This window comes from Cajanus cajan, chromosome 1, assembly GCF_000230855.2.
Source record: "Cajanus cajan strain Asha chromosome 1, NIPB_CcT2T_4, whole genome shotgun sequence".
Classification (NCBI taxonomy): Eukaryota; Viridiplantae; Streptophyta; class Magnoliopsida; order Fabales; family Fabaceae; genus Cajanus; species Cajanus cajan.
The window spans coordinates 68275081-68347169 of NC_138517.1; the positions used below are offsets into that span (position 1 = coordinate 68275081).

Sequence of the window (72089 nt, forward strand, 5' to 3'; positions counted from 1 at the left end):
ACTACCATGAAAAATCCTGCCAAATTTTAGTGACACATAAGAAAAGAAAAATACCAACCAGTATCCGCCAGAAAAAATAGTATATTATTAGCAGAATACTTAGTGGTCAAATTTGGACTCAAACTCCAAAATATATTACGGACAATAGGAAACAAAAAAAAAAGTGACATTTTTGGAATTATCTGTAAAAAAAGAAAATGAATTCATAAACTAAACTAATCAATATGAGCAGCCAATTAAGCAAAAAAGCACCTTATAGCGCAAACTACAGAGTATAAGATGGGGGAACTTACATGGAACCTGTCTTCCCCAAAGAGGCATAATTCCCTTGTACAACCTGAAATCATATGACATTTCATTAAATGCTTATCCTAATAACAGTTTCTATCATAAGTAAAATGTACAACATAAATTCACAAAACAGGAAACAGTGAAATCAGCTTTTCCACACATTCATGAAGTTAGTGCATTGTAACCATTGAACATAGATCGGATAACTCATGTCTCAAATGCCTGTCTGATTTACTAAGATAAAATACGAGCTGACATTTATTGGTCCAACCATAAGTGAGACTTAAAGAAAAATTTAAAAGATGTTTTTCTTTTTTTACTTTAAATAAGAAAGTTATATGTTAAGTCTTTTTGTCAACTTACTTTTTTCTTATTTTACAAAAAAAATAATAGTAAATAATTTTGTTTACTGGTGTATCTAAAACATAGTTGTAGTAACTTTGCCTTTGGACTGACACATGAATGCCTGGAAAAGCAATTGCAAGGAAGAAAAATGCTAGCAACACTGTTTTTAATATTCTTTGGTTAATACTCTTTTTACTTTTGATTAAAAATCACAAGTTTTAGTAGGTCTTAATACTACATTAAGAGAGACTCACTAAATGAGAAATAAGACCCACCAAATTTGTGATTTTGAATGAATTTATTGATGGCTTCACACCACTTTCAATGGGAAGGGATAATTAATTAAGAACATTCATAAAATGACAAGCATACCCTGAGACTCCTTCAGTTCTGACCAATTTTGGTAGTCCATCAGACAGGCCTCTAGCAAAACCAGGCTGAGTTTGAACTCTAACCTTAACAGCCTCAAATGGGCAAAGAGCAACATCTGCAATTAACTCAGAAGAAGCCGAACCAGCTAGGTAAATCAATGTCTTGTACTTTGTTGCATACTCTGGACCAGCTATGTCAGAATAGTACTTCTTGAAGTACTCATAGAGTCCATATTTGAAGGCACCCTGTGCGCTGTAACCAACAAGGGTCGGTGCCCACCCACGGAACAAGCCCCTCACTCCCTGCTCCTTTAGTATGAGGCCAAATCCAGTGCTGGTGTTCTTGTACTTCACAGGGTCAATCTGAAATTCATAACTTACTACATGTTAACCATGCACCAAATCACGTAAGAGTTGGCAATTGATTTTTTGTAACAGTAATACATAGGCAATATCTAAACTCTAAAGATTAATTGGTAATGACTGTGGCTATAGTCGTGGTTGCAATTACTTAAATTAAAATGTAGCTAGGATTGCTGTGGCAATACCATCGTGGATATATCAAAACTAGCTACATTTGTTTGGAGAAATTCTTTTCTGTTTTTTACTTTTAATTATTACTAAACTATATAAGAAAATGGGTGATGTACTATACTGTCATGTATTCACAAACTACTATTTATGATAGATTGTTCATTTTGATTATAAATAAATAAATAAATAAATCATGCCAACAATGATATATGATAGTTTATAGTATAAAAAAAATTACTATTTATGTACACGATGATTAAATTCTAAAATTATTACCTATATTTTACCCTATTTTTTAATTATTTCTTATACAAGCTTTTATAAATATATAACATGATCGGAATAAGGTGACTTTTTTTTTTTTTTTTTTTTTAATTATGAGTGAAAATAAAAAACATTTTCCCAAATTTTATTGTTTTTTTTCCTCTATTTTTAATTCAAAAATATCACATAATTTTTTTTCCTATTTTATGAAAAAAGAACGGAAACTGGAAAATACAATAAAATAAAATAAAAACAGGAAACACAGAAAATAAGGCGCCATTTTCACAATTAAAAGTCAAAACAGAGCATGAAAATAATAACAGAAAAAAACTGTTCCTGCGTAGAAACACTCCTCTTGTTGTTCTTCCTTCTTGGTCTTCTAAGTCTTAGGTGCCGACCGAATACTATCTCCGAGGGGTGGGGGAGGGTACATGCAAAGGCACTCCGACGATCAAGTAAGTATTCGGTTCAGAGCAATAAAGGCTTTATATTGGATAATAACGTACCTCATTTATGTCCCATCACCTGTGTATTTATAGTGACATGAGTGGGCCTGGTGGGCCTTTTATTTTGGGAGATGGGTAACATTTTAATTAACCTTAATCTTCTCTTAATCAGGAATGGTAGTTATTGCATAATGGGCATGTAATTTGCCACGTGTTTTATGTGGGTTCTCCTTGCCTTAAGTCTTTGGTCAAGCCTAAGGCCGACGAGGTATTCAGCCTGGTCTAGGCCCGAAAGGGTATTCGGCCTGATCTGGGGCTGAGGGGATGTTCGGCCTGGCCTGGAACCGAGGGAGTATCCGGCTAGGTCTAGGACCGAGAAGGTATCCGACTAGGTCTAGGACCGAGAGGGTACTCGGCTAGGTCTAGGGTCGAAGTGGGTATTCAGCTTGGTCAGGAACCGAGAGGGTATTCGGCTAGGTCTAGGACCGAAGTGGGTATTCGGCTAGGTCTAGGACCGAAGTGGGTATTCGGTTTGGTCTAGGGCCGAAGGGGTCTCTTTTGGTTTTGGTGTGTTCGACCTTTGACCGGGTCAAAGGTGGGTGCCAACTGGTACAAAAACTATATACAGGATAAGGAGGGATTCGTTCGAGTAAATTTACTTACACTTATTCCTTTCAATAATTCATTTTCTGTATCTTAAATATAAAATTTTTAATTTTTAATGTATAGATCAAATATATAAATTAAAAAAGAAAATATTTATGAATGGAGTGAGACCTGTATGTTACATTTGACAACGTCAAGAGGCGTGATGGCGGTGTGGGTGAGGCCACAGCTGAGGGTTCCACCAACGGTGCAAGCAGTGTAGAAAGCAGGCGAAAACATCTCTATGCTGCGCTTCTCACTCGGAGAATGAATCACCAAACTCGACTCCTCCATCATCTTCTGCTTCTGCGCCAAGGGAGACGAATAGAGGCAACTCGGAATCAGAGAATACCGCCCCATGCTTTCTGACTCCGATGAACCCATCAAACAAATCAAACCTTCTTTTCTCTCTTACTTCTTCTCTTCTTAGTTCTCACAACCAAACAATTTTTCGCTCTTCTTCCTTTTATATTCACCGGGTGCAATCTTGTCGCGCGAATCTTCCCTCGTGTCACTTTGACAACGTTCAAGTTCTACCTACTTTAACTTTCTCATAATAAACACATGCATTTACTTTTTTATAGACTCTGATGACATCATCACCAACAACGGTTAATCTGGTCAAATGATTTTTTTTTAAAAAAGTATATATCACACGTGTGTATATATATATATATATACACGGAGATCTTAAAATCTATTTTTTAATTATTGTATGTTTTAATAATTTTAACTATATATTATTATACATTTTATAAATGATTTTTATTTTAAGATAATCTGTAAATATGAATAAATTATTTTATTTAACTGGAATCAATCAAGTTGGACGACAAAACTATAAATGAATAAATGATTTTTTTTATGATCCCTCACCGAAAGTAAAACAATAGCTAATCATTTATAGAACTGATTGCGTAATAGATGAGAACATGGAGAGAAAAAACCTTGCAGGTTTACCTAATGCTTCTTAGAACATATCATTTTCACACGTTCTTTCAATACTGGAATAAAGTAATAATTTCCAAGGACTTGGTCAATTCTATTTCTATTTCACATCACTTTAATTATTTCACGGAATACGAATATGGCTGTAATTTCAAATTTGTTGTAGCCTTGTAGGCCAAGAAAAAAGGAAGTGGGTCAAACTGATATCGGGTCAAAACGCTCAACTTTGATACATGAATCTGTAATTGATATGAATACGTCGTACTATATATATATAAAAAAAAAAAAGAAAAAAAAAAAAAGGTGTCAATTGCTACGAGCTCTTCGAAGTAATTCACTTTATTTTTTTTCAAGGGAGTTTTTATTTTTATTTATTAGAATTATAATAATGTTACTAGAGTTTAAATTTAAGGCTAAGTAAGTTTATATATGTTATGTTATTTTAATTTTTATAAATAAATTGTTTGGGTCATATATATATATATATATATATATATATATATATATATATATATATATATAAATTACGATTTTAAGTTGTATATTATACAAACTAAATATTTATTAAATGTAAATAAAATTTATAATAAATTATACATATAAATATGTATAGTATATTTTAATATATAATTGTATTAATTTCAAGTTTATGTAAAATAAATATTTTTAAACATATAAATTATATTTATATTGATAAAAATAATTTATATTATGATAAACTATTTTTAATTATTAATATTTTTAAAATTATTATATCTAATTTAGAATATATGTGATAAACAAAAATTAAATCAGATAAAAAAAATTATGCATATTTGTTTTAATTTATGATGCTCTCGTAGGTATATTTCCATTTCAGGTCCATTCTATTTGGAAGGAAAGCAAGGACGGAGCCAAGGGGGGACCTACGGGTGCCACGGCCCCCCAACAATTTTAATTTTTTTTTATATACATATATATTACTATATGGCACCCCCTATTTTTAATATAAACTCATATGTATAATTAAATGAATAACCCAAATTTATTTTTTTATTCAACTTTTGGACTTCTGGTACGGCCTGCTATGTGGTATCACTTTGAAATTTTTTTTTTTTAAAAAAATGTAGCGCCTCATTTGATCATTCCAATTCTCGGCCCCCCAGTATTGAAATCCTGGCTCCGTCCCTGAAGGAAAGTGTACCAACTTGATGCAGGTCATTTCTTGGAAGGATCCATTAACGCCACCTTCCCTTTTCTTTCTTTCACTTCAAACTTTTCGTCGGTTTGACTTTGACTTTGACTTTGAGGTACAATTTTGGGAACGCACTAGCATAAATTATTTGTTATTTGGATTTAGCTCCAAGTAAACGTGAATGATTCAGTTTTTTTATTGTTTCGTGTCACGTGTGAATAAATAAAGAGAAAAAATAAAATCAAAAGAAGTAAAAAAATAATTGATCAGTAAAAGTTACTATTTACTAGTTAATTAGATAATAAAATATGTAAGAAAAAGTTAGATAACAAACCAAGAAGAGAGAAAATAATATTATAATAAATCAAAGATATTTTTGTCTTTGTATTGAAAAAATAATTTTTAATTCATTATTTTTAAAATAAAATGTGTATCTTATACATAAAATTAGTAATTTATTCTTCTAACTTTATTTGATTTTACGTTTGATTTTCTAACTTTATTTTATTTTATTTAGGTCTTATATCTTTCTATTTAGTTTCAATTTTTCAACAGTGAAGATAAAAAGTCGCCAAAATTGACCAAAATACACAAAACTTTTTTTTTTTTGTAGTAAAGAAATTGTCGCTTTCGACAAATTGGACCAAATTGAGACTAAAGAAAAAGATAGAACCAAAGCCACCCCAACAATAAATATTTGAGAAAAGAATACTTAACCCTTTAAATTTCACTTGTTTTTAAATAAATATTTTAAACTTTAATTTTTAATTTATTTAATCTTTAATTTTATTGTAACGACTCGTCGTAACCCCTACACTTAATAGAATCGCACTAAAAATAGTGAACTAAGATAAATAATAAAATTAGATAACTCATAAATACAAAAAACATGAAAAATATATCAAAATAATTGAGTTTTTAAATATTAGGTATTTATACAGTTATCCAAAACTAATATCCCCTAGTGTCAATCAAGCACAAAATTGTTACCCAAGTTGGTAACTCTGATACTAGGAACTAAAAAAAATTCCACTTCTAGCAGCGAACGCAACCAGCAGCTCTAACCTAGCCCTGATCTACTCCCACACACAGTATGATCATAGTAGTCCATCCACATGGAAACAGAAAGGTAAGATAGAGTTCAATAAATAATCATACAAGTATAGGGAAATACTATACTACTCATTCATTCAATCATCATCACAAACAACCACACAGCTCAACATAAAACCCAACTCATTCATATAACTTAGAAGCAACTTAAATACAACAACAACAATATACAACTTAAAATTTAATGCGTCATCACGCATATACAACTAGGAGATCTTCAACAACTGAGGTTGAGTAGTCTAGGTGGCATAAACCCTACCAAATCCAGCGTTTGACCTATCTCAACCAGGTCAGGTATAGGACATCGTTAGGAACTCCGAAGAGAACCAGGTATAGACAACAATATGTGATTGCTCAGGTGTGTCACTTAAACTCGGAGGTTTAGTACTACTGTCAGGAAAAAAAGGTTTGGGTATGAGCCTACCACAACCTTGGCTAGCATCACCAATCCACATATGGAGTTAGCCCAGTCACTGTCCTCCAAGTACCACGCACCCTCCAGTACCTAATCAAAGACTACATCTCTAGCTAGATACCTTACTCAAATCGGTCATTCATCCATGACATGGATCGACTATTTCCATGCCTCCCACACAGTACTAAGGGATCCAACTTTAAAACAACTTTCAACTTATCACCTTATAGTACTATGTATCTCAACATAGGACATATATCTTCACCATATGTCCCCAACTTTTCAACTTTACAACAATAGTGATGGAGGTGAGTAGTAGGAGTGAAGCTCAAACTCTTCCTAAACTCCTCCTAGGCTCGGATCTTCTTCAAAGGAGATTAGAAACCGTGATGAAGAACACTTGAAGACAAGAGAAACTCGGATCTAGGTTTCCTAAGCTATGGAGGGAAGTATCCAAGCTCAAGAAGCAATGGATTACTCACTTCAAAGAGAAGAAGAAGATAAACTCCTAAGGTTTTGAGGTGAGTAATCTTGGTGACTTTGAAGGGGAGAAACTCGGCCAAAGGCTCTCAAATTTCCATTCAATATTCAAAGTGAGTACAATAAGGTGAAGGAGGGAACATATAGCTTCCGAAAATTAGGTGGACACTTGGCGCCACATGAGTGGCCACCATGTTGGCGCCAAGTTTTGAATTGAAATTTGAATTTGAATTCAAAACTTGTCACACATGTGTATGACCGGTCCCATGGGTGCTTGGTGCATTTGGCTTTGATTTAGTGTGCATTTAGGGTTGAATTTAAGTCACACATGTTCAGCCAAGGTGGCATGATCCATGTGACTTAAAATGCAACTTAAATGCATGCTAAATTAAACCTAATTTTGCCTAATCCTCTTAAACTAAAAATCCTCCTTAAATCCTACTCTAATGACCCAATTACAATGGTCCAACAAATACAATGGAAAGGAAAAATTACAAGAATGAAAATGAGCCCAATATTGGGTACCAAAAGCCCAAAGACCCATGAAGCCCAAAACTAGGCCCAACTAGCCTATAACCTAAAATGTTACTCTATATGGTCCAAAATACAAGACCAAAATATATTCAAACTAGGTTAACAAAAATATAATAAGGATGTTAATAACAAGATAGGCCCATGTTGAAACTTGGTTTGGGCCTTCCAAGCCCATAGGGCCCATTGGGCCTGGACTGGCCCAATCTTCCATGTCTAGCCCACTCCTCTTGGATCTTTGAGTATGTCACCTCTTGCACTCCAAAGCATGATTCCATCAAATAGGCAGCTTTATAACTTTACAATAATAGACAACTTTACGACTTTACAACTATAGACATCATACAACTTTACAACTATAGTATCATAATAACTTTACAACAATAGGCATCTTACAACGATAGGCAACTTATGAAAATAGGCATCTTACAACGATAGGCAACTTACGACAATACAACAATAGACATCTTACAATGATAGGCAACTTACAACAATACAATAATAGGCATCTTACAACGATAGGCAACTTACAACAATATAACAATAGGCATCTTACAACGATAGACAACTTACAACAATACAACAATAGGCATCATATACCATCTTGACAACTTTCTATTCAACTATATGATAGACCATGGGCCAAGGGCCCAGTTACCAGAGCTATGGCTAGAAGAATACAGGAAGAGTTGGACCTTGTGAAGACTAGTGGGCTTGTCAAGCCCAAGGTAATCTTCACTTGGAATGCTCTATCATGAAGAGAAGACCTAGTTCTACTTGTTTATATTGTACAGTTTATACATAGCCTTTTGTATAGGTTATTTTTGCCTTTGTATTTGTGAGGCACTTTACTTGCTTTTTCTAGTGTTTGTATATTGATTTTGAGGTAGGTTACTTGAAGAGTTTAACTCCATTTAACCTCCCTAGTTGATACATTCATTTTGTATTTTTTCAGTAGGGAAAAAGGGGTGACATTTAGCAAAGCTAGGGAGTGTGCTTAGAAATTGGGCCTGAGTTGGGCCTAGGCAAAATTTTGCATATTGGACTCATTTTGCTCCTAATTTTTCATAGATTTGATTTAGCTAGGTCTCATCATCATATGATGAACCTAACTAAACCAAATCAAGGTTTTTCAAATTAATTCATGGAGCAAAATTAGTCCAAGGCTGCCTAGCTCCTTTGTCTTCCTTTTGGCCGAAATTTCAAGCTACACTTCTTGAGTTTTGAAGCTTTTCTTGCAAGCTTCTAAACTCAAGTAGGGTAAGCTTACCTTACCATGGTTCTTAAGTGAACCATGGTCAAGGTTAGCTTCTCCTACAAGCTTGCTAAACCGTAGGGAGTTAAGTATACCTTACCATGGTTCCTAGTGAACCATGGTTAAGGTTAGCTTCTCCTAGAAGCTACCTCTACCCTATATATTTGTAATTACCACTCTTGTACTCACTTTTGAACAATTTGAGAAATAAACTTCAGATTTCTCTCTCAAGAGTCACTCTCAAAACCGTGGAGACATTTTCTTCTCTAAGGTTTCACCAAAGGTTTCAAACCTTGCCTAGGTTCCTTAAGCTTCTACATCAAACTAGAAGTGACCGAACCTCCTTCTAAGGCTTCTCCTCCATTGAAGACTTCTTCATGGAGATTTCGAGCTTCTCCTAAAGTCAACCTCAAGGCATTTCGGTCCTAAGCATGGAATCATTGAAGGAACATCAATCTCCTTCAACTAGTTTCATCACTATACAACTTTAATAATTTTAACAACATGTAAACAACTTAATTCCATCAATTACGCAACATATAAACTTCATACAGTTCAAAAATGAACCCAGATTCAACAAGCAACGAATCAACACATCAAAATCATCAAAAACCCCATTTTTCCCAAAAATCCCAAAAATGAGGAATTTCTTTAATTCAACCACTTCTCAAAGTCATACATCAATGGAGTTTCTAACTCTCCTGAAATTAAACAACCTACATTCTAGCTTCCCTCACCTAAAGGTTGGCTCTAAAAAGCCAAGAATCTGAGAAGAAGAAGAAGAAAAAGAAATATCCTCCAAAGCTTGACTCTTGAACTTCAATCCTTGAAAAACAAGCTTTCTAGTATGAAATTCAAGAGAAGACAGAAGACATTAGTGATCTAGAGGAGAAAAAGAATCATACAGAGAAATTAGAGAGAGAAAGGAGCTCACAGACCTAGAGTCCTCTCCAGAACTTCTCTCTAAAACCTCTCATTCTCCTCAACTTCCCACAAGCCCTATTTATAGAAGTTCAGGAGTGGCTAGAACGGCCCGTTTCGAAACCGGAACGGCCCGTTCTGCACGGTCCATTCTGAAACTAGAACAGCCCGTTCTGGGATTCATCTAGAACGGCCCGTTCTGGGGTTTGGAACGACCCGTTCTCAACTACGATTTATAGGTCAATTTAGTAGTTTGGAACGGCCCGTTCCAGTTTGGGAACAGCCGTTCTAGGTTACTAAATCACCCATATTGGACTTTTGGGCCTTCTGAAATCACTTACTACATTACATTTATTATGTTAATTTGTAAATAGACATCATAAAATTTAATTTCATTTTAATTGATTTAAAAAAAATTCCACTTAATTTCAATTTCTCTTCAATTATGTTATTCCTTAAAGTGTACCTTTTATAAATACTCTCTTACATAACAATCGTATTAAAACTCTTAAAAAAAATATTAAACTAATATGACAAAAGATAATATCAATCATTTATTTATTTATTTTAAATTCTAGTAGTTCATTATTTACATTTTTTATAAATACCTTTTGTAAACATTAAAATTTAATAAAATTTAGAATTAATAATCAAAGAAAGACTTCTCAGATTGCTACTTTTTCTTTCTAAATTCATATTTATTGTATTTTGATATATGAAATATTGAGTTGTAATAAAAATTTTACCATAAAAAGAATTGTAATAAAATTAATTTTTTTAATGAACGATTGATATTTAAGATAAATAATTTAACTCAACTTGATATAAATAATTATTTATAAATTAGAATACAATTAAAATTTAAGGCATTTATTTGATGGAATCACACTTAAAGGGCAAGTTCAAAAAAGAACCAAAAGAATTGGGATAAGCATAAAAGAGAAAGGTCTAAATTCATGCTGAGCTTTGAGTTACTTTTTGTAGTCCGTGTTTTCTTGCTCGTATATTTGATGGAAATCTATCAAAGTTTGCACTTGAAAGAATTTGAAGAATAAAGAAGATGGATTCATTTGCAAAACAATGTCAATAAAGATATATCATTTAGCATTATATATTTTCTACATGTTGATGAAGATTTGAGCTTATTTTGAAGTGAACATGACAAGTCCAAATTTATATGATCAATAAGAATCATTAATGGGTTTGGACTTTAATTAATTTTTAGGTTAAATAGTTTCTTAAGTCTATTTTTTAATTATTAATATAATTCCCTTATTTTTATTTATTTAAATAACTTAGATGCCTTTTCATATTGTTATATAAAAAAAAAAGAAAAAAAAAGATGCCTTTTCATATTATATAGGTCAATTTTTAGAGTTTTTAGGTTTCTTAAACCATAATAATAGTTTATAAGATAGTGGAAAGTCAATTCTAGAAAAAAATAAGTAATGATAATGAAAATTTATTACTTTTTATCTATCAAAGTCTATAAATAAAAATCTTATGTAAAATTTCAAGATAGGATTGAATTAGTCAAAATTTAAATATTTATTTTTTCAATTAAGAGAATTATTTTTCTCTACATTCTTAAAAACTACATTTGATTCTTATCTTAAATTTTTTTAATTCAAATTAACTTATTAATCTTTAATCTTTAGAGATTATGCCTTTTGTTATTCTATATTCATTTGGTGAAGTGGCGTCTGAGTCAGATCAGAATTGTTAATTGAAATTATTTTACTTACTTCTTAGTTGGTGTTGTTTCAATCAATAGGTGGTGAAGTCCAATTTTACAAACCTGAATTGGGATCGTGAGTGGCACATTTTGATCCAGAATTGCAAGAGGTGCTTAATTCTGCACACAAATCAATGGTGCGAGTATTTAGGCCAAAATGGAAGCATGAGTTGTAGTGCCACTGATTCATGACGTGTTTGGTTTCACGTCCGCTACACTTAATTCACATCAAAAACGTGAAAATAAGAAGTAAAAATTTCTTATTTCTGTGTTAACGTGATTTTTGAACGCGGATCCAGACACACACTCAGTTTCAAGATAATCTGAATTACATCTATTTTTGTGTCAAATTTGACGGGTCCGTGTTGTGTGGAACAATGGTTGGATAAAAGTGACCAAGTGCATATTTTGGAAAAAACTGGTGAATTTTTTACTGTGCTAGAATTATTTTTAAAAAAATTACAAAAATAGACCCCCTAATTTTATTACACAGATAAACTCATTTACTTTGCCTCTCCCCCACTCTGTCAGAATTCGGTCTCCCCGATCCGAATTCCGTACTGCATTTTTTTGTTTTCTGTTATATATATATTATTAAATAATATAAATAGTTTAACTTAAATAAAAAATAATTATGTATTTTCCATATATTATTTATATAAGTTTAATATTAGAAAATGAAAAATAATATTTTAACAAGATAAATATAAATGATAAATAATATTATTATGTTTATAAAACTTATATTTTTATGTAAATTTTTATAATTTGGAAGATGAAAATTTATATTTTTATGTAAATTTTAATAAGTTAGAAGATGATAAATGTACTATCAGTACCGCTATGCCGAGCTCGAGCTCGGCATCACAGCGCGTAGTGACCTCGGACACGCGCTAGGCGACATCGGCTCGCTATCCAATTAGGTCATAAACTGATCTTGGGCCCAAGGCCCAACAAAACCCCAATACACACAAAGGTACGTGCATTACTTATACGAGACTCATACACCCACAAACACTAACTTTAGCATCGGAGTCTCTTTTGCAGGTACCACCCCCATCTTGGAGCATCAACGTACCAGTGAAGGAGGCTCACCGACCTTACCTAGCGGATCATCCCTACCTCGGATCCCCGGTAAGAACATTTGGCACCCACCGTGGGGCCGATCAAGACAACTCTTATCGGCCACGCTTATGGTATTCACCCGAAGCCATAGTAGACGCGCAACAGACGATGCAGATCGCACAAGCATGGACAATGAAGCAGCATTGAGAAGGCTGATCGAACAAGTCGAGCAGATGAGGCAACAACACACCGCCGATCTGCAAAACATCCGTGCCAAGCACGAAACTGACCTAGCGGCGCTGCGTACCGCGAATGAGGCTGACCTAACGGCGCTGCGCGCCGAGAACGAGCGTATCCGCGCCCAGCTTCCTCGACGCCTTTCTGATCAACCCCCTCAACCGAGTAGTCAACACGAAGAGGAGGGGCACTCGGTCTCTCAACCCCAACCGCGCCTAGGGCACCGAATCCCCGACCTGCCACACATCGGTCTCACGCGCCAACAAACAGGTCGACCCATGAAGTCAGTAACGCTCTGGCTCAAGCTCCTAGAAATCGGACGAGCATTCGCCGCCATCCCTTTGTGGACGACATCATGGAGACACCTCTGCCTTTCGGCTGGAAGCCCCTCCACATCGACCGCTATGACGGCACGACGGATCTAGATGAACACATTGACTTATACGTCACACAGGTAAACCTATACACTAATGAAGATGCTATTCTGTGTAGGGTTTTTCCAACCTCGCTCAAGGGATCGGCACTCGCCTGGTATACCCAATTGCCAATGGGATCAGTCGATAGCTTCGACACTCTAGTGAGGCGATTCACGGCGCAATACGCAATGAGCCGACCTCATCACATCACATCTGCCGCCTTGACCAGCCTCAGACAGGGCGATGACGAACCATTAAGGACATTCATGGAGCGCTTCACTGGTGTCTCCGTCAAAATCTGCAAATTAAACCCCGAGGTCGCACTGCACTCCATGCTCATGGCGTTGAAGCCAGGACCTTTTGTCGACAGCCTTTGCCGATGACCTCCTCCCGACATGGACGAGCTCCGAGCTCGCGCTGCTGGGTACATCTAGATGGAGGAGCATGCCGAGTTCAGCAAGGCAATTCGCGACAAACCACAAGGAAAGCAAGACCATGGTCAGGCCACGAACATTTAAAGTTGGCGACCTTGTTTGGCGATTATGGAGAGAAGCAAGAACAGACCCCTCCAAAGGAAAATTTGGAACTTGGAATTCCACCCACCTCAAATTTTATTTCTCTTAACTTGTGAATTCAGGTGATGTACTCTTTTTCCTCCTAAGCCTTTTTTCCCACTAAAGAAAAGGGTTTTTGGCCAAGGAAGGTTTTAACGAGGCACACCTCAGAAATAAATCAACAAAACAACTCCATTCCCATACATTTTCGGTATTGGCACATTAACCATGACGACTTGCCAAGGTCGAGTTCGAACCTTATGTTAAAGTCGGGTTCGAACCTTCAAATACAAATTACGTTGCCAAGGTCGAATCCGAACCTTGATGCCAAGGTCGAGTTCGAACCTTGAGATCACATTTTCTTAACCAAGGTCGAGTTCGAACCTTAATATGCCAAGGTCGAGTCCGAACCTTGAGATCACATTTTCTTAACCAAGGTCGAGTTCGAACCTTGATATGCCAAGGTCGAGTCCGAACCTTGAGATCACATTTTCTTAACCAAGGTCGAGTTCGAACCTTGATATGCCAAGGTCGAGTCTGAACCTTGAGATCACATTTTCTTAACCAAAGTCGAGTTCGAACCTTGATATGCCAAGGTCGAGTCCGAACCTTGAGATCACATCTACTTAACAAGGTCAAATTTGAACCTTCAAACAACAAATTTGGGAACTCCTCAGAAGCCCCTTTGCTCTTACATCACTTGGTGCTTGGGGGGCAAGTGTATTGGCCAGCCGAGTTGCCGACTTGTCCCTCACCAATCTGCTGATTCGGTCAAAGTTTACCAGCCTAACCAAGCAGTAAGCTCATTATTGCCGAGCTCCTCAACTCGACCATGAAACATGGACATCGGAACACCACATCGGCCCAAAGAGGCCACGTCATTAAACAAATAAAAATACAATCTTGTCACTGCGCCGCCCACGCGTTATGGGAACGAGGTGACGGTTATGACACATGGCATCATGACAAATAGGCGTACGCGAAAAGTCACGACCCCTTGTTGAGCTCGGTCTTAACTCCTCGACCTACGGTCTTCGAAGCTCGGGGGGCTAGTGTACTATCCGTACCGCTATGCCGAGCTCGAGCTCGGCATCACAGCGCGGAGTGACCTCGGACACGCGCTAGGTGACATCGGCTCGCTATCCAGTTAGGTCATAAACTGATCTTGGGCCCAAGGCCCAACAAAACCCTAATACACACAAAGGTACGTGCATTACTTATACGAGACTCATACACCCACAAAAACTAACTTTAGCATCGGAGTCTCTTTTGCAGGTACCACCCCCATCTTGGAGCACAACATACTAGTGAAGGAGGCTCACCGACCTTACCTAGCGGATCATCCCTACCTCGGATCCCCGGTAAGAACAATAAATATTATTTATATAAGTTAAATAAAAATGAAAATAATTTTATGTTTATATAATTGATTCTTTTTAATAGAATTGATAAAATTTAATAAGTTATTTAATATTAAATATATTTATTTATTAAAATTTAAAATTATTTTTAATTTAAAATGTATATTGAATGTAAATAATTAAAGAATATTAAAAAATTTAGAAGTAAACCTGATGGAATCATGCTAAGGAAGGCAAGAGGTGACAACTTAAAAGATCCAAGAGGAGTGGGTTAGACATGGAGGTTTGGGCCAGTCAAAGCCCAATGGGCCCGATGGGCCTCGGAAGGCCCAAGTTGAACTTTTCATGGGCCATATTTTGTTATAGATATTTTCATATGTTTTGTATACATCATGTTAGTATAGGTATCATATATTTTGGTCTTGTATTTTGGACCACATAGAGTAGCATTTTAGGTTTTAGGCTTGTTGGGCCTAGTTTTGGGCTTCATGGGCCTTTGGGCTTTTGGTACCCAATATTGGGCTCATTTTCATTCTTGTAATTTTTCCTTTCCATTGTAATTGTTGGACCAATGTATTTAGGTCATTAGAATAGGAAAATACAAGGAATACTAAAGTAGGCTAATTAGGTTAAACTAGGTTTAATTTGGAAGCCATTTAAGTTACATTTGAGTCACATGTTTTGCACCATTGGTGGCTGAACATGTAACACTCAAATTAACCCTAAATGACTCTCAAATCAGACCTAGATGCACATTAGGTACCTAAAATTTCGGAGTAACACATGGGAGCCAAAATTTGAATTCAAATTTTGGGCGCCACATGTCACCTTTGAGTTAGGCGCCCAAAAATGTGCAAAACCGGTTGCTACTTAAGCTATTCCTTCACCTATTGTATTCACTTTTGACATACATGAAATTTGAGAGCTTACTTCAGCCAAATTTCGTCCAAAAGTCACCAAGAGAGAGCCATCACTTTTTAGAAACCCTAGCTAGGTTTTCTACCTTTTGAAGTGAGCTTTCCTTTGTTCCTTAAGCTTGGATGCTTCCATCCATAGCCTAGGAAACCTTAGATCCGAAAATCCTCCTCCAATCAAGTGTTCTTACCTTTGGTTCAAGTCTCCTTGAAGAGGATCCGAGCATAGGAGAAGCTAAGGAGAAGAACTCCAATCACTCCTCCTTCCTTCTCCATCATTTTTGGTATCAAGAGCAAAGTTTTCAAGGAGATAAGTTGCTTCAACTTTTGTGTCCGTGTCTTATGCTGTTCTTGTGTCTTAATTGAGTTTCATTTTCGGATCTATATTGTTTTGGTGTTCTTGTGTTTCATAGATCCATTATTGATTTTTTTTTATTTTCTTCCACAATCAATGTTTAGGACTTATTTGCTTGTGCTTATTTTTGCTTTTATTTGAGTCTCTCCATTCCTTGTATGTGTCCGTGATTGGACCTCATTCATTGCATTAGAATTTTTGTTTTGAATCTTTGTTTTGTCTTAGAAGTTTGTGTTTAGTCCTTATATGTTGCAAATTCCTTGTATAGCATGTTTAACCTAGTTTTATTTTGAATTGTGTGTCTACATTTTGCTCTCGGTTTGTTCTCATTGTTGCCTACCTATATGTGCTTTTCTTTTACCTTATTGTGTTCATAATTTGCTATTATTTCTAGCAAATTTCCTTAGAGTTAGGTTTCCATTGTGTACTCAAGTTTTCAATTCACTTTCCATTGAAAATTCTTAAAAAAAATTTATGTTACTCAAAATCTCAAGTGTAATCCTACTTCTAGTGCACTAACTTTGTGGATTCAAATTTTAATAAAAAAAAAGGAATTAGGAGGCTGAAAATAGATACAAAAACAGAGCCTAAGTTTCAAAAGTTCAAAAGAAAAGAGTACAAAAGGAATCCAAACAGAAAACCTAAAAACTAGTGCACTAGTTTCATCATTTTCACTTGAATTTTTGGTTAACTTGTAGTCTCGGTTTCTATAGCTTGGAATCATAAAAAAAAATTCGAAACAAAAGGCAAATACCTTCTCTGGAATCTTAACTTGAATCTGGAAAAAGAAAGAATAAAAAAAAATAGATAAAGCAATTTAAATTGAAAAAGCCGAGAGGTGTTCATTGACAAAATTCACTTGATTCCTTGTTATTGTTTTGACTACTATTTGGTTTATACTTATCCAATTGCTTTCAAATTTTTTTGTGTTGTTCATCTACTCTAGTATGGAGAAGGAAGGAGGAGTGATTAGAGTTCTTCTCCTTCCTTCTCCATCATTTTTGGTATCAGAGCAAGGTCTTCAAGGAGATAAGTGTCTTCATCTTTTTGTGTGTCCGTGTGTCATGTGTTCTATTTGTTCTAATTGTCTTGCTTGAGTCTCTTTTCGGATCTATTTGCTTTGAATCAATTTTTGTTCCATAGATCCATTGCTTGATTGTTTTGATTTTCTTCCACAATCAACATGTTTTAGGACTTATTTGCTTGTGCTTATTTTGATTTTATTTGAGTCTCTCCATTCTTGTATGTGTCCGTGATTGGACCTCATGCATTTGCATTAGATTTTGGTTTTTAATCCTTATTTTGTCTTAGAGTTTGTGTTTAGTCATTATATGTTACAAAATTCCTTGAATAGCATGTTAACCTAATTTTCTTTGAGTGCATTGTCTATATTGTTTGGTCTCGATTTGACTACTCTTTTGCCTACCTATATGTGCTTTTTATTTTGCCTTATTGAGTTCATAATTTGCTATTAATTCTAGCAAATTTATTTAGAGTTAGGTTTCCATTGTGTACTTAAGTTTTCAATTCACCTTCTATTGAAAATTCTTAAAAAAATTGTGTTGCTTAAATTTTCAAGTGCTTAATCCTACTTCTAGTGCACTATCTTTTGGATTCAAATTTTAAAAGCATAGAGGTTGAAAAAAAGAGGAAAATACAGAGCCTATTTTTTCAAATAGTTAAAAAAAAGAGAGAAAAGTGAACAAAGAATCCATTACAAAAACCTAAAAACTAGTGCACTAGTTTCATCATTTTTCACTTGAATTTTGACTAACTTGTAGTCTCGGTTTCTATAGCATGGAATCTTGAAAAATTTGAAAACAAAAGGAAAATACCTTCTCTGGAATCTTAACTTGAATTCAGAAAAAGAAAGAATAAAAAAAATATATATATATATATATAAAGCAATTTAAAAGGAAAAAGCCGAGAAGTGTGCAAACTAGAAATTTCACTTGATTCCTTAACCTTGTTTGGACTACTATTTGGTTTGTTCTTATCCAATTGCTTTCAATTTTTTTTTTGTGTTGTTAATCTACTCTAGTACCTATCTAGGAACCTTCCTAACTGAGTTCTAGCCTTCTTTGGAGTCTTATTTTTCAGTTTTATTTGATTGAACCTCCTTGAGTCTTGTCATATACATATTACTCTTCAATTTTGGTATAAGCTTCTTAAATTGTGCTTTTGTTGCTTGTCTTGTTTTCTTTGATTCAAAATTCTGTGCTGGAAGTGGCCTCAAATCCTTGCTTAAGGATCAAACATTGACTCAACAAAAAGTAGGAAAGAATTGGTTACAAAAGACTTTGAAATTTGACCTAATTTAGTGACCAAAACTTTCCTAAACTACCTTCACAAGAGTGATCATTCCCTTAACCTTGTGAGTAGCCTACATTAATCACATTGTTGTGTTATTTGTGCAGGGTCCAGGAGCAAGCAAAAACAAAGATTAGTGACGGATTGGAACACTTAAACAAGTGTTGGAAAATTTGGACAACAAATCCGTGAGTAATTGGTCACTAAAGCCGCCACAAATTGTTTCCTAGTGTAGTTTAATTTTTTGCAATTTCTCTTGTATTTTTAATAAATTTGTAAAGCTTGGAGGGAGTATTAAGAAGCTGGTCAGGTATATCTAATCCCTTGGTAGCTCACTCACGTGTAGTACTAGTGGAAGTGGCTTGGAAATTTCATATGTTTCAAGCTTCCACTTAGGGCAAAACGACTAGTTGCTTAATCTTGCTTCCTTTAAGTGTTTGATCTTTAATTTTGTTTATTTTTCTGCCTTGATTCGACTAGCCTTGTGTAGAATTACTTGTTCACGTTTAGATAGCTTAAAAACAATTGTGAAAAGCATACTACATAAAAATCTTTGTGAAAAGTTTTGTGGAATTGAAAATACCACAAAGGAGTTTAGTGATTTCCACTTGAAAAGGCTTGGTTATTAAGTGGCTCTTAGTAGCTCACCTCCCTTGATAGTGCAATTTGTACACTTAGACTTCCAAGTGTTATTTTTGTTCCTAGAAAAGACCAAAAATATTTTCTTTTTGCATTGCATTTTAAAAATTCTTGAAACTTAACTAGTTTGCTTAACATTTTCTCTTGTTTTTAAACTTTTAAATTCAATATGTTTAATTGTCAAGTTTGCTATATGCTTGCTTGTGGATGTTTAAGGGAAACAATCTCTAAGTTCCAAAGGCTTAGTGTTGTTTAGAACCACGTTTAGCTAGTAATCTTTAGCCAACTTTTCTTTAGGAATTTTTGAAAACTTATTTTGGAAAACTATTTTTGTTTAATTATGAGAAAACATTCCTCAAGTGGTAGGGACTTAAGCTCCCCAAAAAGTTTTTCACATCCTACTCAAGAGCTTAAATCACTAACACTTTGGACAAAGCAAGAAGTGTTAACAAGAGAAAAAGAAAAACTTGAAAGAAAAGCACGACTTGCAATTTTAGAGGAAGAAATTCAAATTCTTAAACAAAAGCAAGAAAAACTTTTAGCAAAAGAAAAATTGAGAAAAACAAGAGCAAAAGAAAGAAAAAAGGCATTTCTCTTAGGGAAGAGTAAGGAGGAAAATATCTCCTCTAAAGGACTTGTGAGTGAAGAGAGTTGTTCTATAAACCATTTGCAAAATACTCTCTTCATACATCAAGACCTTAACTCTTACCCTTATGCTACCACTAGTCATGAAGTGGAGATTCTAAAACAAAATATTTTAAATAAAAATGAATCTCAACTTCAAGATGTAGTGAAGAAGGAGTGGACTACACTTAGATCTACTTCTTGTGCTACTTCCTTGGAGGTGCCCAAGAAAGATAGCCTTCCTCTCTTTAGGACTCCTTCTACCATAGTTGTTCTAATAAAGCACCCAAATTTTGGAATATATTGTTTGATAGATACATCTTGTCATATTTCATATTCTATTTTTGATCTTATGGGAAGTTCATCTTTATTTGAACTTAATTTGCACCCTTCCCTACAAGACAAAAATAGTTTATATGAGTTTTCAAGATTTTCCAAGACATTTTATCTACCAAACAATATAATTCAAAATTGTTTAGGACGTTTTCTAGTAGTGTTTTCTTTATATTTTAGGAAAAGCCTAGGTTACCATCTAGGGTACTTTAGGCAAGATGTTGTAGTTTTCAAGAATCACTCTTTTCTTTGTTTTAACCATAGTTTCATTACATTTTTAGGATTTCATTCTAGGTTATACTTAGAAGAGGATCCTAATTCTACTTTTAGGGAGTCTAATTTTGATAGTTATTTTTTCTTTCTTAGAATAGATAGAAGGACTCCTCTTAGGATCCTTATCCCATTTTCTTATCATGAAGATTTTACCTCTTATACTTCGCATGTTGTGTATGTAGGTGATAATTTTTATTCCATACATCCTCAAGATTTGAGGACAAATCCTTTTCAAGAGGGAGGGGATGATGGAATCATGCTAAGGAAGGCAAGAGGTGGCAACTTAAAAGATCCAAGAGGAGTGGGTTAGACATGGAGGTTTGGGCCAGTCAAAGCCCAATGGGCCCGATGGGCCTGGGAAGGCCCAAGTTGAACTTTTCATGGGCCATATTTTGTTATAGCTATTTTCATATGTTTTGTATACATCATGTTAGTATAGGTATCATATATTTTGGTCTTGTATTTTGGACCACATAGAGTAGCATTTTAGGTTTTAGGTTTGTTGGGCCTAGTTTTGGGCTTCATGGGCCTTTGGGCTTTTGGTACCCAATATTGGGCTCATTTTCATTCTTGTAATTTTTCCTTTCCATTGTAATTGTTGGACCAATGTATTTAGGTCATTAGAATAGGAAAATACAAGGAATACTAAAGTAGGCTAATTAGGTTAAACTAGGTTTAATTTGGAAGCCATTTAAGTTACATTTGAGTCACATGTTTTGCACCATTGGTGGCTGAACATGTGACACTCAAATTAACCCTAAATGACTCTCAAATCAGACCTAGATGCACATTAGGTACCTAAAATTTCGGAGTAACACATGGGAGCCAAAATTTGAATTCAAATTTCAAATTTGAATTCAAATTTTGGGCACCACATGTTACCTTTGAGTTAGGCGCCCAAAAATGTGCAAAACCGGTTGCTACTTAAGCTATTCCTTCACCTATTGTATTCACTTTTGACATACATGAAATTTGAGAGCTTACTTCAGCCAAAATTCGTCCAAAAGTCACCAAGAGAGAGCCATCACTTTTTAGAAACCCTAGCTAGGATTTCTACCTTTTTGAAGTGAGCTTTCCTTTGTTCCTTAAGCTTGGATGCTTCCATCCATAGCCTAGGAAACCTTAGATCCGAAAATATTCCTCCAATCAAGTGTTCTTACCTTTGGTTCAAGTCTCCTTGAAGAGGATCCGAGCATAGGAGAAGCTAAGGAGAAGAACTCCAATCACTCCTCCTTCCTTCTCCATCAAAACCCTAACGAACGTATCACTTTGGAGACGATATTTTATGTAATTTGTTTTTGAAACTAACTTATTTTAATAATTTTTATATCAATGAATTCAATGGTACAAGTTTCACAAGTTAAAAAGTTAGCCCTAAATTGAAAAAAATCCACCGTAAAACCTAACCAATGTACCACTTTGGGGACAATATTTTATGTAAATTATTTTTGAATTTTTTTCCAAAAGCAACTTATTTCAATAGTTTTCATATTAATGAATTCAACTGTACAAGTTTTACAAGTTTAAAATATATGTAAGTCATAGAAAAAGTTAGCCCTAAACTGAAAAAAAAAATCAACCATAAACACTAACCAATCTACCACTTTCGGGACAATATTTTATGTAAATTGTTTTTAAATTTCTTTTCCAAAACCAACTTATTTCAATAGTTTTCATATCAATGAATTCAACGGTAAGGGTTTCACAAGTAAAAATTATATGTAAGTCATGGAAAAAGTTAGTCCTAAACTGAAAAAAATCAATCATAAACCCTAACCAACGTATCACTTTCAGGATAATAGTTGAGTATTGATTCCATGTGGGTCCCACCTTTGTTAACAATAATGACATGTTGGTCACACCTTTAGAGGGAATTGATTCCCTGTGGGGCCCACACCTCAGATGCACGTTATGGGAGCAAAACATTGATTCTATGTGGGTCCCACCTCTGTCAATGATAAGGACATGTCGGTCAAGCCTTTAGAGCATTGATTCCCTGTAGGGCCCATGCCTCAAGTGCACATTACTGGAGCAGAGCATTGATTTAATGTGGGTCCCACCTCTTTCAACGATAATGACATGTCAGTCACACCTTTATAGCATTCATTCCCTGTGGGGCCCACGCCTTAGGAATCCACTACTACTTGGTCCGCCTCATTCGAACCAAACCTTCTCTATAATTTGTTCATCCACTACTACCACAACTCATATCAACCAAGCATCCTTTAGAATTCTTCATTTCTCTGAAACTTCCAAAGTTCATTAAACTTCCTTACTTTCACGAAAAATGTTGTCAAAAAAATAAAACGATCATAGGTCCACCTTCATTGGTAGAACGGTATGTTTTACACATAATTTTGTTTACTTAAAATGTGAATCAATATCTACATATATTGTTACTAAGTAATTTGTTCATAATTTCAAGAAATTGAGAACATCATTTCATCATTCTGTCATTTAATGCCAAAACCCAACCCTATAATTGTTCCTATTCTTGAACAACTTGGTTTTGCTGGGATGGCAAAACTAAGGCATCTTAAGGTGGATCATGCACTGGTAACCACTTTTGTCGAGAGGTGGAGACTTCAAACTCGCACCTTTCATTTTCCAACAAGGGAGTGCATCATAAGCCTAGAAGATGTTACACTTCAAACCGACCTAAGAATTGATAGACTCCCTGTCATTGCTCCAACAAAGTTTGATTGGGAGGACATCTGTGATACTTATCTCGGCATTGTTCCAGTGAAGGGAGAGTCACTTGTTGGCTCTATGGTGAAACTAAAGTGGCTTAGTGATCAAAGCCGTATCTGGTCAAATAAAAACAAGTAAATGCAATACTAGGAAGCTTTCCTAGGTCGTCTCCAAGGACCATTCTTCTCTGTCAAAGGTTCAAACACGTAGTGGAGGGGGGTTTGGACAGATTTGAGCAAAGTTAATAATGCAAATTAAAATGGTGATTAAAATAGATTGAATCCTTGTTAAGATTGCAACTCTCTTATCCTTGGTTCACTAGAGATTTCTCTATCAACAACTTAATTCTTGTTCCATCCAGGTTAACCAACTAAGCGAAGATTAAGTCAAGACTTCCCTACACGAATTAAGCAAACGTATACAACATTGAACCTTTCCACAAGATTAAGCAAACTGTGGCATTAAACGCAAGCAACCCAAATTCATTAAGCATGAACAAATGTTGAAAACACATTACTACAGAAATTCAATGAAGAAGAAGAAAGCAGGACAGAGATGCATAATCACTACAAGAAAAATGCTGATTTTCGACAGAAATTTCCGACGGAAATAGGTAAATTTCTGACGGATTTTTCTTTTTCCGACGGATTTCAATCCGTCGGAAAAAGTGGCATCGGAAAAAAAAAAATCCGTCAGAAATAATTTTTCTGACAGAATTTTCTGACGGAAAATTCCGTCGAAAAATTCTGTCAGAAATTTCTGACGGAAATATCCGTCAGAAATATCTGTCAAAAATTTCCGACGGAAAAATCCGTCAAAAATTATAACTTTTTTTTTAATTTTAATAAATTTATTAATGTAACAACTCTAATATTTGGCCTCTTAAGAATTTTATTTCACAATATTTCACTGTTTAGCGTATTTTATCCTTACTTGTACAATTTCTGGGAGACTCCCCAGAAGGTCACCCATCCCAGTACTACTCCAGGTCAAGCACGCTTAACTGTGAAGTTCTGATGAGTAAGCTACCAAAATGTCTTTGTATGTTGTCAGTATAACTTGTACAAATTAATTCATTTAAGTCATCCTCAAATATACAATCTCATATTTGTACTATAATAATAATATATAATAATTTTATATTACGAATAATAATAATAATAATAATAATAATAATATATTTAATTATTCTTTATTTATATGTACTTATTTTTATAATTAACATCTACTTATTTTTATTTAAAATTATAATTTAAATTATTTAATTTTATAACTTATAATGATAATATAATTTATAAAATTATAAATATTTATTTATTACATACTTATAAATTAAATTTTAATATTTTAAATAAATTATTAATTAATTTAATATATTTATTTACCTTAAATCAAACATATAAAATTCAAAAAATGTATTTATCCTTTTTTTTTTTTCTAATTATCAACTATTAATAAAATAATAACTTAAAATCTTATCTAATTATATATAATATTTTCATATCAAATTTAAAACCAGATATTAGTTATACAAAAATATTAAGATCATATAGTAAATTTTCAATAAGATTTTAGTTAAATAATTTAAAATAATTAATATTTCAATTATATTGTTAATTAACAAATAATTTATTCCAAAACTAATTAATTTTTTTATATTAATTATTAGTAAAATTTAATAACTTTTAATTTAACAATTAATTGGATCGATGAAATTCAACACACACCATGAGTTATTGAGCGGAATAACTTTACCAAGAGTTATTTTGTAAGTTATCTTAAATTAAACATATAAAATTCAAAAAATGTATTTATCCATGTTTTATTTTTTAATTATCAACCATTAATAAAATACTAACTTAAAATCTTATCTAATTATATCATAATATTTTCATATCAAATTTAAAACCAGTTCTTACATTTTCGACAAATATAAATTTGTCTGAAATATTCTATCAATAATATAGTTTTTCCTACAAAAAATTTTTCATCGAAAATATAAATTTTTTGACAGATTTAGTTTTGTTTTATAAGAAATCATCTTCGATTAATATAACATTTTGTATATATGATTTAAGAGTAAAAGATTTTCAATTTAACGGTTGAATTTACAAAATTCACATTTAATATAAAGTTATTGAGCGGTGTAACACTTAGTAAAATTTATACCATTGTAATTATAACCCCCTCATATATATATATATATATGTGTGTGTGTGTGTGTGTGTGTGTGTGTCTATATATATATATGTGTGTGTGTGTGTGTGTGTCTATATATATATATATATACATATATATATATATGATTTAAGAGTAAAAGATTTTCAATTTAACGGTTGAATTTACAAAATTTACATTTAATATAAAGTTATTGAGCGGTGTAACACTTAGTAAAATTTATACCATTGTAATTATAATCCCCCTCATATATATATATATGTGTGTGTGTGTGTGTGTCTCTCTCTCTCTCTCTCTCTATATATATATATATATATTAAATGTGACTTTTACAAAGTATTACACTGCTCAATAACTTTATATTAAATGTGAATTTGGTAAATCCAACTGTTAGATTGAAAGTTCATATCTCTTATATATATAAAACTTTATATTAATCCAAGATGATTTGATACTTCATTTTTATAAAACAAAATTGATGTAATATATTCATTTCAAAATACACTAAAATATGAACACTTGGATTATCTTCCAGTTGTTGTTCAATTTTAACAAAATTTGATATACATGTATAAAGTGATAAGAACTTTCAATTTAACGGTTGGATTTACAAAATTCACATTTAATATAAAGTTATAGAGCGGCATAATACTTAGTAAAAGTTACATCGGTATAATTATAACCCCCTATATATATATATATATATATATATATATATATATATAGGGACAGCTGCACGTTTGGAATAGTGAGGCACTTGCCCTCACTACTATTTGACATATACATAATTTTTTATCTAAAAAATAATATATTTTAAAAAATAAAAATTATATTATAATAAAATAAATATATAGATTCAGAAAAAATGTTTATTTATTTGATATCTGTCAAATTTTTGAAGGAAATTAATTCTCATGTGATAAAAAGAATTTCTTAATAATGAATTAATTTTTTAAAAAAGTTTAATTATAATATATATATGTATATATATATATATATATATATATGTCTTAATATTCACATATATAATGTAATATATTAAAACAAATAATTTTTTGATAAAATAAAATTTGTAGCATGCATGTTTATCTTTTGTGTTTTTTATTTATTGTATACGTTGATTGAAAAAATCAAAATAGTAAAATTGTATACATTGATTAAAAAAATCAAAATAAGAAAAATCATAAGATTTATATTCCATTTAGAATTGTTATTATAAGATATATTTTAAAATAAATTATCATCTAAAAATATATATTAGATATTAAAAACATATTTATATCATAAATAAATTAAACTTTATTTTTATAAATTTAACATATAGATTTTTATATTTTTAATAGTGTTAAATAATTATAAAATAAGTCTTTATGATTGTAGTTCTACCCAAATATTTAAAAATTGTCTATCATAGATAAATAAGTCACACTTAAAATATATATTTTTAAAGAAAGTTAGGTTCAAACCAAGTAAATTATAATAAAATATAGTATGACTTAATTTATTTTCATCTTTAATATTAATCGTAGATACAAAAAACTTGTAATAAATAATTATAATATATATTTATACCTTTAAAAGATATATAAAATTTTTAATACTACAAATATATATAAGAAATTAAAAATAAAATTAAAAATAAGGAATTAAAAAAAGAAATTAAAAATAAAAATTAAAAATAATAATTAAAAACAAGATTTTCGACGGAAAATTCCATCAGAAATTTCTGACGGAATATTCCGTCGAAAATTTTCTGGTAGAAATTTCTGACGGATTTATTTTTCCATCGGAAATTTCTGACAGAATTTTTCGTCAGAAAGTTTCCGTCAAAAATTTCTGACGGATTTATATTTCTGTCAAAAATTTTCGACGGAAAATTTCTGACGAAAAATTCTGTCAGAAATTTCTGACAAAAATATAAACGTCGAAAATTTCCGACAGATCCATATCCGTCGAAAATTTTCCGTCGAAAATTTACATTTTTCTTGTAGTGAATACGAATAAAACCTCAAACAGAGATTACAATCTGCCCAAGGAGCCAACCCCAAGGGTTTAGCCTTCCATTAAAACGAAAATGTAGTAACAGTAAGGTGGAAGAGAAGGGAACGAGTAATTTGTATTAACTTCAGTATCAAAATGCAAGTTCAGCCAACAAAGAACATAAAACATGGAAGAAGAAAACAAAAACAGAGAAAATGTGAAAGAAGAAGAAGGAAAACGGGAACAGAGAAAGAAAATGTAGAGTTTGAAGTATCTTGTGGCTGGGTGGCTACATGGGCACCCTAACCTAGATACCCTAGGACCTAAAAAAATGCAAATGGGCCCATATCCATGTCTGACCCGAAATTACAAAAATGAGGTTAACAAAAATGTAAATAAGTTGTTGATGTGGTGTTGATGTGGTGATTTGGTGTTGACATGGCACTAATGTGGCACTTTATCTCTTGAAGTCCAAAAATAATATCCAAGCCCAAAAATGCTTTACAATTAACTTGAAAATAATTAATAGACAAAAATTAGACCAAGTGAGTTGGAATTAATTAAAATTCAAATTACTGGCCCAATGAAGTATAAACAGTAAAACTGTGCAATTAATAAGCAATTAAGCCCAAATCAACAATTAAAATAAGTACAAAAAGATAAATAAATAAGGGAAAATAATGACTCATCACTTAGAGACAACATGTTTCCATTACCAAAACAACCATCATAGGAACAAGTTCACGCCCATGTTAGGACATATATGTATTAGGTTTGATTGGAGGTATTTTGATGCCTGACAAAATAGGCCATAAAGTTCACCTTATGTATTTATCTTTACTAACTAACCTTAGAACAACTAGAAGATATAGTTGGGGGAGTACTTGTTTAGCTATGTTATACAGGAAAATGTGTAGGGCTACAGAAGTTGGGAGCAAAACAATGAGTGGGTACGCATCACTTTTAATGTCTTAGGCATGGTATCGCATGCCATATATTGTGCCAATTTCTAGTAATCCACCAACATACCCTTTAGTGTGCAGATGGAGCGGGGTAGAGTCCTAAACTTCTAAAATAAATCTCACAATGATGTTGTGGGATACAGAACCATATTTGACCACATTCAAGCTAACACAATTTTAAATTATTTATTATTTTCTTTTGTTTTACACATTATCTTAATTAACAAAGTTATATTTTTTTGTAGTTTTTATGGGCCCCATATCAAAACTTGCAAACCTCAATACCCATAGAAGCTTATAGTGATGTACAACTATGGACTTCATGTACCGTTATCCTTTGTTTTGCAATTGTTGAATGACATCAAACTGATAGAGTCAAATTATAGTTTAGGCTCTTCTAAGAAGTCCCTTCTCCACCCAACAATTTGGACAATCTCCACGCAATTGACATGAGAGGAAGATAGGATGAGAATTGGATCACAAGACATGCACAATGGATAGATGTGTGGAACAACAAACGTGAGCTGACATTAATAGGTCATCCAATGCAAGGCCCATTGTGTCACACATGAGAATACATGGAATGGTACATTGCCAATTCCATCCATTTCCTATCTATGCCATCATTACTACAAGATCCAAGAAGGAGCCATCAACAACTACGGGCTACCACATCATTTAATATTGGTACATCTTCCACACGATCATATCACGAGACTGCATCATTTCCTCCACCAAACATCATGCCTAAAGCAAACATAATTGATAGAAGATATTCGTTTACAACTACTTCGGATGAATTTTTTACAAACTTATTTGGAGTTGATTTTACAACTCCATCTTCAGCACAAAGTTACATGAATCCTTACCAACTAGATTTTGCAAATGAACCTGGTAGTTCCTCATATGCTTTCCAACAAATGGCCCTTCAAAATGACCCAAATCCTCCACAACCTGATCCTAGATTCCAAGAGCAAGAACCACAACGAAGAAATCCACCATGTAATAGACGTCACCCTCGTTGTGGAACTAGCTACCATTATGGAGATAGTTAATAATTGTATGTAAAACATTGTGATGCTTCCTTGCAAGATATAATTTATTCAATTCAAAATTTTCGAATAGCAAGTATCCACCTCATTCAGAAACGTTCAATTTCGGAACATGTCTATATATACCTTAGCGTAGTTCAGTAAAACATCAACTTAGACTTAATTAAATAAATATCTAAACATAATATTACATATTATAATAATTATAATATAATTAAAATTCATATCAAATATACTGTTTTCATTTTTAAAATTTTCAAAAACCTTTAAAAATAAATTACATTTTCTAAAATTATAACTTATTCAAATTATAACTTATTAAAATTATAAATAATTCTAATTTATTAAATTTATAACTTATTAAAATTATAACTTATTATAAATTATAACTTATTTTAAATTATAACTTATTATAAATATAAATTTTTCAAATTTTAACTTATTAAAAATTTAAATTATTCAAATTCAAACTTATTAAATTTTTAAATCATTCAAATTATAACTTATTCAAATTATCACTTATTAAAATTCCAACTTCTTCAAATTATAACTTATTATAAATATAAACTTTCTAAAATTACAACTTATTAAAATTTACATAAAAGTATAAATTTTTATCTTCTAATTTATAAAAATTTACATAAAAATATAAATTTTATAAACATAATAATATTATTTATCATTTATATTTATCTTATTGAAAATTATTTTTCATCTTCTAATATTTAACATAAAAATAATATAAAGAAAATACATAATTATTTTATATTTAAGTTAAACTATTTATATTATTTAATTAAAATATATATATATATATATATATATATATATATATATATATATATATATATATATATATATATATATATATATATATATATATATATATAACAAAAAACAAAAAACGCGGGATAAAAAAACACCCCTGCACGAAATTCGGATTTGGGGGACCGAATTTTTGCAGGGTGGGGGAGGGGCACAGTAAATGGGTTCATCTGTGTAATGAAATTGGGGGGTGTTTTATTTTTGTAATTTTTTTTAAAAAAATTCTAGCACAGTAAAAAATTCAAAACTGGTGCATGTCCTGGTGCATAAATTTCGATTTGTGTTTTATCAAATTTCGTTTCTCTTTTCAAGTCAGATATGTGAGTTTGTTCCATTAATTTTTTGTGTTGTTCTAATTTTGGTTGTGTTTTAAAATTCTCATGTCAAATTTAAGTTATTTTCATATATTTGATCTATGTCACTTGTGATTAGTTGGTATGGTTGATTTTTTTGTTAAAACTGGGGAAGAACATTTATAATGTCCTTGAGATCTTCTTGATATTTTTGATGTAGAGTCATTGTTTGATCTAAATAAAATTTGTTTGGAGTGAGTAGGGTTATTTTTGCCAAAAAAAATTGAAGTTCAAGAAAAAAAAAAAGTCAACAAAAAAGTTATTAAAAAATTGAAAAAAAAAATTCTTCTAAACCATTGACTTTTTTTTTCTTCCTCCTTTTGGTTACACTTTGTGATGAAACTACTAAGAAGATACTTGATGTTTCTTCTCAACAAGCTCTATTGATGCTCTAATCTTCATACATGAACTCCAATGCTTCAAAGACAAACCAAAAATGAGGGAAGGAGAAAAAATATGGTGTGTCACTTCCTAGGAAGATAAGCAAAAGATGAAGAACTTGCTACAATGAGGAATTCCTTGATAAAAGGTTCATAAGGAGAAAAGTTCTCCAAAGTGAAAGCTAAGCTTTTGAATAGAGACATTTGAAAAATTTGATTCTCATTTCATTCAAAAGTGTTTGACCAAAGGGATGGAATATCAATATATAGAGTTTGGTAGTTTGGTGGTGCAAGTTAAGCTAACCATGGTTACATGTAACCAAACTTAGGTTAACTAGTACTCAAGATTACTAACTTAAGTTACATTTTCAAATTTGAATTACTCTCCTAAAAATGTCACTATCCTATATTTAAAAGATTAAATTCTAGCATGTCACATGACAAGGTGCAAATGGTGTTATTAGATGTCACCATCCTAGATTTAGAAGAGCCAATAGGAGCATGTCACATGACAAAGTGCTAAAAGTGTGACTAAATGTGACACATTACTTGCTGGAGTCTGAATAATCTATAAGAGGCGTCTTAGTCCCCAAAGTGGAGGCCCACCATGAGGCTTCCAATGACTCCTTCACTCTCTCATGGTCATTCAAGTCTAATAAACACATCTCATTTACTAGTTACATTCCCTAAAATATTAATTAAACCCTTAAAAAGAAAACTACAAAGAAATAAATTTTTACACTAGTTGATCCAAAAATATGAGGTCCACAATAAGAAAATATTTACAAGGAAAATTATATACAAAAGTAAGCTACTAAAAGTGACCCAAAGTTCAATAAAAGCTTGGACCTTCTTCCTTCAAACCTAGCCCACTTCTCTTTGTACCTGATATAAATCCTCTTGAAAGTTAGGATTCTAAGTATAGATCTTTAGGAAATCATTGTTGCTGTCTTGAAGAAAATTAAACGAAAAAGACACAATTTATCAAATGGAAAGTGAGAAAAATTTAGAAGATACTTAGAGAGAATGATAGGTAACAATTTTGGTGCAAATTCTGCATGGAAGAAAAGATTAAATAGGTGCAAAATTTAATCTCTAATCAACACTGATACTTGGAGAATTGGACAAAAATATGCATGCAGGAAAAGAAAAAGATAGATAATGGAAAGGATAAGGTAGAGGCGTCACACTTCCAAGGATGAAAGATAAGCCTTGAGTTATACACACAAAGGGATGAAAAACCTTTGATAAAACTCAATTCTTGGTAGGATAAACACCTAGGAGAAATGAACTCACAAGTGCTATATTTTTCACCAAAATTGATCTTCTGATATCTTGAAAACCTATGTGCACAATATATAGGCTGATACATTCAGCCACATGTGCTATTCTCGATCTTGTCCCTTGGCATTCAAAATTATTACAAGGTAAAAATCCTAATAAACCAAATTAAAACCAATAATTGTAAAAGTGTAATTACCCCCAAAATAATAATGTTCAGCCAACAAACTTTAAGAAATCTGGCCCCATATTTTAGCATAATGTTATAACCTAATTTATGTTTAAAACTCAGCCAAAAGTAATTAAAACACTCTGGTCGTCCCATTTAACAAGTATGCTCCCATCCTTGAGTTGAATTTATGACACCTTCTCTTCAATTAAAGTCATGCATCATCTCCTTTAATTATGATGTAATTGTACAATTTATGGTTTGCATCTTCAAGAAATGGTCCTAATTTAATAGTGGCTGCCAAAACTTGTTGTAGAGCTTCCTTGACTTTCCTCATCCTCGCCCTTGTCATAGGTCCTCCAAGTCCTTCAAGTGCTTCATGCTCCTTGCCCTTGAAGAGGATTTTTCCTCAAATCAGAAATTTCATCATCTACATCAAAGAAAGTTAAATCAGACACGTTAAAAGTAGCACTTATGTTATACTCACTAGGTAGATCAATTTTGTAAGCACTGTCATTAATCTTCTCTATCACTTGGAAAGGATTGTCCCCCCTTGGTTGGAGTTTAGACTTCTTTTGTTTAGGAAACCTTTCCTTCCTCATGTGTACCCAAACCCAATCACCAGGCTGGAACACCACCTTCTTTCTTCCTTTGTTAGCATGCCTTGCATAACTTTCATTTTTCTTTTCAATTTGTGCCTTCACTTGCTCATGCAGCTTCTTCACATATTCAACTTTAGCATGGACTTCTTGATGCTTAAACAAATAAATGTTAGGCATAGGCAACAAATCAAGAGGAGTCAAAGGATTAAATCCATATACAATCTCGAAAGGTGAACAATTAGTTGTGTTATGGATAGCCTTATTATAAGAAAACTCAACATAAGGCAAACATGCTTCCCAAGACTTAATATTTTTCTTTAAAATAGTCCTAAGCAATGTACCTAAAGTCCTATTGACTACCTCAGTTTGACCATCAGTTTGTGGGTGATAAGTAGTAGAAAACAACAATTTATACCAATCTTACCCCACAAGGTCCTGCAAAAGTGACTAAGGAATTTTGTATCCCTATCACTCACAATGCTCCTTGGCAGCCCATGTAGCCTTACTATTTCTTTGAAAAACAAATCAGCCACATGACAAGCATTATCTACCTTCTTACAAGGTATGAAGTGTGCCATCTTAGCAAACTTGTCAACAACAACAAACACAAAATCCTTTCCATTCTTTGTTTTAGGTAGCCCCAAAACAAAGTCAATAGAAATGTCAATACAAGGATTTTCAGGAAGAGGAAAAGGAGTATACAAACCATGAGGCTTAACCTTAGATTTAGCCTTTTTACACACAATGCAGTGATCAAAAAATTTATGCACATATGTTTCATATGAGGCCAAAAGAAATGCTCTTGCAGAATCTCCAAAGTCTTTTGAACCACAAAATGACCCATCAAACCCCCCTCATGTGATTCACTCACAAGCAACTCTCTAATGGAACACTTAGGCACACACAATTTATTTACTTTAAACAAGAATCCATTATGCCTATAATATCCATTTTCAGAAAACTTTTCACATGCAAAAAATATTGCAGCAAAGTCCACATCATGCTTATACATGTCTTTTAAAGACTCCAGACCAAACAATTTAGTTTCAAGCATAGAAAGCAATGTATGTCTCCTAGAGAGCGCATCAGCCACTATATTCTCTTTCCCTTTTTTATGCTTGATGACATATAGAAATTGCTCTAGAAACTCTACCTACTTAGCATGCCTCATATTAAGCTTACCTTGTCCTTTTAAGTACTTTAAGGACTCATGATCACTATGGATGATAAATTCTTTGGGCAAAAGGTAATGCTGCCAAGTCTTTAAATATCTCACCAAGGCATACAATTCCTTATCATAAGTGGGATAGTTTAGGGCACCCCCTTTTAACTTCTCACTAAAATAAGCAATTTGATGGCCTTCTTGCATCAGAACAACCCTTATACCCACATTAGATGCATCACAATCAATTTCAAAGGATTTAACAAAATTAGGCAATGCAAGAATGGTGGCATTAGTCAATTCATGCTTAAGGTCAGCAAATGTTTTTTCTTGTCTTTCTTCCCATTTAAATCCAACATGCTTTTTACTAATTTCATTCAAAGGTGTAGCCAAGGTACTAAATTTTTTTAACAAATCTCCTATAAAAAATAGCCAAGCCATGAAAGCTCCTCACTTCACTCACATTTTTGGGGGTAGGCCATTCTTGTATGGCCTTCACTTTTTCTTTTTCCACTTGAACCCCTTTAGAATTCACAAAAAAACCCAGGAACACAATTTGATCAGTGTAAAAGGTGCACTTCTTAAGATTAGCATACAATTGTTCTTGCCTAAGCACTTTCAAAATAGCTTGCAAATGACCAACATGCAAGTCAAGAGTGGTGCTATAAATCATAATATCATCAAAATATACCACAACCAATCTGCCTGAAAATTCTCTCAAAACATGGTTCATTAATCTCATGAAAGTGCTTGGGGCATTGGTCAGCCCAAATGGCATTACAAGCCACTCATACAACCCATATTTTGTTTTGAAGGAATCTTTCCATTCATCCCCCTCCTTAATTCTAATTTGATGGTACCCACTCTTTAAATCGATTTTAGAAAATACACAGGCACCTTATAGTTCATCCAACAAATCATCTAACCTTAGAATGGGGTGCCTATACTTGATGGTGATATTATTGACTGCCCTGCAGTCTATGCACATCCTCCAAGACCCATCCTTTTAGGTACCAATATGACTGGGATAGTGAATGGGCTCATGCTTTCTTGCACCCATTCTTTATTCTCCAATTCCTCTACTTGAGCTTGAATTTCCTTGGTTTCTTGAGGGTTGCTTTTATAGGCTGGCTTGTTAGGTAGAAATGCTCCTGGAATAAGATCAATGTGGTGCTCAATTCCTCTTAGAGGTGGTAATCCTCTTGGTACTTCCTTTGGGAATATATCCTGAAATTCCTGCAAGACAGATTCAATGCTAGAAGGAAGTACAATTGGATTAGAATTTTCAGCAATCAAGGTGTTACTCTTGCAGTAAATCAAGAATAGGGGTTTGTGTGATAAAAGAATCTTTTTCACCTCACTCACTTTGGCTAACCCAATCAACTTGACCTCACTTGTTTAACTCTTGCTATCAAGTGTTTCACTCTTGCCCTCAAGTGTTTCACTCTTTCTCTCAAGTGTTTCACTCTTTCTCTCAATTGCTATCTTTTCTCTGATTTTGATTTGATCCTCACACACCTCTCTAGGAGTCAAAGGCTTAAGAACCACTTTCTTGTCTTGATATACAAAAGAGATTTTGTTAGTAAAATCATCATGGATAGCTTTGGTGTCATCTGCCACGCCCTTCCCAAAAGAATGTGGCTAGCCTCCATTGGAATTGCATCACATAACACTTTGTCTTGGTATTTCCCAATGGTAAGAGACACTTCCACTTGCTGCCTCACTTGTACTTCTTCTCCTTCACTAAGCCATTGAAACTGATATGGCCTAGGATTAGGGATGGCAAAATGGGCCAGCCCGCCCCGTTTTGGCCCGCCCCGCCAAAAATGGGCCGGGCCGGGCCGGCCCGCCAACATAAAAAGGGCTGGAGATGCTGGCCTGCCCTGCCTAAGAAAGGGCTGGCGGGCCAGCCCGCATACAAAAATAAAAATAAAAAAAATGGAAAAAAAAATATTTTATGTTCAAATAAAAAAAATTTGCTACAAATAAATAAATATAACCACATGAAATTAAAAATGCATACATATTGTACATAATATATATTCAATAAAAATAAATTACAAACTTAGAACAAAATCAAATAGAAATTAGTCCATTTACACCAAAATCAAAACCAAATTATAAACTTACACAACTAAATTTTTTGATAGTTCACAAAACAAGTTTAAATACAATTAATTAACTTTAAATTTTTATTTTAAGAATATTAGAAGTTCTCTTAGAAGAAGATGTCTCTACATTTTTTCTTGATCATCTTCATCCTCATCTTCTAAATCAAAATAAAATAAACATAAAAATAATTAAATTAAAAAATATATATATGCGGGCCGGCGGGTTGTGGCAGGCCGGCCCGCTATTTGGCCCGGCGGGTTGGCGGGTTGGCGGGGCAGGCTTGGCAGGTTGGCGGGTTGAAATGATGGGCCCGGCCTGCCAATTTTTGGCGGTCCAACGGGCCGGCTCGCGGGCCACAACCCACTTTGCCATCCCTACCTAGGATGTGGTATAGTGTCCAAATTCAATTTTGACACTAATCTTGAACTCACCACATTTGTGCAGCTTCCCCCATCGATAATCACTAAACACACCTTACCATTAATTGAACATCTTGTATGGGAAATGTTCTCCCTTTGAGATGCATCCTCGACTTTGATTTGGCTTCCAAGCAACCTCCTAATCATATACAATTCTCTCGCCGTGGCCACCACCTCTTCATCACTTTCCTCTTCCTCTCTGTCGCCACCGGCCCGAAACGGGCTTTCGGCATTCGCGAAGGATGGTTGGACTCTTTTATTTGTTTAAAAATATGGATTGCTAGAATGACTTATTCTCAAACTGAGACCTTGTCAAACGAGCAATTTTATTAAAAGGCTCACCAATCCATGTTAATCCCAAGCGGGACCCTCCATGGATTAGCGGTTTTCATAAAAAGGAAGGGTTCATGGAGTCGCCACCAATGTTTTACTCAAAACATTGGAAAAAGAAGTTTAAGGCAATCGATTCAAAAATCGACTTCGGCCATGACAACCAGAGTCGGGTAAGGGAGTCGGTTACGCGTGGGGAAGGTGTTAGCACCCCACAGCGCCCCTTTCGGGTTCCCTATGACAGATTATTTCTAAAAATAATAGTGCAAAATTACTAAATTACCCCTATTTATTCTAAACAATTATAACTTAACTATCTACATGATGACAGTTAAATATACACACAGAAAGCAGTAAAAGGAAGGTCTTAAGAAGAAACCTTTGAAGCGTGCTTTTATATTCAAGTAAAACTGGGAAGCTTTTTGGCGTTCCCTCGCTCTACAAGCCCACTCGCTCCCTCCTAGAAAATTTTAACTATGGAAATCCGGAGGATTTCCCTTCGACTCAGTTCGAGACTCAAGCAAAAAGCTCAGAACTCGAGAACTTTGTCGGATCAACTCTCCGAGTGATTTCTAGGCAGAGCACTGCTCAAAAAAACCCAGAATACTCAAGAAGAGGGTTAAAACTTAGTGTAAAAGTGTGGAATGACGTCCAAATGACGTCTTATTTATAGGGAACAGGCGCAATACGGGCCCTGGAGTCAATACGGCCCGTATTGAAGTTTTGAACTACAATACGGCCGTATTGAATTCAGTACGGCCGTATTGAAGTTCAAGAAACCTCAATACAGCCGTATTGAGTTCAGTGCGGCCGTATTGAAGTTCAAGAAACCTCAATACGGCCGTATTGAGTTCAGTGCGGCCGTATTGTAGTTCAAAATGTTCAATACGGCCGTACTGAACTTTTGGGAGGCCGTATTGGGCTTCATTCCCTCCACTTCCTTATTTTGAGCTATTACAAGACCTCTAGACCTACAGAGAATCCTCCTAGGGCCTTCCATGAGTCCTTCTGGCTGACTTTCCTTCAGTCCTCAAGAGTCTTCAAGCTTTATTTCCGACCCGGACAATTTTAGGGGTCTACAGCTGCCCCCCCTTTACTTAGTCGGACGGCCTTTTGGTGTACCGGCTGACAAGTAAAGGAGTTGACCCTAATTGTCCGGGTGATGTGCCAACCTTCTGACTTGTAGCGTCTTCTGGTGGAAAATTGTTGAGTAGCCTCTCCAGGTTGTTGCATACCTCGGCGCTTCTGACAACCTCGGTAGCTAAGTTTACCCTCTCCAGGGTCAACTTCACTTGACGCCCGAGCCGGAAGTTGAACACCAACGTGCCTCTGACGACGCTGATGGTTGAGTACTGTCTCTCCAGACCTTGAGTACCGTCTCTCCAGACTTTGAGTACCGTCTCTCCAGACCTTGAGTACCGTCTCTCCAGACTCTGAGTACCGTCTCTCCAGACTCTGAGTATCGTCTCTCCAGACTCTGAGTACCGTCTCTCCAGACTTTGAGTACCGTCTCTCCAGACTCTGAGTACCGTCTCTCCAGACTCTGAGTACCGTCTCTCCAGACTCTGAGTACCGTCTCTCCAGACTCTGAGTACCGTCTCTCCAGACTCTGAGTACCTTCTCTCCAGACTCTGAGTACCGTCTCTCCAGACTCTGAGTACCGTCTCTCCAGACTCTGAGTACCGTCTCTCCAGACTCTGAGTACCGTCTCTCCAGACTCTGAGTACCGTCTCTCCAGACTCTGAGTACCGTCTCTCCAGACTCTGAGTACCGTCTCTCTAGACTCTGAGTACCGTCTCTCCAGACTCTGAGTACCGTCTCTCCAGACTCTGAGTACCGTCTCTCCAGACTCTGAGTACCGTCACTCCAGACTCTGAGTACCGTCTCTCCAGACTCTGAGTACCGTCTCTCCAGACTCTGAGTACCGTCTCTCCAGACTCTGAGTACCGTCTCTCCAGACTCTGAGTACCGTCTCTCCAGACTCTGAGTACCGTCTCTCCAGACTCTGAGTACCGTCTCTCCAGACTCTGAGTACCGTCTCTCCAGACTCTGAGTACCGTCTCTCCAGACTCTGAGTACCGTCTCTCTAGACTCTGAGTACCGTCTCTCCAGACTCTGAGTACCGTCTCTCTAGACTCTGAGTACCGTCTCTCCAGACTTTGAGTACCGTCTCTCCAGACTTTGAGTATCGTCTCTCCAGACTTTGAGTACCGTCTCTCCAGACTTTGAGTACCGTCTCTCCAAACTTTGAGTACCGTCTCTCCAGACTTTGAGTACCGTCTCTCCAGACTTTGCTTCGGTTGTCTCTGACGACCTAGGCAACTGAGTTTGCCCTCTCCAGGGTCTGCGTCCGTGTCTTCTGATCACTTCGGCAATGCGAGTTTACCCTCTCCAGGGATCTGAGATGATTTTTTGTCTCCACAGTCCACTATGCTGCTTCGATGGTTTTTTCTGATTTTGTGCCACTGAGGGCTGGATAACGCAGGGATCCGTCTAGGGGATGTGCAGTCATTCATAGGTTCTTGTGCCCCAACTTGCATTTGCATAGTTGGTACCCATGGGGAATTTCTGACTCCTTGGGGTGTAGACACAGATGCTCTTCTTGAATTGAGCGATGCATATGTTTGGCTGACGTCCTTTGACGTTGGTGGAGTATCCCGGTTATCCTTATTCGGGTATCTCTTTTGGATTTTCTGATTTTTGCTGCCTCTGTGTAGGCTGTTATCCGCTGGGGATTCTGGATGTTGATTTTGATTGGCCTCTTCTGTTAGGCAAATCATCTTGATGTTCGGTGTTTGGCTGGACGCCGAATTCCGCTTGGGGAATATTTATTGATATTTTTTATTTTTCTCCTTTTGTAGGGGTGCCTCTTGAGTAGGCGACTGGGGATTTGGGGATCTTATGTATCCCAGAGTATTATTTAGGAAGCCTCTGCAGGCTTAGCCTCACTCAGCGCTTGAGTCAGAGAGCTATCTTCCACTGAGGAAGTTTCAAGTCCTTTGACTGAATATTTTGCTTGGATGATCGCGTTTCCATTGGGGATTTTGACGATCTTGCTTTGATAGCTCTCGCTGGGGATTTGTTCCATGAGCTTAAGCTGAGGTTTCTCTGGGGAGTATTATTTCTGCGAGCCTCTCCAGGCTCAGTTATTCTGATGAGAGTATTATTTCGGCAAGCCTCTCCAGGCTCAGTTATTCTGAGAGAGTATTATTTCGGCAAGTCTCTCCAGGCTCAGTTATTCTGAAGGAGTATTATTTCGGCAAGCCTCTCCAGGCTCAGTTATTTCTGAGAGAGTATTATTTCAGCAAGCCTCTCCAGGCTCAATTATTCTGTACAATTTTGTGGATTTTCTATGTTTGCCTTTTATCGATTTTTGGGCTTTTTCCGTATTTTGCCTTTTTATTGATTTTGGCTTTTTCTGTATTTTGCCTTTTTTTGTTGATTTTGGCTTTTGTTGTACAGAAATAAAAGTGCTAAAAGATTTAGACTCAAAGAGTGAAAAATTTCATTCATTAAATAAACATGAAATTTTGTACAAGGGAAATGATGGGACGCAGCCCATTCAAACAAATACATAAAAATAGGAAAAAGAAAGCCGGTCTTCATTCTTCTGCCGGCGGGTCCTGTGGAGGAGCGGGGAACTGGCAGTGCATCCAGACCGAGAGGTTGTCGAACCCCTGCACCAAAGTGTCCAGTCGAGTATCGGTGTTCTGCTGCCATGCGCCGATACTGTGCTGAAAAGCATCGAATCGAGTATCGATGCTTTGCTGTAAAGCGTCAAAGCGGGCATCAAAGTAGGCCTTATCCGACTGTGAGGTGCCGGCCTCTGGCTGTGGGCTGCCGTCGCCCTGAAGATCAACGTCATTGAAGAGCTCGGCGAAGGCATCGGGGCCATCCGCTCGTACATACCCCCCTCCTGACCTCGCTATGATCTTCATACTGATCAAGGTGGAGGCATTAATTGGCTTCGGTGCCAATGGCCCTGGCTCTGCGCCGTCTGGGCATCCCCAAGTCTCCGCAAGCCGTGAGAAGAGTGGGGCAACCAGGATGTATCCCTGCCTAGATCCTCCCTCTCGTGCCCCCAAGTTCTTGACGTGCTCGAGGAAGAAGTATCCGGGGTTGGCCCTCCGACTGGTGGCCATGCAGTATAATGCTAATAAATCCGGCCGTGTCACCGACTCGGGGCTCTTCCACCTGCCATGGATGGTGCTGGTGAGGATCTTGTGACAGATCCGAAGAGCGGTCGGGAGCCGGGTGCCCTTCACCCCGGCATGATAGTCTTCGTGGCCTGTGATCGCTCTCCACATGCCGACCAGGGTCCACTGATCAGGCCACTCGCATATAGCATCTCGATATGCCAGCTGATCAGTCCTGCTGAAAAATCCTGCTTGGACGTTGAACTCGTCCAACGTCAGTGAGCGGTACCCCTGGTTCATCCAGAAGTCAACTGAGCAGACAGCCTCCCCAAAACTATTTGTCGACTCAGTAACGCCGACAGTGGCCAGAAACTCCTTCGTCGCCGTCAAGTACAGCTGAGAAGGGGGATCAAGGAGGAATCCCCATCCTATACTGTCGAAGTAGCCTCGGACTTCATCCTCCAAGCCCACTGTACGGAGAATGTCAAAGTCGAGTGCCCTCGACGGCTCGAAGGTGAATGACTCTATGAGCTGTAGCCGTTCCTGATGTCGATCTGTCATTACGAGTCGAGCTGGGGCTCTTTGCCTCTTTCTGGATGATTCAACCATTTTGTATTTGGAGAAGATTTCTGGGTTTCACTCACAAGCAAGGTATGCAGAGGAATGAAGATTGGAATGCAAAAATAAGAAGGGAAAAACCTATTTATAGACAAAATTTCGCCAATACGGCCGTATTGACGTATCCGTTAGTGGGCAAAATTGGTAACCAATACCGGCTTGATTGAATGCAATACGACCGTATTGGAGGCTAATACGGGCGTATTGGTTTTAATACGCCCGTGTTGAATCTGAAGAGTTGCTTCAACGGTAGTCTCAATACGGGCGTATTGAAACCAATACGGGCGTATTATTATTATTATTATTATTTTTTTTTTTTTTTAAGATAAACAGAGAATAAGTGATCTTCCAGTACACCTATCATCTGTATGCATGTATGCAAATATGATGCACCTAATTCTATTTGATTCATTTCTTTCAAAAGAATTAATCGGTGCACTTTTTGTTTGGATCTTGCCATTCCTCCAGATGGGCTGTGCTCTGCCGATTTCCGTAACCGATGCGTATTTGATTTTGGTGTCATCAACCAAATGATCCTTCCCTTCCTCTAGAAGATATGTCAACCCTCCTATTGACCACTATATCTCCATGTTTCCACTAGATTATTCAAAAATCGTTTGGGACAAGAGAGAAAAGAAGGAAAGGATATTTTTTCGAAAGTTTGTGTTTTAGAGGGGATTATTTATTTTTTGAAAAATGGATTTTGTAAGAATGGCTTGGCCAATGGTAGGCTTAAGTGTTTAGGCTTGTTTGATTAAACACTTATGAAGTTAAGAGAGTCTTGTTTATTGATGTTGTGATTTGACAACTTGGATAGCTTTTCTTGAGCCCCTTTGTTGAATTCAGTTGGTGGTACCATCATGGATTTATTCTGTTTTTCGATTGCCCTAACTTTTGCCTAAAACACCCATTTGTGGAGTTTTAGCGGGCTTTTGTTTTTGTTCATTATTTTGTAACCCTAATTTTTGCCTAGGTCACCCTTTTGTGGGATTCCTAGCGGGTCTTTTGCTCTTATTTTTGCGCAGTCCCCTTTTTGGGTTTCCTGCCGAGCTTTTTGTTTTTTAGGATTTTTGTCCTGAATGGATTTCTTTTTATCCATGACGGCACTTATTGAGGCCAAGGAAAGGTGCTCCAAGTTGTCACACACTTCCACATAAAAAAAGATGCGGGTTTATTTTTATTAAGACAATCTTAACCTCATTCATGCTTATTCAAACAGGGTTAAAAATAATGTGGTTTAGAATTTTATTGTAAGAAAGAAGAGAAGCAGTAAGAAATAATAAAGAATGATTTTATTATAATCATAGTGGAAACATGTGCCCTATCGAGGCTCGGGGGTCGGGCTGTCCCCGAGGAGTAATCTCTAATAGTCATCAGGTCTATACATCCCTATTGGAAGGAGAAGAGCACTTGATGACGACGACCGGCCTTGACGCTTGTGAACCGGCCTTCCTAAAGATCTGGCTTAAAGAACGTCGAGAAGGATCTTGGTTCCTCTTCGTCCTTTGATCTTTATTAGGGTTGTATCCTAACCCTTGTTTCCCCGGATTATCTTTGATAATGGGTAGCTCTGGAGTCCCTTGGGAGTCCTTGCCAAGTCCTTGTCCGGGCAAGTATCCGTTCTTGGTGAGCATGGAGGCTACCTTCTTCATTTCTCGGGGAAACGTTTCGACATTGGCAATTTCCAATGCTTGGAAGGCGGTTTCTAAACCTTCCTCCGCTGTATCCACATAAGGTATGGTAGATGGCTTGCTGATGAGTATGTCATCTTCAGCTTGTACGGTCACCAGCTTGTCACCCACTATGATTTTGACTTTCTGGTGGAGCGTAGAGGGAACAGCTTTCGCATCATGAATCCAAGGTCGGCCGAGGAGACAGCTGTATGCGGGAGTAATGTCCATCACTTGGAATTCGACATTAAAGATGGTGGGTCCAATTTGGATTGGAGGATTGATCTCTCCCACCACTTCTCTTTTAGAACCGTCGAAAGCTCGGACGATCATGTTGCTCGGGCGCATTTGGATTCCCTTGATTGCCACTTGATCGAGCGTTCTTTTTGGCATTACGTTCAAGGAAGATCCATTATCTACCAAGACTTTAGCGATGTGATACTCCTTGCACTTTACAGAGATGTGCAAGGGCTTGTTATGATTTGGTCCCCCAGCGGGGATTTCTTCATCGGTGAAAGTGAGGTGATCATTAGCCGTGATGTGACTAACAATCCCCTCAAATTTGTCTTGGGAGATAGTGTGCGACACATATGCCTCGTTCAAGACTTTCAACAGAGCTTGCCGATGCGGTTCGGAGCTTAGGATCAACGACAACAGAGTGATCTTTGCTGGCGTTCTATGAAGTTGATCCATGATGGAGTACTCGCTCTGTCGGATAAACTTTAACAGCTCGTCAGTCTCCTCCTCGGATTCTTTATTTTCCTCGGTTTTCTCCTTTTCTTTTCCTTTATTCTTGGGAGCTTTATCATGAAGATCTTCGGGAGTGTAGATCCTGCCACTCCTAGTCATGCCCCCAAGTCCAGCGATGTTAGAGATATCGCTGTCGGCAGAAGAATGGATGTCGTATATCCATGGCACAGCCTTATTTGATTCGTAGGGAAAAGGCCTTGGAGTAGTGATCCTTAACGGTGTTGGACCTTCCCCTTTGTTCGTCTTGATTACCAACAACGGAGTTGACGTGTGTTCGCTTGGCGCGGTTGTTGGCTTACACTTGATAACGAACGGCGTGCGATCCATTCTTTGAACATACGCATCGATTAATTTTTTCTTTTTATTAATGTTATTAATGGATTACTAGGAGAGATGTATGAAATGAATGACTCCTAGATCCCTCCATGATCTATATGCATGATATGAGATGATGATGTTGAATATGCATGCATTGTGTTTATTGAACTAAGCATTATCATGTTTTCGGGATGTCCCTAAGATGATGCATGATATTGCTTGATTTTGGGTAAATATCATTTTTCTTTGTTTTTTGAATATATATTTTTTTTGTATTTTTAGGGTGAAAAGGGAAACTACCTATATGAATGTGATGAAGGTAGATGTTAACACCATGCAATGGAAGATTCTTATTCCTATTTATTCTTATTTTAAAAAGGAATGTTGTATGTTTAAAGAAATGCAATGTATGCTCAAACAATGTCACATAAACAATGCACAAACAATTCACTCATCCACGAACAGTCACGAGCGAATCACGAGGTAGGGGTATCCTGCAGAAAAGTGCATATTCAAGGTGGATCTAATTGTTCTCACCGGTCTGAGGCCCCCAAGGTGCCCCCATTATAGGGACCCAATTCCTCTCGTCGTAAGTCGATGGAAAGCTCCAACGCACTGTCGGACTTGAGTTCATGGTTATCACCTTGAGTGATGCTTTCCGACAACGGTCTACGGGCACCTATAGACCCATTCGACAACCGGCCGTACTAACATCCACTCCCTATGGCTTACCACTCATGCCCCCGGGTATAGAGGGAACTGTTGTGTGCAAAGGTTTGTGTGCAGTTTGTATTTCAAACAATTGCGAAAATTTAAACATACAACAGTTATTAAAGCCAAATAAATAAAGCATGTTATCATACAAACAAGGGGTAATGAAGTAATTTTAACTATTATTTATTAAAAATAATCTGTCACTAAATGGGACTGACTCTCGAGGCTTCCCCAGTGGAGTCGCCATCTGTCGCCACCGGCCCGAAACGGGCTTTCGGCATTCGCGAAGGATGGTTGGACTCTTTTATTTGTTTAAAAATATGGATTGCTAGAATGACTTATTCTCAAACTGAGACCTTGTCAAACGAGCAATTTTATTAAAAGGCTCACCAATCCATGTTAATCCCAAGCGGGACCCTCCATGGATTAGCGGTTTTCATAAAAAGGAAGGGTTCATGGAGTCGCCACCAATGTTTTACTCAAAACATTGGAAAAAGAAGTTTAAGGCAATCGATTCAAAAATCGACTTCGGCCATGACAACCAGAGTCGGGTAAGGGAGTCGGTTACGCGTGGGGAAGGTGTTAGCACCCCACAGCGCCCCTTTCGGGTTCCCTATGACAGATTATTTCTAAAAATAATAGTGCGAAATTACTAAATTACCCCTATTTATTCTAAACAATTATAACTTAACTATCTACATGATGACAGTTAAATATACACACAGAAAGCAGTAAAAGGAAGGTCTTAAGAAGAAACCTTTGAAGCGTGCTTTTATATTTAAGTAAAACTGGGAAGCTTTTTGGCGTTCCCTCGCTCTACAAGCCCGCTCGCTCCCTCCTAGAAAATTTTAACTATGGAAATCCGGAGGATTTCCCTTCGACTCAGTTCGAGACTCAAGCAAAAAGCTCAGAACTCGAGAACTTTGTCGGATTAACTCTCCGAGTGATTTCTAGGCAGAGCACTGCTCAAAAAAACCCAGAATACTCAAGAAGAGGGTTAAAACTTAGTGTAAAAGTGTGGAATGACGTCCAAATGACGTCTTATTTATAGGGAACAGGCGCAATACGGGCCCTGGAGTCAATATGGCCCGTATTGAAGTTTTGAACTACAATACGGCCGTATTGAATTCAGTACGGCCGTATTGAAGTTCAAGAAACCTCAATACAGCCGTATTGAGTTCAGTGCGGTCGTATTGAAGTTCAAGAAACCTCAATACGGCCGTATTGAGTTCAGTGCGGCCGTATTGTAGTTCAAAATGTTCAATACGGCCGTACTGAACTTTTGGGAGGCCGTATTGGGCTTCATTCCCTCCACTTCCTTATTTTGAGCTATTACAAGACCTCTAGACCTACAGAGAATCCTCCTAGGGCCTGCCATGAGTCCTTCTGGCTGACTTTCCTTCAGTCCTCAAGAGTCTTCAAGCTTTATTTCCGACCCGGACAATTTTAGGGGTCTACACTCTCCGCCACTAGCTTCAGATTGGCTTGTGTACTCCCCATTATCCTTGAGAAGAATTGTCTTCTTTGTAGGACACTCATAGGCATAATGTCCCATGCCCAAGCACTTGAAGTACTTCACTTCTCTAGTTCTCTTTGGTGGATGATCAACTTGCTTTTGGGGTGCTTTACCATGGTTATAAAATGTTGCATTGCTAGAGGAGGTAGCACCTTCTTTCTTGACTTTATCCTTCCAACTTGAAGGATTATAGCTAGAACTCCTTTTTGTTGTACTCTTTCTCTTTAGTTGTTGTTCTACTTGAATGGCCTTATGTAAAAGATCCCCCATCTCTACAAATTCCTACAACTCCATAACATCCCTAATGTCAAGATTTAAATCACTTAGAAAGCGAGCCATAGTTACCTCAAGATCTTCTTCAATTTTGGCTTGGATGATAAGCACTTCCATCTCCTTATAATATTCTTCCACTCCCGTGCTTCCTTAAGATAATTTCTATAACTTTAGTTTCAAATCCCTATGAAAGCTAGATGGTACATAGTGTTTCCTCATGATCCTCTTTATTTTTGCCTGTTGCAACTCAAAAATTTTCGATCTTGTGACCTATGGTTTAGACATCCTTTTTAAAATCTCATCAATTAAGGAATGCCCAGACGCCAGACTAATCCTTAATCAATGGTGTTTTGAAAATAGGTTCTTAGGAGTCGCCACCAATGTTTTACTCAAAACATTGGAAAAAGAAAAGATTTTTTAAAACTTCCAATAATGGCCTTGATAACTAGAATTGGGTTCGGGGGTCGGTTACGTGTAAGGAAGGTATTAAGCACCCCTACAGCGCCCGAAATCGGTACCCTATGATGAAGTTAATGTGATAAGAAATAATAAATTAAATATTAGATCCCTTTATGAATTACTATTTACATGCTAGAAATTTAAATTACACGGTTGACCTTAAAACGTCTAGATGATTGCTTTTGTTATAACAATGTATATTAAAAATAAGAAATAAAAGAGAGAGAAGAAGATTAAATGAAATACCTCGTGGCAAGCTTTGTTAGATCTTCAGATATGAAAAATCTAGGTTCTTTGTGGCAACCTTTCACACTACAATTGCCTCACAATACTCAAGAAATACAATAGGAGAGAGAGAGAGAAGTTTCGAGCTCTAAAGAGTCCTGGACGAAATTTTTCGGGTCCTGAGAACTGTGCCCGAGATTTCTATTTATAGGCATCAGATGTGGGCCGGAACGGCCCGTTCTGGATTCAGAACGGCCCGTTCCAGATCTGAATGTTATGTTCTAATTTTGCACCTTAGAACGGTCCGTTCTGAAAATTAGAACGACCCGTTCAGGAAACTAGAACGGCCCGATCTGAAATGAAAACGGCCCGTTCCGGGGTACAAATTAACACTAATATATATCCCTTCCCAGAACGACCTGTTCCAAACTAGGTTTGTTAGGCCTTTTTAACCTTTTGGAACGGCCCGTTCTGGTTTAGGAACGACTCGTTATAGACCAAGTTTTTTAGGCTCTTTGATTGGTTTGGAACGGCCCGTTCTGGTCTGGAACGACCCGTTCCAACCTACAATTTTTAGGTCTTTTAGGAGTCTCGGAACGGCCTGTTCCAATTCAAGAACGGCCCGTTCCGGACTTGGGAACGACCCGTTATAATTTTGGAACAGCCCGTTTTGGGCCCACTAAAAATAGTTGATTTGGGCTTTTGGGCCCTCTAATGTCCTATCTTGTTGTTTGTATGCCCCCTGACGAAATTGGGTGTCTACAACTTCCCCTCTTTACTTGTCCTTTGGAATAGCTGTGCTGCTTTTCCAAAGGCAAGTAAAAACGTAGACATTTTGTCCAGGTCTTCTTCTCGTCTCTGTGTTGATGCTTCTACGTTGCTTCCCTTGGACAGGCATATTTTCTCGTATCTTCACCCTTTAGAGCAGTTGAGCATTGATTGCGTACTCTATTGGGTAACAAGGTTGACAAACTGTACACCTGATCTTCAGTCTTCGAGTAGAAGCTCCATTATTTCTCTTGTGATAATGTGTCCCTTTATTTGTAGCTTGTTTAAGGAGTATTATTATGGCTGGCTTCTCCAGGCTGCGTGCTGAACGGTGAGTATTATTATGCCTGGCCTCTCTAGGCTGCCTGCTGAACGGTGAGTATTATTATGCTTGGCCTCTCTAGGCTGCTTGCTGAATGGTGAGTATTATTATGCCTGGCCTCTCCAGGCTACCTGCTGATGCTGAGTATTATTATGCCTGGCCTCTCCAGGCTGCCTGCCAAATGCTGAGTATTATTATGCCTGGCCTCTCCAGGCTGCCTAATGATGTTGAGTATTATTATGCATGGCCTCTCCAAGCTGCCTAATGATGTTGTGTATTATTATACCTGGCCTCTCCAGGCCGCCTGCTGAATGTTGAGTATTATTATTCCTGGCCTCTCCAGGCCGCCTGCTGAATGTTGAGTATTATTATGCCTGGCCTCTCTAGGCTGCCTACTGATGCTGATGATGTGATTGCCTCTTTTCTATGGGAGGACGTCTGATGAAGATGAGGATTTCTAGTAGGTGGTGCCCTTGTGATGGTGGGAAAAGGAGTAAATGATGAGTATTATTATGCCTGGCCTCTCCAGGCTTCCTGCTGATGATGATGATTTGATTTCCATTTTCTTTGGGAGGACGTCTGATGAAGACGAGGATTGTTAGTAGGTGGTGCCCTTGTGATGGTGGGCAAAGGAGTTGATGGGTGACAGGGATTCTAGTGTTGCCCCTGCCATGTGAGTATTGTGATGCCTCTCCAGGCGTCTTCTTGTGGTAGGTTGGTAAGAGTTTGGTGTTGTTCTTATCAAGGTGAGTATTGTAATGTCTCTCCAGGCGTCTGCTTGTAATAGGGTTTTTTTCTAAAGTTTGTTTTCTTAGCTTCAACTTTTTCAACATGAACGAAGCTTGCCTTTTTTTCTATTTTATTTTTCTAAATGCTTCGTCTTTTTCATCATGTACGAAGCTTGCCTTTTTTTTATTTTATTTTTTCTAAATGTTTCAGCTTTTTCAACATGTACGAAGCTTGCCTTTTTTGATTTTATATTTTTTTGTCATTATTGGTGGAGGGATCACATCCCATGATGATGTTATTTGCTGAATATTGATGAGTATTATTTTGGAAGCCACTCCTGACTTTGGTTAGGAAGTCATTCCTGGTCTTGGCATTCTCTTGGATCATCATTCATTCAATTGAGGAGTAGGGCGCAATGGCCTTTTCGTGCTTATAGACTTGCTTATTCTTCCTCTTTTCGTTCTATCCCGTCTTGTTATTGACGTGTCTTGGTGGCTATATGAGACCACTTGTATGGAATGCCCACTAGTGCAAAAATTGGATTTAAAATCGGAGTTTTAAGATCGGTTACAATGTATATTAAAAATAAGAAATAAAAGAGAGAGAAGAAGATTAAATGAAATACCTCGTGGCAAGTTTTGTTAGATCTTCAGATATGGAAAATCTAGGTGCTTTGTGGCAACCTTTAACACTACAATTGACTCACAATACTCAAGAAATACAATAGGAGAGAGTGATGTTGTGTATTTTACTCGTATTTTAGCACTTTAATTCACAAGAATTCATAGCATAATCATGCATATCTTTCATGTTTTTAATAAATTTTTATATCATTTTCCTATTTTATGCTTTTCTTGGTATGTGTTGTGTTTTCTCTAAGCAGGATCAAGATTTAAGAATTAAAGAGGAAATGCTGAGCTACAGGGAAAATCACGGCCGTGATTCTAAATCACGCCCGTGATTCACCAGAGAAAATCACGGTCGTGATTCCCAATCACACCCGTGAACGCCACTGACCCTTCATAGATGTGCTCCAGAGAAGATCACGGTCGTGATTCTCAGTCACGGCCGTGATTCACTTCGCGTCCCAGCTGTTTAAGTTTTATGTTTTTATTTTTATTTTATCTTTGTAATTTTTATCTTGGTAGTTTTACCTTTTTACCCTTTTAGGTTATAAATTAGATTAGGTTAGCCTAGAACGGGGTTCGTTCGGGAGACAGTTTTCTAGTTTTTGACACTTGGAGAAGGTTGGGCGCCTGTGCCATCGACTCTAAGGTTTACTTTTCTTTTATTCTTTTCTTCTTGGAGAACTACTATGAACTCCTGTGAGTAGTTTCCCTTTTTCTGGGATCAGGGCCTCTGAGAACCTCTTTATTAATGCATTATTCAGTTTCTTAATTTTATTCCAATTCTTGATCTGTTCTTTTATATTTTATATATGAACTTTAATATTATTGTTTTCATAATAACATTAATTAAGGATGAACTGAGAGGAGAACTTGATTATAATTATGATAAACAATTAATCTTAATTTTCATAATCATAGATAATTAGGGATGAACTGAGAGGAGAACCTAATTATCGGAACCTAAAGGAATAGACTTGAGTGTTAAATCACGAGAGTAGATTTAAGCTTTCGAGGAGCAATAGATTAACAAAGATCTTAACGGGTTTAATTGAACGTAATTACCACGAGAGTAGGGATTAATTTTAATTAAACACGTCCTCGTAGCCTGAGAAGGTGCAAGGATTAAATTAGGTTAAGACTACCTTCAAGATGGAATAGAATTAATTAATGAAAATAATAATTCAATAATGTTGGAACTCTTTGTGCGAACCCTAGATTCCCGGAAATCTCCTTATCTTATCTTAAAGTTTTATCTTATTCATTAATTGCATTACTATATCTTTTACCATGAAATCTGATCTTATCATATCAAAACAGAAATTCCATCTGTTTTAAAATTCAAATTAAAATACTAGTAATTCTAGGTCAAACACGTAGTCCCTGTGATTCGATATTTATTACTTGACGACAACCGTACACTTGCGGTTTTTCATACAACAAGTTTTTGGCGCCGTTGCCGGGGACTACGTCTCTTGATTTAAATTACAATTATTTTAATTCGAATTTAAAAAAAAAAAATTTAAATAAATAAATAATTTTTTTTAGTGTTTACTTCTCCAATTCAGATTTCACGGGCCACTTTCTTCTTTTTTTTTTTTTGCAGTGCTTTAGGGTTAATGCAAAAGAGATCTCTACGTCTTGGGAAACCAACACCACTTGATCCTGAGATTGAAAGAACTCTCCTGAGAAGGAAAAGAAACCTTTCTAGAGAATTTGCCATGGCTGCACAATGAGATAATTTACCGCTTCGGGATTACTCTGCACCCATAGCTCGTGGGATACCTGGAGGGGAGATGCAAACTGGAGCTACTGTACCAGCTTCTCTGGTGAATATGCTCAAACAGAACACCTTTGGAGGACTACCATCAGAAGATCCTAATGACCACTTAGAGGGGTTCTTGGAAATCTGTGAGACCCAGCAATTTGATGATGAAGTTTCTGATGGAATGCGACTCCGCTTATTCTCACTCACCTTGAGAGATAAGGCAAAGGTGTGGCTAAGAACAGTGCCTAGAGAAAAGATAGCAACTTGGGAATTATGTGAAAGAGCTTTTCTAGAGAAATTCTTTCCTCCTTCTAAAACTAAAGAATTGAGGAAGAAAATCACTAATTTCCAACAAGGCACTGGAGAGACTATTTATGAAGCATGGGAGCGGTTCAAGGGATATCTTCAAGCATGCCCACAACATGGCTTCAACCGTTGGCTTACCATCCAATTTTTCTTTGAAGGATTGGACCAACAAAGCACCATGATATTAGACTCAGCAGCTGGAGGATCTTTCATGGGGAAACCTATTAATGACTGCATGATTATTTTGGAAAATGTAGCCTCAAATCACAGCCAATACAGTGAAAGAGAAGTCACAGCAAGGAAAGGAACTCCGGGGCGATATGAAGTGAACAATATTGAGTTACTCTTAGCAAAATTTGATACTCTTAATCAAAGGTTAGACAAGATGGAAAAAGCTAAGGTTAATTCAGTGGCTACAAATCAAGTATGTGACCTTTGTAGGGAACAAGGGCACACTGCAGTAGATTGTACCTCAATTTTTACTGGAGAAGAAGAAGATACTACTGAACAAGTGGCAGCTTCTCATAATTTCTATGACACTCCTCGAAGAGAGAAGAGTAATCCATATTCCAACACATACAACCCTGGTTGGAAGAATCATCCTAACTTTTCTTGGAAGAATAACCCAGTTCAAGGAAGTAGCAGTCAGCAACCTAATTTCCGTCCGCCCAATCACTTCATTAATGGGCAAGGAAATCCAGTACAGACACCCTCAATTCAACAAAGTGTTTCAAGATTAGAAAGCCTTATGGAGAATTTTGTCACTAATCAAAAACAGACCAATGATTCAATGGCAAATTCTATTCAAAACCTTGCTGTCAAGGTTGAGAATATTACTCTCCACAACAAGATGCTGGAAAATCAAATTGCACAGTTGATGCCTAGTTCAAGCAATTCTCCAGGTAAGTTCCCAGGTAAAACAGTTGCAAACCCAGCTGAAAATGTTAATGCTGTGACTTTAAGGAGTGGGAAGAAATTAGACGGACCTGTGTCTAATCAAAATGATAATATTGAGATTGATGAAGACGCTTCTCCTATGGTTGAAAAACCTGAAAAAGAGAGATTAGAAAAAGAAAAAGTATCTTCATCAAAGCCTCAAACTGTTTATCACCCTCCAATTCCTTTTCCTCAAAGGTTAGCAAGGACTAAACTTGATAGACAATTTGAAAAATTTTTAAATATGATCAAACAAGTGTATGTAAACATTCCATTTGTAGAAGCTCTACAACAGATGCCTACATATGCTAAATTTCTTAAGATCTTTTAGCTAACCGAAGGAAATTGGATGATAGAGAGACTGTTACATTGATCCATCATAATTTGCCCAAAAAACTTAAGGATCCTGGTAGTTTCTCTATACCTTGTCTCATTGGAAATCTAAGGTTTGAAAAAGCCTTATGTGACCTTGGGGCAAGTATCAGTTTAATGCCTTTATCAATTTGCAAGAAATTAGATATGGGAGAATTAAAGCCTACAGCAATGTCAATCCAGTTAGCAGATAGATCTATAAAATATCCCATAGGAATTTTAGAAGATGTTCCAGTTAAGATAGGTAAATTTTTAATTCCGGGAGATTTTGTTGTTTTAGAAATGGAAGAGGACAAACAAATACCAATCATACTAGGTAGACCATTTTTGGCTACAGCAGGCGTGATAGTAGATGTCAAACATGGAAAATTGTCCTTATCCATTAATGATGAAACAATGGAATTTAATATTGCTAAATCTGTTAGACAACCTTCTCTTGAAAATATTTGCTGCAGGGTTGATATATTGCCTAAAGACATGGAGGAAGAAGTCATGAGATCTATTTTGAGGGATCCCTTGGAGAATTTTCTAGTTGGAGGAAAGCACATAGATCTTGAGGGGATTCAACCTAATTATGCTTGCTTGATCGATTCAAGTCCCCCGTGTAAAGAAAAAGATCCTCTAGTAGAAAGTCTTCTTGAGTCTTCAACAGATTGGCAAGAAGAAAACTCTCCAAAGTTAGAACTTAAACCACTTCCTTCATCTTTAAGGTATGAGTTTTTGGGGGCTAATTCCACTTATCCAGTCATAGTAAATTCAGCTTTAAATGAAAAAGAAACTGAAAAACTTCTCAATGAGTTGAGAAAATTTAGAAAAGTTATTGGATATACTATGGCTGATATAAAGGGAATTAGTTCTTCATTTTGTATGCATCGCATCTTCTTGGAGGAAGGATCCAAACCTTCTGTTGAAGCTCAAAGAAGACTAAATCCCAAGATGAAAGAAGAGGTAAAGAAAGAAATTTTGAAATTATTGGATGCTAAGGTAATTTATGCTATATCTGATAGTCCTTGGGTAAGTCCAGTTCATGTGGTTCCTAAGAAAGGTGGGATGACAGTAGTTAAAAATGATAATAATGAATTAATTCCCACAAGAACTGTGACTGGGTGGCGTATGTGTGTTGATTATAGAAAATTAAATAATGCCACTAGAAAGGATCACTTTCCCTTACCTTTTATTGATCAAATGCTTGAAAGGTTAGCAATGCATTCATACTTTTGTTATTTGGACGGATACTCCGGTTTTCATCAAATCCCTATTCATCCATTAGACCAAGAGAAAACTACTTTTACATGTCCCTATGGTACTTTTGCTTATAGGAGAATGCCTTTTGGCCTATGTAATGCACCTGCTACCTTTCAAAGATGTATGACTGCAATCTTTAGTGATTTATTAGAAAAAGAGATGGAAGTTTTCATGGATGACTTTTCAGTTTATGGTGTTTCCTTTGATGACTGTCTATTAAATCTAACTAAAGTATTGCAGCGTTGCTCTGAAGTGATTTTAGTCTTAAATTGGGAAAAATGTCATTTTATGGTACAAGAAGGAATTGTCTTAGGACACCTAATATCTGGGAGAGGAATTGAGGTAGATAGAGCAAAAATAGAAGTAATTGATAAATTGCCTCTTCCAATTGATGTTAAAGGTGTTAGAAGTTTCTTAGGGCATGCCGGTTTCTACCGAAGGTTTATTAAAGATTTTTCAAAAATCTCTAAACCATTATCTAATCTACTTGTGAAAGAGGTACCTTTTAACTTTGATGTTTCTTGTAAGAATGCATTCTACAGGTTGAAAGAAGCTCTCACTACAGCTCCTATTCTGCAAACTCCTGACTGGAGCCTTCCTTTTGAAATCATGTGTGATGCAAGTGACTATGCTATAGGAGCTGTATTGGGACAAAGAAAGGACAAGAAGGTTCATGCTATATACTATGCCAGCAAGACTCTTGATGAAGCCCAAGCCAATTATGCAACAACAGAAAAAGAATTGTTAGCAGTCGTCTATGCTTTTGAAAAGTTCAGATCTTATCTTGTGGGGTCTAAGGTTATTGTTTACACAGATCACTCTGCCCTAAAGTATCTTTTTAATAAAAAGGATGCTAAACCTAGGCTCCTCAGATGGATTCTCCTTTTACAAGAATTTGATTTAGAGATTGTGGACAGAAAGGGAGTAGACAATGTAGTAGCAGATCATCTCTCTCGACTTCCACAAGACCAAGCAACAAAGGAGGAACTCCCTATTAATGACAGCTTCCCAGACGAAAAGCTTTTAGCAGTTGTTGTGAAAAACAGTCCCTGGTATGCAGATTATGCGAATTACTTAGCATGTGGAGTCCTTCCTGAAGACTTTAATTATCAACAAAAGAAGAAATTCTTTAGTGACCTTAACAGCTTTATTTGGGATGAACCTTACCTATATAAGAGGTGTAGAGATGGTATCTACAGAAGGTGTATCTCAGAAGAAACAGCTCCTCACATCATTCACTCATGTCATTCTTCCGCATATGGAGGGCATGCTAGTACGTCAAAAACTGCAGCTAAAATTCTACAATCTGGTTTTTACTGGCCAAACTTATTTAAGGATACTTGGAAGATGGTAAATTCTTGTGACCAATGCCAAAGATCAGGGAATATACTCTATGGTTCTTCAGGAACCTACTCAAGCATCATGAAAAAAAAAAAAAAAAAAAAAAAAAATTCAGAGTTTCAGAGAGAATCACGACCGTGATTCTAAATCACGGGCGTGATCTTCTCTGGAAAATTTTTGGAAAAAATTTTTGGGAAAACCCCATAAAGAATCACGACCGTGATTCTAAATCACGGGCGTGATCTTCTCTGGAAAATTTTTGGAAAACCCCAGAGAGAATCACGACCGTGATTCTAAATCACGGGCGTGATCTTCTCTGGAAAATTTTTGGAAAACCCCAGAGAGAATCACGACCGTGATTCTAAATCACGGGCGTGATCTCCTACAGATACAGCCCGTGATTTTTGAAATTCCACTTTCCCTTATATATTCTTCCCCCTCCTTTTACATTCTCACTTCTCTCAAACCTACGACCCATTCTCTCTTTTCTTCTCTCCCAAACCCTAGCTTCTCACTTCTTCTTCCTCTTCTTCCTTCTTCCTCCCACATTCACTCCTTCCGTTCATCCATGGCTCCCAAGCGCACCCGTACCGTTGGTTCGTCCTCCACCGCTTCCGATACCCACAGTTACGAGGAAGAAGCAAGTGAAATTCCGCAACTTCCTCCGAGGTTCTCTCGGAACGATGAACAGCGTGAGCGGAACGAGGTATTACGCTTCCGCACTATCCATCCTACCAGGTATCTCGACTTCCCATTTATTCGTAAGTTGGGTTTACGTGCTGATATCAATTTCATGTTAACTAACATTGGGTGGACAACCTTTGCTACCATGCATAATGATGTTGTTTATCCTCGACTAGTTCTTGAGTTCTTGAGCTCTCTCCACACGGAAATATTATCTGGGCCAAATTGTTCTGAAGGTTTGATTTCTTTCCGTATGTTTAACCAAGAACACGAATTAACCCTAGCTCAGTTCAATAATATTTTTGGATTTCCCACTGGAGGGAGCACGAGAACCCCAAGTTCTTTCAACCCTGGTTCTTTTTGGTATAGTTTGACAGGTACAAGTAATTGGGTCGCTGGAAAATGTAATTCCTCTGCTTTCCGCCATCCCGCCATCCGTATTATGCACCGCTTTATTGCCTCTACTGTTTTGGCCCGAGGTGATTCTGAAGGAAAGGTTCGTTTGAGCGACCTTTTACTTTTATGGGCTATGATGGAAAACAGAGAGGAGCCTATTGATTCTGGCAGTCATTTGGCACGACAGTTCCAGAGTATTTCCAATACCAGCCACGGTGCGATTGTGAATGGCGGCCTCATTACCACTATAGCCAAACACCTTGGCTATCACGCTTGGCTGGACCAGTTAGAACCACTCCCTGGAAGCCGTACTATTAATTTTGCTACCTGCTCTTCTATGAACTGCATTGCGAAAGATGAAAATGATAAATACTACTTTGTAGTAACCCAGTCGGGAGTGCACCACCAGTTACCAAATCCAACATACACCGTGAAGAACCGGGCTACCTGGCAGTTTCCACTGGAGCCATTAGAGGACCGACCTCCAGCAGCTGAGGAAGCGGCTCCTGCAGAGGAGGAAGCAGCTCCTGAACAACCCCCTCTACATCCTGGACCTGAGGTGGACAATGCTGCTATCCTAGCAGCTATCCAATCAATGGATAACCGGCTGCAACAAATGGATGAACGCCAGCAGCATTATAATTACATGGTTGATCAAATGTATAAATGGCACATTCAACGGTATCCAGATGATTTTCCACCACAGTGAGATCTTTCTTATTCCTTATTTTACTCTGATGCTTAGGGACAAGCATTCCTTTCTGTTGTGGGTTGGTTGCATATTCATGCATTTTATAATTTTGTCAAAATAATCTATCATGCATTCATTAGCTCTTTGCTTCGGGACAAGCAAATCTTTAAGTTTGGGGTTAGGAGGATGTACACATTTCATTCATTCATGCAAAAAATAAATAAATAAATAAAAAAAATAAAAATAAAAAAAATAAAAAAATAAAAAATCATGCATATATACATATTCAGTTAATCCCAGCTTGAATTTGTGTTTGAAAAGTAAATATTTTTAACGAAATTGTTCGTCTTTGAAAACACTGAATGTGATGAATTGAATCTTGAAGTCTCAGAACAAAAGGTTGAAAAATTAGCTGGTTTTGTGGCTAGCACTTGGTTCTTAGTATTAAGGCTTGAAATGATCGAGAATTATAAAAATAGTCTCTTGAAGATAAATTCTTTTTAATTCGTGCTTAAAAGCTTTTGGGGGGTAAATAAAAAAAAAATATAATAAAAAAAAAATATATATATATCACCTAGCACCCCTTTGAGGTCATAGGTTAGAGGGAGAATATTCTTAACCTTAGAAAACTAAGGGAACTAATTAGCTACTGGGGAATTGTTTAGTAAAATAGCTAACCCCCTTTGAGGCTACATGTTCTTGAAATTATCATCCTCTCTACACTGATTGGCTACTGGGGAAATGTTTTAGGTGAGACAAAAACAAAAATAAAAATATTACCCCCATTTGTGTCACAAGCATCGAAAAATTATTTCTGTTAAATTATCTTCATTTGACTAATGAGCTTTACAAGATTTGACATCATGAAACCCTTAGAAACTAAGAGTTGGTGCTAGTAATGAAAGATTAAGATTCTAATTGGACCTTGTGAGACTAAGAGTGAAGATTTTAAATGCTCAGTTAATTCTTGATGAATTTTTTTTTTTCAAAGTGCTAATTATTGTTTGAGGACAAACAAAAGTTCAAGTTTGGGGTTATTTGATGTTGTGTATTTTACTCGTATTTTAGCACTTTAATTCACAAGAATTCATAGCATAATCATGCATATCTTTCATGTTTTTAATAAATTTTTATATCATTTTCCTATTTTATGCTTTTCTTGGTATGTGTTGTGTTTTCTCTAAGCAGGATCAAGATTTAAGAATTAAAGAGGAAATGCTGAGCTACAGGGAAAATCACGGCCGTGATTCTAAATCACGCCCGTGATTCACCAGAGAAAATCACGGTCGTGATTCCCAATCACACCCGTGAACGCCACTGACCCTTCATAGATGTGCTCCAGAGAAGATCACGGTCGTGATTCTCAGTCACGGCCGTGATTCACTTCGCGTCCCAGCTGCTTAAGTTTTATGTTTTTATTTTTATTTTATCTTTGTAATTTTTATCTTGGTAGTTTTACCTTTTTACCCTTTTAGGTTATAAATTAGATTAGGTTAGCCTAGAACGGGGTTCGTTCGGGAGACAGTTTTCTAGTTTTTGACACTTGGAGAAGGTTGGGCGCCTGTGCCATCGACTCTAAGGTTTACTTTTCTTTTATTCTTTTCTTCTTGGAGAACTACTATGAACTCCTGTGAGTAGTTTCCCTTTTTCTGGGATCAGGGCTTAGCCTCTGAGAACCTCTTTATTAATGCATTATTCAGTTTCTTAATTTTATTCCAATTCTTGATCTGTTCTTTTATATTTTATATATGAACTTTAATATTATTGTTTTCATAATAACATTAATTAAGGATGAACTGAGAGGAGAACTTGATTATAATTATGATAAACAATTAATCTTAATTTTCATAATCATAGATAATTAGGGATGAACTGAGAGGAGAACCTAATTATCGGAACCTAAAGGAATAGACTTGAGTGTTAAATCACGAGAGTAGATTTAAGCTTTCGAGGAGCAATAGATTAACAAAGATCTTAACGGGTTTAATTGAACGTAATTACCACGAGAGTAGGGATTAATTTTAATTAAACACGTCCTCGTAGCCTGAGAAGGTGCAAGGATTAAATTAGGTTAAGACTACCTTCAAGATGGAATAGAATTAATTAATGAAAATAATAATTCAATAATGTTGGAACTCTTTGTGCGAACCCTAGATTCCCGGAAATCTCCTTATCTTATCTTAAAGTTTTATCTTATTCATTAATTGCATTACTATATCTTTTACCATGAAATCTGATCTTATCATATCAAAACAGAAATTCCATCTGTTTTAAAATTCAAATTAAAATACTAGTAATTCTAGGTCAAACACGTAGTCCCTGTGATTCGATATTTATTACTTGACGACAACCGTACACTTGCGGTTTTTCATACAACAGAGAGAGAGAGAGAAATTTCGAGCTCTAAAGAGTCCTCAACGAAATTTTTGGGGTCTTGAGAATTGTGCCCAAGATTTCTATTTATAAGCATCAGATGTGGGCCAGAATGGTCCGTTCTGAATTCGGAACGGCCCGTTCCGGATCCGAACGTTATGTGCTAATTTTGCACCCTAGAACGGCCCTGTTAGTCCCTTAGCCTCAATTAACTTAAGAGGAGGGGTGAATTAAGTTCTCTAAATTTTCCTCTTATAAAAACTTTTCCAATTACTTCTTTATCAATTTATTTCCTTAGACAAATTTGTATGTAAAGAATGAATAATGATGCAAACTACACAATTATAATTAATAACAAGAAATTAAAAGTGTAGGGAAAGAAGAATTGCAAACTTGATTTTATACTGGTTCGGCCAATCCTGCCTACATCCAGTCCTCAAGTCTCCCACTTGAGATTTCCACTACTCTTGTAAACCTTACAAGAAAATGAATCCTCCAACACCTCGGAACTCTCTTTCCTTGTGTTGAGATTCAAACACCAACAAGGAGAAAAACCCTTTCTCCTTTACAGATCCAATGATCTATTAAGTATTACAGAATGACTCTCTTGAAGAGTGGATATTACACTTTCATGATCTTTGATGAACTCTTTAGAGATTTTGCAAATGACTTTGGCCAAGTAGATTTTTTAAATCATTTTCACAATAGAGTTCGTCGCCTTTCTCTGAAAAATTATAGGTATTTATAGACAATTGTATCTTGAGTTATATCTTTTCATGAAGAGTTGTAACTCTCTATAATTTTTCAGAAAATAGGCTCTGGTAATCAATTACAAGACTTGGTAATCGCTTACAACGGTTTAAGTTCAAAATGTTTGAAACGTTGTATAGTTCAAATTCGAGTTTTGAAAATTTCTCTTCTGGTAATCGATTACAATCACTGGTAATCGATTACCAGAGAGTATTTTAACATTCTGAAAGGTTTTCTTTCTCTGGTAATCGATTACAGAAAGTGGTAATCGATTACCAGAAACATGTCACTTGTTTTGGCTTATGAAAACTTAAGATATAAAGAGCTTCTATTTTCCAGTTAAAAATATTTTTGTTTAATCTTTTGAATACTCTTTTTGCTTTCTTTTCAAACAACTTATTCTTATATTCAAAAGTATTAAGTTTAGGTTTTCTTGAAATTCTTATTTTAATGGCCAAGTCAAATTTGCAAATTCTAAAAGTTCATTTTACATACTAAGCTAAGCAGTCAAGACTTATCTAGTTATTACTTGAGATCTTTACTTCTTGATCAGCTTGCTTTAACTTGACCTTTATTTTCTTCAATGCTTTGGCATCATCAAAACTTTGTGCATATTTTCTTCCACAGGCCCGTTCAGGAAATCAGAACAGCCCGTTCTGAAATGAGAACGGGCCGTTCCGGGGTACAAATTAACACTAATATCCCTTTCCAGAACGGCCCGTTCCAAAATAGGTTTGTTAGGCCTTTTTAACCTTTTGGAACGGCCCGTTCTGGTTTAGGAACGGCTCGTTCTAGACCAAGTTTTTTAGGGCCTTTGATTGGTTTGGAATGGCCCGTTCTGGTCTGGAACGGCCCGTTCCAACCTACAATTTTTAGGCCTTTTAGGAGTCTCGGAACGGCCCGTTCCAATTCAAGAACGGCCCGTTCTGATTTTGGAACGGGCTGTTCTGGGCCTATTAAAAATAGTTGATTTGGGCTTCTGGGACCTCTGATGTCCTATCTTGTTGTTTGTATGCCCCCGGACGAAATTGGGTGTCTACACTGCCCAAGTGTCCACCATAGGCTCTTCATTTCTAGTCCTCTCCCTCTGCAACTTATTCCACCAAATTAGTGCATAGTCAAAAAATTTCGCAGTTGCAAGTCTCATCTTTTTCCCCTCATTATAATTGTTGCAGGAGAATACATGCTCAATTTTTAACTCCCACTCCAAGTATGCCTCTGGATCACTCCTACCCTTGAAAGGTGGTACATTCAACTTGATTCCTTCTATTCTTCCCTCATTCCTATTCGGCCTTCCTCCTTCTGCTCCTCCAGGTGGGGTTCTATTCTCTAACTGATCCAACCTCTCATGGAACTCATCTTGTAATTGCTTCATCAATCTCTCCAAATGTTGAGATAGTGCAACAATTTGAAGCTGAAGGTCATTGTTATTATTTCTTTCTGCCATGATAAAAAAATAAGTCAAAGGTAACAAGAAATAAGAATATAGTTTTCTGTTTGAAAAAAAAAATAAAAATTCCTCACCCACTCATGCGTTTGCACACACAATTTGGCTTTTACTATAATGAACATTCTTTCCTTTTTCCTCTCTATTCCTCCTTGAATTCTTATCAAACCAAGAAGAGAAAATGCAAAGAACTTTCACCAATCTGTGTGTAGCCAAGAAATACAAGAAAAGATAACAAAAGACTTACAATGATGACAAAAGAGAAAGGAACAAGTACTAAGACAACAACTCAAAATGAAAATAAAGAAATAAAGGAAACTATGAATTGAAATCAAACAAGACAGACACAGAATTATATGGAAAATAGTGATTAGGGAAGACAATTGATACTTAGGAATTTTATCAAAAAAGTAGTGTGCATAGGATAAACCAACGCTATATATGTTTTTTTTTCTTTTCGTTCTGTTCTGTTCTTTTTTTTTTTTTCTTTTTCCTTTATTTTTTTCAATTTCAGAATTGTAGAATGAGGTAATTTTTTTTACCCGTAGTGAACAGTACAATGAATAGTCATGAACAATGCAAATGAACAGTGACGTAATAGTACCGTGTGAACAGTACGTGAACAGTCGCGTGAACAATGACCCGAACCTTACTCTGAATACCAAATGATATGAATCCTCTTGAAAGTTACGATTCTGAGTATGGATCTTTAGGAAATCTTCATTACTGTCTTGAAGAAAATTAAACGAAGAACACACAATTTATCAAATGGAAAGTGAGCAAAATTTAGAAGATACTTAGAGAGAATGATAGGTAACAATTTTGGTGCGAATTCTGCATGGAAGAAGAGGTCAATTAGGTGCATAATTTAATCTATAATCAACACTGATACTTGGAGAATTGGACAGAAGTATGCGTGCAGGAAAAGAAAAAGACAGATAATGGAAAGGAAAAGGTAGAGGCGTCACACTTCCAAGGATGGAAGATAAGCCCTGAGTTATACACACAAAGGGATGAAAGACCTTTGATAAAACTCAATTCTTGGTAGCCTAGGAGAAATGAACTCACAAGAGCTATATTTTTCACCAAAATTGATCTTCTGATTTCTTGAAAACGTATGCGTACAATATATGGGCTGATACATTCATCCACATGTGTTATTCTCTTGTCCCTTGGCATTCAGAATTATTACAAGGTAAAAATCCTAATAATAACCAAATTAAAATCAAGAATTGTATAAGTGTAACTGCCCCCAAAATAATAATGTTCAGCCTACAAACTTTAAGCAATCTGGCCCCATATTTTAGCATAATGAAACAACCCAATTTATGTTTAAAACTCGTCCAACAAATAATTAAAACACTCTGGCCGTCCCATTCAGCAAGTAAGCTCCCATCCTTGAGTTGAATTTATGACATCTGCTCTTCAATTTAAGTCATCCATCATGTCCTTCAATTATGATGTAATTGTACAAATTATGGTTTACATCTTTAAGACATGGTCCTAATTTAATAGTGGCTGCCAACACTTGTTGTAGAGCTTCCTTGACTTTCCCCGTCCTCGCCCTTGTCATAGGTCCTCCAAGTCCTTCAAGTGCTTCATGTTCCTTGCCCTTGGTCATGTCCTCATCAATTCCTTTTAGACTTAGCCCCTAGACTTGATGTCATCACTTGCTAAAATTTTTGTGGATTCTTTGTTTGAGTTGCTCTTTGTCTTGGGTTTTTTTGTCTTATTTTTATTTCGCATTGATGACATCATGCCTAGGCCTAATCCTAAAGGAACCAAGAGGAATGGACTAGATTTGAAGCAAGAAGACCCAAGCTCTTATTAAGCTTTGGGTTATCATAGTAGCTTACCTTTTCTTCTTTGTGTATATTTTTTGTAAATATTTCCTTTATCTTTGATCTTGTATTTTCGGTCAAGCAGTATAAGATTATTGTCCTTATATTGATTTTATTTTGAGGGTGTAATTAGTAGTTTAGGGGAAGTGTAACTAACTAAAGTCATGTGGGACTTATTGAGTTTGGATCAGCCAAGATTTTATTTAGGTCATGGCTTGAACGTCCACTTGCACAAGAAAGTGGTTTGGATGTCCAAACCTTGCTAGATAAGCCATCCAAGTGGTTAATTTTGTCACATGACTTTTGATAGTGACATCTTAATAAACTTGTTAAGTAATCATTAGTTTGGTAATAATAATAATTATGTTAGCACTACAAGAAAAATGTTAATTTTCGACGGAAATTTATGACGCAAAAGGGTAAATTTCCGACGGATTTTCTTTTTTTCGACGGATTTAAATCTGTCGAAAAAAGTGGCGTCGAAAAAAAAAATCCGTCGAAAATAATTTAATCCGTCAGAAATTTCCATCAGAAATTATAATTTTTTTTAATTTTAATAAATTTATTAATGTAACAGCCCTCATATTTGGCCTCTCAAGGGTTCTATTTCATGACATTTCACTTTTTAGCGTGTTTTATCCTTACTTGCGCAATTTCTGGGAAACTTCCCAGAAGGTCACTTATCCCTATACTACTCCAGGTTAAGCACACTTAAATGTGAAATTCTGATGAGTAAGCTACCAAAATGTATATGTATGTTGTCAGTATAACTTGTAGAAATTAATTCATTTAAGTCATCCTCAAATATACAATCTCATACTTGTACTATAATAATAATATATAATAATTTTATATTACGAATAATAATAATAATAATAATAATAATAATAATATATTCAATTATTCTTTATTTATATGTACTTACTTTTATAATTAACATCTACTTATTTCTATTTAAAATTATAATTTAAATTATTTAATTTTATAATTTATAATGATAATATAATTTATAAAATTATAAATATTTATTTATTACATACTTATAAATTAAATTTTAACATTATAAATAAATTATTAATTAATTTAATATATATTTTTACCTTAAATCAAACATATAAAATTCAAAAAATGTATTTATCCTTGTTTTATTTTCTAATTATCAACCATTAATAAAATACTAACTTAAAATCTTTTCTAATTATATCATAATATTCTCATATCAAATTTAAAACCAGATATTAGTTATACAAAAATATTAAGATCATATAGTAAATTTTCAATAAGATTTTAGTTAAATAATTTAAAATAATTAATATTTTAATTATATTTTTAATTAGAAAATAATTTATTCTAAAGCTAATTAATTTTTTATATATTAATAATTAGTAAAATTTAATAACTTTTAATTTAACAATTAATTGGATCGATGAAATTCAACACATACCATGATTTATTGAGCGGAATAATTTTACCAATATTTATTTTGTAAGTTATCTTAAATCAAACATATAAAATTTAAAAAATGTATTTATCCTTGTTTTATTTTCTAATTATCAACTATTAATAAAATACTAACTTAAAATCTTATCTAATTATATCATAATATTTTCATATCAAATTTAAAACCAGTTCTTACATTTTCGACAAATATAAATTTGTCGGAAATATTCCATCAATAATATAGCTTTTCCTACAAAAAAAAATTTCATCGAAAATATAAATTTTCTGACAGATTTAATTTTGTTTTATTAGAAATCATCTTCGATTAATATAACATTTTGTATATATGATTTAAGAGTAAAGAATTTTTAATTTAACGATTGGATTTACAAAATTCACATTTAATATAAAGTTATTGAGGGGTGTAATACTTAGTAAAATTTACACCGATGTAATTATAATCTCCCTCATATATATATATATATGTTAAATGTGACTTTTACTAAGTATTACACCGCTCAATAACTTTATATTAAATGTGAATTTTGAATATCCAATTATTAGATTGAAAGTTCATATCTCTTAGATTATATATACAAAATTTTATATTAATCCAAGATGATTTGATACTTCATTTTTATAAAACAAAATTGATGTAATATATTCATTTCAAAATACACTAAAATATGAATACTTTGATTACCTTCTAGTTGTTGTTCATTTTTAACAAAATTTGATATACACGTATAAAGTGATATGAACTTTCAATTTAACGGTTGAATTTACAAAATTTACATTTAATATAAAGTTATTGAGCAGTATAATACTTAGTAAATGTTACACCGGTATAATTATAATCCCCTATATATATTATATTATATATATATATATATATGTAATATTAAACTTATTACTTCTAGAAAATAAAAAATTTATGTTTTTTCTTCTAAAATATAAAACTACTATTTATGTTAAATAAACTAATATATGCACTAATTATTTAATAGAAAACTCATTAAACACACAAATATGAAAATATTCACACTTGAACTTGCTTACTATAATTTTAAAGACAATATACTAACATCTCTAAGTATTTTATAAATATTTAAAAATAAAATTATTTATTTAAAATAATTGTTAAGATCGAAAATATTAATTTTAAAAGGTTTAAATATATTTTAGTCCTTATAAGATGGGTAATTTTGATTTTGGTCTTTGTAAATTTTTTTCATTATTTTTCATCCTTGTAAGATTTATAAAGATTGTTTCGTACTTGTAAAATGAGTAAAATATTTTTCTTTGATTTTCATCCCTCTAAAATATAAATTCACTAGTTTGATTATTTTAAGGTATATAAATAATATTTATTTTAAAAAACTAAAAAAAATTTTAGAGGTGTTAAATATCAATATGATAATAGTACGTAATTGTTGTAGGTGACACTTAAGATAATTTTTTATCTTTTTTTTAAAAATAAAAAGTAGTTAAAAATGATTACATAAAAACTAAGAATTAAAAATTAAAGAAAAATATTACTTAAAAAGATAAAGTTAAAGAAAAATATTTTTTAAGAAATAAAATTAAAATTTATTCATTTTATAATATTAAAAATAATATTTATAAATTTCAAAAAAAGTGATCATCGAATTCTTGAAGAGTTCAAACAAGGGACATCAGGAAGTGTGCTATGGTCTTAAATTTTTTGACGGAAACAAAAATCCGCCGGAAATATAAATGCTTCAGAATTTTTTGACGAAATCTTCCATCAGAAATTTTTCGTCAGAAATTTCTGACGGATTTATATTTCTATCAGAAATTTTTGACAGAATTTTCTGTCAGAAATTTTCTCTGTCAGAAATTTTCCATCGAAAATTTCTGACAAATTTATATTTTTGTCGAAAATTTCTTACGGAAAATTTTTGACAGAAAATTTATATTTTCTGACAGATTCATATCCGCGAAAATTTATATTTTCTGACAGATTCATATCTGTCAAAAAAATTTCGTCGAAAATTGGTGTTTTTCTTGTAGTGTAGGTAGTTGGAGTTAACATAAGCTAAACCTAGATTATTCTTAAAGTAGGATTAACTTAGCTTTCTCCACAAGCTTCTAGACAATTAACTAGAGTTGGTTAGATTAAGTATAAGATAGCTAACCTTGGCTACATTTAACCATGGTTAGTCTAGCTTGCATAATAAGCCAACAAACTCTATATATAACTTTTCTTTGTACATGGTTGGTCACTTTTGAGAGTATATGAGAATGAACTATTGAGTTTTCTCTTCCAAAGTCATAGTTCTCTTACTTAGAGAAATCTCTCGTTAAGATCTTTTATAAAAAAAAATTCTCCTTGTGGCAAGATCAATACCTCCTTCTTATCTTTCTCTCAAGAAAAGTGGCGCACTCATTTCTCATCTCTCCCTCTATTTTGGTTTTCTAAAGCTTGTTTCATCCATGGAAGAAGATTAGGCACAACAAAGAGACAAGTGGAGAGAATCACCAACTATCTCTCCAATGATTTTCATCAGGCATTATACTATATCTCTCGTTAAGATCTTTTAAAAAAAAATTCTCCTTGTGGCAAGATCAATACCTCCTTTTTATCTTTCTCTCAAGAAAAGTGGCGCACTCATTTCTCATCTCTCCCTCTATTTTTGGTTTTCTAAAGCTTGTTTCATCCATGTAAGAAGATTAGGCACAACAAAGAGACAAGTAGAGAGAATCACCAACTATCTCTCCAATGATTTTCATCAGGCATTATACTTTGAGTTACCTTTCATTTGTTTTTAACTTTTATTGTTTGTCTTTTAAAATTCCTTTGTTTTATCATTGAGTTTTTCTATTTTCTTAGCCTCTTGAGTTGAGCTAAGATTTGTTACTAATAGTGCATTGTGACACCCTCGATCCCACATACCATAATTTTCAAGTATAGAGACTAAAATAAGAATTGGATACAAGTATAACAACCAAGTGTTTAATTAAACCTATCTTTGATGAAATTGATTTTAGATATATAGACTAAAACAAAAGGTGTGTTTGTTGAACCAAAGACAAAGAGAAAGTCTAACACTCTAGTTCTAATAATAACAAAGTTGCGATCTTAATGGACTAACAAAATATTTAAGTCATTGCAGAAACCATATGCACCCAAAGCATTGAATAAATGAAGACAAAAATGTTTTGACTAATAAACCATCTTCCATTAAATGCATAAAAATAAACAAGTGTAACGCTAAGTTATAATAACTAGTCAATGTTTGTGTCCAATGTTCAATACATTAAACGAGTGTATGCATCTTTTATGTACACAAGTTCAACGTTTGTATAAACGTCTTTGCGTTTAAATCAAACCCTAAAAACATTATAAAAAAAAGTAATAATTGATAAGTGTTTTGATGATTTGTACAAGTTATAAATGTATATATGCTTTGTTTTCTCTTTTGTGTATGTGTGTAGAATGATACAATAAAGTAGTCCTAACACAACGTTCAAAAAAGGAATGAAAACTACAAAGGGAATGTTTCTATCCGAATAAAAAAATGTTCAACAAAGTAAGCTTGATCTTTCTCATGCCTTATTCCAGCTAAATACTTTATTGCTCTAAACGATGTAGTGCATGGATGTCAACAACCATATTCAACATGTATTAAATGCCAAGTCAAAACAATATTAACTATGGCTCTCACAACACACCGAATATATTCAAAAAGCCTATAAATACAAGAAGACTTGAAGAAAAGAGAAGAACAATTTGAATCCTTTGAATATAAACTTACTATTTACTGTGTCAAAACTTTAATCATGTTTCTTTACTAAGTCCTTTAACATTTTTCAAGTGGATTATACTTGATGAAACTAGTGGAGGATAGGTTTCTCTTCAACTAGCTCCATTGATGCTTCAATCTTCATCGGCAAAACTCCAAACTTGATACAACTCAAAAATGGTGGAGAGACAAGAGAGAATGGCGTGCCACTTCAAGGTGAAGATAATTAAGAGGTGAAGAACTTGTCACAAGGAGAAATTTCTTAATAAACTTAAGACTACTAAGTCTAGTTACAATTTGAAAGTTGAATTTCCCTCCTAAAGATGTCACTATCCTTAATTTAGAAGATCCAATAGAAGCATGCCACATAGGAAGGTGCATGAAGTGTGACTCATCAACATCTTAGATCTATAAGAGCCAATGGTGGCTTGCCACATGGAAAGGTGTCAAAAATAAGACTAAGTGTGACACATGTGACTTTCTTGGAGTTTAAATTGGCCATGTGGGCACCTTGTACACCGAGTGAATCTCCACCTACATGGACAACACGTCCAATGCTGTTCTCATGGGCCAATTTAAGTCCAATAAGTTCATATCTCATTTTCTATTTACACTCCCTAAAATATTATTTACACCCTAAAAATAAAAACAATATGAAAATCATTTTCTATACTAATTGACCCATGTAGACACCTAATTTCATCCGGACCCGTAAACAATGAAATAGACTTCTACTATAAAAAGAAAGAGCTCCCAAAGCATGGAGACAACACCATATGGCAACAAAGGGGGCTTGAAGCCCAATAAACTTGGTTTAGTAGCCAAGAACGGGCTGTTCCAAAACTAGAACGGGTTATTCCCAAGTTGGAACGACTATTGCTAAACTCGAACGGGCCGTTTTAAACTACTAAAAGGCCCAAAAACCCTAGTTGAGAATGGGCCAAAATGGACCGTTGCAGTGTAGTTTGTTATGAGACACGTTCAAATCTGGAATAGGTCGTTCTATCATCAGAATGGGTCGTTCTAGGTTCAAACTTAACTCATAACTAAATGGCTCAGAACGAGACGTTCTGAATCCGGAATGAGTCGTTATGGTCAGGTTTGACGTCTATAAATAGTAGACTTAGGCATTGCTCTCGGGGTCAGAAAAATTGATACAAAACTCTAGATAGCTCGAAATCTCTTCTTTTCTCTCTTATTTTTGTATTTCTTGAGATTTTGTGAGGCAAACTATAGTGTGATAGGTAGCCAAAAAGAACCTAAGAAGTCCCAAGTTTGAAGATCAAATAAAAGCTCAATCACGAGGTATTTCACTCAATATTCTTCTCTCCTTTATACATCTCACTTTGATAAATATCACCCTAAACCAATAATCATCATGTAAACGCTTCAAGAATGATTGTGTAAATTTAAATTTCGTACATATAAGTAACTATTAACAAAGGGGATCTAATATTTAATCAATTAATTCTTATCATGTTAATTTCATCATAAGGGTACCGATTTAGGGCGCTGTGAGAATGCTTAATACCTTTACTACACGTAATCGACTCCTGAACCCGATTTTGGTTGTCAAAGCCATTATTGGATTTTTAAAAACCTTTTCTTTTTCTAATGTTTCGAGTAAAATATTGGTGGCGACTCCAGGAACTCATTTTCAAAATCATTAATTAGGGATTAGTCTGGTCTCCGGGTATTCCCAAATTGATGAGATTTTTTTTAAAAAAAAAGGTAGTCTAAACCATTGGTCGTGAGATCGAAAATTTTCAGGTTACGACAACCAAAAAATACAAGGTCAAAATAAGAAAGTATTTACAAGGAACTATATATTTAAAAAAAGAAGAGAAAGTAGACTATTATAAGTAACCCAAAAGTTCAATATATAAGAGCTTGGACTTTCTTCCTTCAAATCTAGCTCACTTCTCTTGGTTCCTTTTGGACTTGATCCCTAAGCATCATATCATCAATACTTAAGACAAGCCTAAGTTAGAAAATCCTTACCTAACAAGTCAACTTATTTGAGTGTACTTAAATTTCTAAATTATTTTTGTGAAAAACTAAGGTTTGAGTGAACCAGTATAAAATATTTAGTGCTCTTTTTACTTCCTTTTTCATACCTTATCTTAGACAAAAACTTGTTGTCAAACATATAACTATTTGTTTTCCAAAAAAGGCTTCAATATTTACAAACACATTCAACTCCTCCCTATATGTGTTTCCAATTTCTTCGATGTCCCCTTGAATTGAGTGTGTTTGAGTGAACACTTACAAAGTTAAAATTAATTTTGAAGTGATTTATATTTGATTTTTTTTTTCTCGAAAAGTAAATTTGATATAAAACATTGTGGTAAATTTTTTGACTTAACACAAAAGTTACTTTTTATTACTTTTACTCAAACTAAGTTTAGAGACAAAATCAATTATACCTAAAAATAATTAAATATATATTGTAGTAAAATTAATAATAAAATTACATTTGGCATGAGACACAATCAACTATGATATTTTCTACTATTAAACCAAATACACTCGATTGTGTACTATAGTTGGTTAAGTTCTACAA

The 72089-nt window shown here is 35.3% G+C and overlaps 2 protein-coding genes and 1 non-coding gene across 3 annotated transcripts in view; all 3 read right to left on the bottom strand.

Moving 5' to 3' along the window:
• Positions 1–3443, bottom strand: part of LOC109791673 (mitochondrial phosphate carrier protein 3, mitochondrial) — a 4932-nt gene extending 1489 nt beyond the window's left edge. The window contains exons 1-3 of the mRNA XM_020350999.3: positions 3029–3443; positions 1009–1370; positions 294–337 (exon numbers count right to left, since the gene is read on the bottom strand). Of these exons, the coding sequence (XP_020206588.1) occupies positions 294–337; positions 1009–1370; positions 3029–3280 (658 nt within the window). The 5' untranslated portion in view covers positions 3281–3443. The remainder of the gene's footprint in view (positions 1–293; positions 338–1008; positions 1371–3028) is intronic.
• Positions 3444–32797: 29354 nt separating this feature from the next.
• LOC109791672 (uncharacterized) lies at positions 32798–47037 on the bottom strand. Its single transcript, XM_083070109.1, has 5 exons — positions 46712–47037; positions 35171–35439; positions 34648–34889; positions 33499–33753; positions 32798–33175 (listed from the first exon to the last, which is right to left on the bottom strand). The coding sequence occupies exons 1-5, from the start codon at positions 47035–47037 to the stop codon at positions 32798–32800; spliced, it is 1470 nt and encodes a 489-aa protein (XP_082926235.1).
• A 5222-nt stretch (positions 47038–52259) lies between these two features.
• Positions 52260–52366, bottom strand: LOC145953984 (small nucleolar RNA R71). Its single transcript, XR_014431196.1, has one exon. It is a non-coding gene; the product is annotated as a small nucleolar RNA R71 (small nucleolar RNA).
• Positions 52367–72089: the final 19723 nt, after the last annotated feature.

Coding starts and splice junctions, on each gene's coding strand:
- LOC109791672 (XM_083070109.1), bottom strand. CDS start 47,037: ATGGGGGATCTTTTACATAAGGCCATTCAAGTAGAACAACAACTAAAG. Junction 34,890..35,170: donor AAGGATGGGTCTTGGAGGAT/GTGCATAGACTG, acceptor GAGAATTTTCAG/GCAGATTGGTTGTGGTATAT. Junction 33,754..34,647: donor AATGGCCTACCCCCAAAAAT/GTGAGTGAAGTG, acceptor GTGTGTAAAAAG/GCTAAATCTAAGGTTAAGCC.